Here is a 72,089-nt window from a genome sequence, read left to right as displayed (position 1 = left end):
GGCCTTTGCACAGTCACGGTACGTCTCACCAGGCGTGATGGGAACCCTCAGCCTTGATCCCAACTGAAAGCTTCCCCGCTACAGAGGCAGTGACCACAGAGAGCCATCCAAAGAGACCTGTCTGCGGGGTTTCGCGCTGCCCAAGCCCTGTCCCAGTTGCATGCGATGGTCATCCGGCTGACCACAGGTGCACGGCCCTGTCCTTGTGCTGAGGAGGGTGCAGCCTGGGGAGCTGCGAGAAAGCACCTCAACTGCAACGGAGCTTGGAAGGAGCCACCTCTGTCCTGCAGGCAAGGGCTAATGTCCAGAGAACATGAAGCACCAGGAATGTCAGGCTAGCTCAGAAGGAGAAGGGTGGAAGCACACTGGGGCATTTCTCCTTGGAGAAGGCCCTGCGTACAGCGATCCACGCCTCTGCGCACACAGCCAGCCAGCAGCGAGTCTGCACCTTCCCAGGGGACAGCTTAGAGGGAGAGGGTGTCACTCCGAAAGGCTGGATGTCCCCAGCTCGGAAGCTCGCCCACCACGCGAGCCAACTTCTCTTCAAACAACTCATGAGCAGAGCTTCTGGGTCACTGCAAAAGCCATGCCAGGTCAAGGGCCACTGACCCCCAGAAGCCCCAAGTTGGCTTCCCTCATGTCTTCATGGTTCCTCATGGCCACAAACAGGCTGCCAGGGACCAGCATTTTTATTACACGTAATGTTGCCCAGTCACCCATTGACATTCTACCTTTTTTGGGTTTCCAGGGAAACAGAGCTAGAAAGTTAGCCCAAGGTCTGATTCTCATGCATCAAGGGACAGGATTGCCAGTTATCTGCAGAAAGTAGCTGCTGTCACCAGACGGCTTTGTAGACAAGTAAATGCACGTGTTCTTCCCCTTTCCTATGATCGTTTTGTAGGGACAGCAGCATACTCTCTTGACTCTTTTTTTTTTTTTTTCATTTAAAATATATTGGATAGGGCTTCCCTGGTGACGCAGTGGTTGAGAGTCCGCCTGCCAATGCAGGGGACATGGGTTCATGCCCCGGCCCGGGAAGATCCCACGTGCTGCAGAGCGACTGGGCCCGTGAGCCATGGCCGCTGAGCCTGCGCCTCCGGAGCCTGTGCTCCGCAACGGGAGAGGCCACAACAGTGAGAGGCCCGCATACCGCAAAAAAAAAAAAAAAATAAAAAATGGTTAAGATGGGAAATTTTGTTATGTGTGTTTACCACAATCAAAAATTTTTTTAAATATGAATTGGAGATCATTTCATATCAATATTTTATCACTTAATTTTGCATTTTCCTTTATACTCCTGCCTTCTATATCGGGAATCAGGAATCTCTGGTCTGTTTGGCAAACTCTGCCTGTTTTTGGAAATCAAGTTTAATTGGAGGACAACAAGGGCCAGTCATCTGGGTTGTCCGTGGCCATTTCCATGCTATGACGGCAGAGAGAAGTAGTAGCGACAAGACCATCTGGGCAGAAAAGCCCAAAATATTTACCATCGGCTCTTGACAAACACATGTTCTACATTCTTTTTTATTTTGGCCGCGCCTTGAGGCTTGCAGGACCTTAGTTCCCCGACCAGGGATTGAACCCCGGCCCTGGCACTGAAAGTGTGGAGTCCAAACCACTGGACCACCAGGGAATTCCTCACATTCTTTTTTTTTTTTTAAGTCACATCAGGACTCAAACGCAAAGGCAGACACCCCAAACCAGCTGGTTTTCCAGCTCGTCAGGCTGGAGCAGAATTCCAACCAGGACGGAGCCACTCCAGCTCTGCCCACAGCCTACCTCCCACATTCTGCTCCCAGATACGCTATTTGCACATTGCCTCCGTTTCACCCAAGGGCCTATCTCAAGGGCGTTCACAGCTTCCTCCAGCTGAAACACGTTCCACTGGAGCGGAACACCCACTTTGTCCAGAGCTTGTGCAAGTGAGAGCCGTGAACCACGACCTTGGTGAGGCCCCAGAATTCCAGAACCTTCAGCGGAAACGTGGCTTTGCTTCCTTGCTCCATGTATGGGATTTAAGATCCATCTGGACCAAACATGGTTCCTGGCAGCCACTCCTGGATCTAGAACACCTCGGGAACTTTCACCTACAGGGAGATACGTTTCTGTTCTGACAGAGTGCCTCAAAGCCAATCACACTCTGACCTAAGCTAGAGCTAACAAAGGCCATGTTCTCCGTTCTAAAGACAGTGTTCAGCATTCGTAAAGCTTTTTGAGTAGGGAAGAACATTCATTCCTTGATGAGTTTTTAGTAGTTAAGATGTTATTGACAGCATCAGAGAGAATCCACGTTTCCCTTCTCGTTACAGACTTACTGTCTGACTTCCTGCATTCGTTCATTTTCTGCTGCCTGTGTTAATATCCACCTCTTTATCTCTTACAGGAAATACAAGGACAGAGAGGACATGTTACATCTGGAACACTCTTGGTAAAATAGGATGATGGGCACTCGTTCATCTTCTAGGTCTGCCTCTGTGTGACTTCATGTCGCTTTCTCAGAATGCATTGAGAGTAAACTGATCTTTCTAAATTAGTAATTGATCCCTCCCCTTCTGAGGATTCACGATTAATATACACGTTGCACGCACCCTTTCCTGGGAGGTGCTCCCCGGCAGCTACAGAAAGAATTCCACCTCACTCTTTCCGATGCAGCTGTGCGTCAAGTCTTGCCATGGGGCCGGTGTCTGGTTTTCCGGGAAGCCCACGACACAAATTCCATCAGATTCAGATTTCCATCTTTATTTCATGACGCTGCTGGGGATTGGAACACCCTTGTCCTGCTGTTTATTTGCGTGCCCAGGGTGGCATCCATGAAAGGATGAGTTGTTTTTAACTTAAAAAAAAAAAAAAGCAAGAAAGAGAGAGAAAAAATTCAAATGCCTAAGAGGTGTATTCAAACTCTTCTGAAATGGGATGATAATATCAAAGTCCCCTAAAAGAGGGAACCCAACTTCCCACTTACAGAAGTAGTGTCAATCAGGTGGAAAGCAGCATGAAGCCTTGTTGGGTAGCTTGTTTTTCAGGAGCTGGCTGGCTCTGACAGTCAGTGTGCTTCTGGATTTGAAGCCCTCAGCTTGCCGCAGTCTATCTGGTTCCCGTCCGAATATCCTTCTCCTGATGGCAGACGATCTCGGCATTGGAGATGTCGGCTGCTATGGCAACGACACCATAAGGCAAGGACCAGAGAATTGCTCATCTGACACCCTGGTGCAGAGGCCACTGATATCGCATCTGACCCTCGGTCTGTGCAATTCAAACTATAACAGAATTGCACACACATCATTTCTCTGAACGCCCTTAATCCCGCCTTCTTCCCACACCTGCATGAACGCCAGCTCACACGCATCCTGTGTGTGAATAATCGCTTCGCTGTTAAGTATGATCTCCATCAGCACAGTCTCTGGTAGCACAGGCACTACCCTGAAGCTGCATCTGAGTCCCACCCTCACGTCCCACCGACAGTGCGCTGGTAGCGTGGAGTCAAATCTTCCAGTTAGGATTAGCGTGCCCGCACAGCTGTGCTTAAAATGCGTAACCAGCAAGGACCTCTGTAGAGCACAGGGGGCTCTGCTCAATCCTCTGTAACGACCTAAATGGGAAAAGAATCTGAAACAGCATAGATACACGTCTGTGGATAGCTGAGTCACTGTGCCGCACCCCTGAAACTAATGCAACATGGCTCATCAACTCCACGCTAATATAAAATAAAAAGTAAAGAAAAAAAGAAGACTGTGTGTCCCAAGTGAGAAGTCACTCTGGACTCTCACTTCTGGATCTCTTATCGTATCTGCCTCGGCGCCAGTCGTATATTGTGGAAACTTGGTAAATAATAACGCAGTGGATACTTCTTTGACGTTTCAGAAGACGTGAAGTTTTTCCACTGCCTTTTTAAAAATTACTAATTGTTATTGGACTATAGTTGCTTCACAATGGTGTGTTAGTTTCTGCAGTATAACGAAGTGAATCAGTTAGACGTATACACACAGCCACTCTTTTTTAGATTCCCTTCCCATGTAGGTCACCGCAGAGCACTGAGTAGAGTTCCCTGTGCTATACAGTAGGTTCTCATTAGTTACCTATTTTATATATAGTAGTGTGTCTATGTCCATCCCATTCTCCTAATTCATCCCACCCGCCCCGTATCCATATGTTCGTTCTCAACGTCTGTGTCTCTATTCCTGCTTTGCAAAGAAGTTCATCTGTACCATTTTTCTAGACGCCACATGGAAAAGATATGATACGGTGTTCGTTTTTCTCGTCTGGCTTGCTTCACTCTGTATTACAGTCTCTAGGTCCATCCCCAGCTCTGCAAAGCCGTTGTCTTTTGTTCGTTCCTAAGAACGCATGCATGTGTTAATTGGCGACTGGAAAGTTTTCTATTAGGTAGGATGTCACTATGCTTACGGGAAAAGCCTCTGTGTTTGTGCGCTAAGGAGTAAAGCAGTTAACGTCTCCGTCTGTAGGACTCCGAACGTTGACCGCCTTGCCGCGGATGGCGTGATGCTCACCCAGCACATCGCCGCGGCTTCCGTGTGCACGCCAAGCAGAGCCGCTTTCCTAACAGGCAGATACCCTCTCCGATCAGGTTTGTCCTTCCTTCCGTCTAATCACGCAGTGGGCAGGAACATGCTCTTTTTGACTAATCGTGTGCGGATTCTCCAGTACAGGGGGAAGAGAACGCTCTAAGTCCCCCATCAGATTGGAGTCCGTAAGAGCTATAGATAATGAGGTGACACTGGTAGAACCCGGTGCATTTGTTGTCTCCTGTGATGTGGATAACCATATAAGGCAGGCGTTGGCAAACTCTTTCTCTAAAGGGCGAGATATTAAATACTTTCATCTTTGTGGGCCATGTAGCCTGTGATACAGCTACACAACTCTACTGTTGTAGCTTGAGAGCAGCTACCGACCTTACATACATAAATGAGCATGGCTGTGTTCTGATAAAACTTTATTTATGAACACTGAAATTTAAATCTCATATAGTTTCATATGTTATGAAACATACTACTTCTTATTTTTTCCCCAACCATTAAATAAAGCGTACAAAACCATTCTCCACCTGCAGGGGTTATGCAATCAGGTGGTAGGCAACATTTGCCCCAGGGGGCATAGCTTTTCAACCCTTAGTATAACATACATAATAATCTACCCCGAGGTATATTAAGGGACCTAACAGGCGTTATCATGACTCTGGTTGTGCAAAAGTTTAAGTAACCAAATATGTTTAATCTGAAGCAGAAGAGATAGGGGTCTCCGAAGATTGTTTTCAAATCTCTGCCCGCTGCGTGGAAAAGGAATTTCTTTTGCTCTCTGTGGCCCCAAGAAAAAGATCTGAGACCTCGGAATGATTTTAAAGAGGGAAATACGTCGACAAAATATTCCTCCCCTTCCACCTCAGGGGCTCCAAAATCAGCCTCTTTTGGATTAAAAGTCATGCAGATCTTTTGTTATAAAGGTCTGGGGTTTTTGTTTGGTTGGTTTTGGGTTTTGGTTTTAGTTTTGTTTTTTGAGAGGTTTTTGGTGTGTTTTCTTTTATTTCTTTGTTTTTTTGGCTTTTTTGTTTTCTTTTGTTGTTTGTTTTTGGGGGGTTTGGGGCTTTTTGGTTTGGGGGTTTTTTCTGTTTGTTTTTCAGAGGGGTTTGGAGGGTTTTTTTCTCCCAATCTTCTATCTCCCTGGGGATTTGGGTAGAACGTAGACTAAAAGTTTGAAAGTCTGTATAATGTCCTTCTGCCCTTTGACCCTGAAGCTGACTCCTGGGAGTAGGGACAGACTTCAGACCCTATATCAGCCGGAGTTCTCCAGAGAAATAGAACCAACAAGATCTATCTATCATCTATCTATCTGTCTATCTATCTATCTATCTGTCATCTATCTATCATCTATCTATCATGTATCTATCTATCTATCTTCTATCTATCATCTATCTATCCATCTATCTATCCATCTATCATCTATCTATTGTCTATCATTTATCTATCATCTATCTCTCATTTATCTATTCATCTATCATCTATCTATCCATCCATCTATCATCTATCTATCTATATATCCATCTATCATTTATCTATCATCTATCTATCTATCCATCTACCATCTATCAATCTATCAGCTATTTATTTAGGATCTACCATCTCTGTCTCCTACTCTGTAAAGAGATTTATTTTAAGGAACTGGCTAGTGTGACTGTGTGGTTGGCAAGTCCAGAATCCTCAGGGCAGGACAGCAGGCTGGAGACGCAGGTGGGATCTGGTGTTGCAGTCTTGAAGCAGAATCCCTTCTGTGTCTGGAAACCTCAGCTTTTGTGCTGGAGACCTCCAACGGACTGGATGAGGCCACCCACCTGCACGGGGGTCACCTCCTTTAGTTGAAGCCGATTGATTGCAGATGTTAACCCAATCTACACAAGACTTTCACAGCAACACCTAGACCCATGGACTAGTGTTTGCATGTCTGGGGACCGTAGCCTGGTCAAGTTGACCCATCAAAGTGACCCACAGAGACCCTCCTATATATAGTTCTCTCCAACCTGCTCAGGGAAGAATAAATCCTCGACAACATAAGCTGAAACACCCCAACTTTCTTTGTCCTGACCTAGAACTATTTGGTTTTCACTAGCCTTCATTGAACCAGACGCATTCTTGAGGTTTTGGAAAAATCTCAGAATTCTCCAATTTCCAAAGCATGATCACTGAGAACTTCATTTGCTCTTTGAACCAAGTGGATCCTCTCTGATCAGACTGAGCTGCAGTCATCAAAAAGGTCTAGGAGGCAAAGAGCATCTTCTAAATTGTTGGTTCTCAACTGCACACTGCAGAGCTTTATAAAAATATTGAACCTACATTTTTAAATGATTGGGTAGAGGTCCTGGATCTATCAGGGTCAGGATGAATTATGTCCGTGGTTCCCTACCTTTTCAGCACATGAGAGTCATTTGGGGGGACCTTTTAACCATTCCAAATTCCACCCCAGACCAACTAATATCACAGTCTCTGGGGTGATATGATAACCAGGTGTCAAGATATTCTGGAAACCCCTCCCATGATTCCAATGTGCAGACCAGTTTGAGAAGTACTGGATTCTATCAAGAGTTTGCTGAAATCATAAAATCATTTTTAATTCTGTTTTCCTTTTCATTTAATTCTCTTTTGGCTTACAACCTTGACATAGCATGACCGTAAGTCTTCTCGCTAACATTTTCGATTAATGAATCATTTACTTTGCTGACAAAAATAAAACCCATAAGGCCAACCCACGTTGGAAGTAAATTTTCAACTGAATTTTGAATAATGGAGATTTCCACCAAATGTTCTAAGTTAAAGTGATAATAATGATGATACAAATCGATGTCTGATTGTAACATTTCTTTGAAAACGATTGATCAAAGGTATGGTGTCCAGTAATGGTTACCGGGTTCTTCAGTGGACGGGCGTATCTGGAGGACTTCCACCAAATGAAACAACTTTTGCAAAAATATTGAAAGATAAAGGCTATGCCACTGGACTCATAGGTATGGACATTTTCTAAGTATAAAGCACATTACTTTTTTTTTCACATCTTTATTAGAGTATAATTGCCTTACAATGGTGTGTTAGTTTCTGCTCTATAACAAAGTGAATCAGCTATACATATATCCCCATATCTCCTCCCTCTTGGGTCTCCCTCCCACCCTCCCTATCCCACCCCTCTAGGTGATCACAAAGCACTGAGCTGATCTCCCCGGAGCACATTACTTTTATAGGGAAGTTATAGTCAAGTAAGAAGTTTGGAAATGAAATAGTTGGGACACAGTGGGATTTCTCATTTCTTTTCTAATTTTACCAAATTACCAAAAATTTTCATCATGCTGTTTTACCCCATTTCCTGTCTAGAAATGTGACCACACAGCTTAGAACCTTCCTGTCTGCTTCCATAAAGAGCAGGCTTATCTTTCTATACGTCAACAAACCGCTTACGTCATGTGTGGAATGAATGAAAATTAGGGACGGCAGTTTCTTGAAAGGGGCTCAAGGAGTCATGATCATTATCATGTTATAGTAATAAGTTTTGCTAACGTCTCCTTTGTTGATCAGAAGAGCAAAGCTAACTCTTTAGCTCTTTGAATATAGAATCCAATAGATTCGTGGATATATCGCTCGGGAAATCACATGAGGTTTTCTGGGTGACAGACACCATTGGGCTGCTGAGAAGGTACACAGAGCGTATCAACACTCCAGCAGTGACAGCAGGGGAGCTAATCACCTTCCACTGACTGAACACGACAGGTGGGGTCTGCAAAACCTGTCACCCACCACCACCCTGATTATAATGAATTAGCAAAAGGGACGGAGAATTCTAAGGTCAGGAAATCTTTTGCTCACGCTGGCCACATCAGATGGAGTTTTCTAGAGCCGTGTGACCACTGTGTACCTTGATTACTGCTCTCCTGTAGACCCTCGCAAAGTCAGGTGGAGTCGACTGAATAAGGGTCACCAAAGATAGCAGGTCCTAACTGCTGGAACCTGCAAATATAACCTTACCTAGGGAAAAAGGGTCTTTGCAGATGTGATTCAGTGAAGGATCTTGACATGAAGAGATGATCCTGGATGATCCAGGTTTCCTTATGTACAAGGACAAGGGTCCTTTCAAGAGGGAGACAGACACATATCTGACTACAAAGAGGAGATAGTGAGACCATTGAGGCAGAGATGGGAGGGATGCGGCCACGAGCCTGGGGACGCCTGGAGCCCCCAGAAGCTGGAAGAGGCGGAAAGGACCCTCTCCTGGAGCCTCTGGAGGGAGCACGGCCCTGCCCACTTGCCTTGATTTTGGACTTGCCCTCCAGAACTGTGAGAGCATAAATTCCTGTTGTTTCAGGCCACCAAGTTATGGGACTTTGTTCCAGCAGCACAGGAAATGCTGCTACACAGGTCCTCATTCCCTTGAAGTGACCTGGCCAGGCTGTGGTACAAACAACAGCAAACACTACCCCGCCTCCTCTACATCCCCACCTCATCCCACCACCCAGCAGAGAGCCTAGAACTTGGCAAGCACACCATACCCACGCCCCCAGGGATGGTCGGACCGTTGTCACGCGTGCGTACTTCTTGCTTTTCAGGAAAATGGCATCTGGGTCTCAACTGTGAATCCTCCGATGATTACTGCCACCACCCGCTCAGCCATGGCTTTGACCATTTCTACGGAATGCCGTTTTCCATGATGGGAGACTGTGAGCCCGGGGAAGTGTCTGAAAAGCGCGCAGGCTTGGAGCATAAACTCAACGTCTGCTCGCATGTCATGGCGTTGGCCGCCTTTACACTCACCGCTGGGAAACTCACTCGCCTGGTAGCGGGCTCCTGGACTCTGGTCATCTGCTCAGCCATTGTGGCCCTGCTGTGCCTCACGACCTCCTATTTCATGGGTGCCCTGATTGTTCACGCCGACTGCTTTCTGATGCGAAATCACGCCATCACCGAGCAGCCCATGTCCCTTCAAAGGACGACGGCTCTTATGCTCAAGGAGGTCTCATCCTTTGTCAAAAGGTGAGTATCAAAGGTGGCTTCAGGATGAAAATGAATTCGGAATCTGCTTCTTCTGGAATGGGTACTGGCGTGGTGAAACGGTCCCAGCTCAGAAAGACATTTTTTTGGTAAAATGGGGCATGAATGATGTTCCCTGGAACTCAACTGGGTCCGTTCAAACAACGGACCAGTCAGTTGAAATTTGCTGCTGTTCCTTCTTATTTTAGAGCCAGACCAGGGAATTCCCTGGGGGTCCAGTGGTTAGGACTCTGAGCTCGCGCTGCAGGGGGCACGGGTTCTATCCCTGGTCTGCAAGCCACGTGGCATGGCTAAAAAAAAAAAAAAGAGCCAGTTCAATTCTTTGAGCACCCCTGGTTACCACAGGGGTGGTATTTAATGAACATACGAAACTGAATCACCTGTAGGTTTTGCAATAAATGCTAAGTATTTTTAAAGCTCTACCATCAGGACCAAGCGGTCCTGTGGCTAACTTCAGCCTGGATGTAAATGTGAGTGACAGTGACAAAGAGACTTACCAGGCCAGACCAGGAGGGACACAATGAAAAGCTACACCAAATGGAGGCCACTTCGTGCTCCCCAAAGGGGTTCCAGTAAAGTGGGTGACTCCATGGAACCCCAACTTACCTGGGTGGTGATCATGTTCCGGAATATTCTTAGAGAGCTTTTGATGGAATTGCCAAATCTGGGTCAGGTGTGAAGCGAATACTTGGCTTTCAAATTAGAACAAACTAACCTGATGTGTCCTTATTAAGTCTAAGAGCTTCACCTTTGCTTCTGTCCTTTAAGGGTGTAGATTAGACCATAAAGATCAGGTGAAGACAGGGGAAGGTGAGGAATTGTCTAGATTGGGGAGAATCAACTTGAGGTTAATAACCCCATATACATCATTTTGAAAGTGGGTTTTTTCATGACTGTTCCACACCCTAAACTTCATTGCATAAGAGCAGTTGTAAAGAAAACTGAATGTGCAAATCACTTATTCTTTCAGCTAAGTTGGAAATCGAAAAATATACCGAAATAACAATAAAATAAAAGTCAGACCAGATGGCATCCTGGTACTCTATTTTACTTTCAGTCATCCGAAGTCCATAGGGTTAGAAAACGATAATCAGGAAGAAAAAGACGTATAAAATCGGTGTGGAGGGACTTCCCTGGCGGTCCAGTGGTTAGGACTCTGCGCTTCCACTGCAGGGGGCACGGGTTCGATACCTGGTCGGGAAGCTGAGATCCCACATGCCGTGGCACGGCCAAAAAATAAAAAAATTCGTGTGGACTTTTCAAAAGACTTTAGAAGGAAGAAAGTCATCACGCTGAAGATTCTCAGACACAGGAACGTCGCGCCGTGGAACAGATCTCCGCAGTTGCTGCTGGTGGGTACAGCAGCACAGTCGTGTATCTGAGTAAGGACGTGACAATGGAAATTTGTATTTAGCATCTGTGGGAGCTCAAGCTCAGGTTGACCAAAAAATAACTCCCATCACATCGTATCTACTTTCAGAAACAAGCAAGGACCTTTCCTCCTCTTCGTGTCCTTTCTACATGTCCACACCCCTCTCATCACTACCGAGAACTTCCGAGGGAGGAGTCCCCATGGGCTGTACGGGGACAACACAGAAGAGATGGATTGGATGGTGGGTAGGTACCTTTTCCAGATGAGAAAGTGATGGTTCCTCGTCCAGAAACTGCAGGAGGGAAGGATGTAAAGAATGAGAGGACCAGGGCTTCCCTGGTGGCGCAGTGGTTGAGAGTCCGCCTGCCGATGCAGGGGACACAGGTTCGTGCCCCGGTCCGGGAAGATCCCACATGCCGCGGAGCGGCTGGGCCCGTGAGCCATGGCCGCTGAGCCTGCGCGTCCGGAACCTGTGCTCCGCAACGGGAGGGACCGCAACAGTGAGGGGCCCGCGTACCTCAAAAAAAAAAAAATGCAGACCTGGTCAGACTGTATAAAAAAGCAACACCCAAACACCAAAGAAGTACACTCGTTTTTTTAAATCTGTAACTTTTCACCAACCACCTTCCCCCATTTTTCCCCACCCCTCACCCTCACCTGCAGTAGCCACCAATCTGTTTTCTCTTTCTGTAGGTGTGGCTTTTTGGATCCCACATATAAGTGAGATCACACGGTATTTGTCTTTCTCTGTCTGACATACTGCACCGAGCATAATGCCCTCAGGGTCCATGCATGTCGCCGCAAGTGGCAGGATTTCCTCCTTTCTCAAGGCTGGATAATAGTCCGTTGAACGTATACAACACATTTTCTTTATTCATTCATCCATCGATGGACACTCAGGTTGCTTCCATGTATTGGCTATCGTAAATACTGCTGCTATGAACATGGGGGTACAGATATTTTTTATGTGACTCTAAGAAACTTAGAACTGCCACTGAAAACTATTCTTCATCCATGTACAAATGCCTTTGTCACCGTCCTTCCTAGACCATCCTGTTCCCTATTTTTCTCTGTAATCTTCTTTTGCCTCATTTGTAAGGGTTCACGACGTTGTCCTATGCAGCAGGTACACTTGTAGCTTTCCTGAAACTTTTTGGAAACAGGATGGGGCACATACAAAGACATATGTCAATCTTAGATCAAAGATGCTTAGAATAGCACAATTATATTACTGCTGACTCCCATTATGCTTTAACGCTGAAGACTCATTTTAAGGAAGCGTTCCAAAAATCTGGTGTAAGAGTTTCTTCTATTTTGACTGGCACACACCCATCTATTCTTGCAGGGCAGATCCTTGATACCTTGGACACAGAAGGTTTGACCAATAGTACCCTCGTTTATTTTACGTCGGACCATGGGGGATCCTTAGAGGCTCAGTTTGGAAACCATCAATATGGTGGCTGGAATGGGATATATAAAGGTAAGGGTGAGACATTCCCAGATCCATGTGTACTGTCTTCATCTCTTCCCAATAATTCCCAACGCTTTCTCTGGAATGGGAGTTTACAAAGCAAAGTCACAAAAACCAAAGGAACCCAAATGATCGTTGTGGTCAACGGAATAATGTCCCCAAAGATATCCATGTCCTGACCCCCGTGTGGTGGAAAACCAACACCCAGAATAATAAATAAAACAAAATCTATGCTCTGCCAGGGAGGAACTAAATGTCATCATGTAATTAAAGAGGGAGGGAGAGAAAGAGAGATTTAAAACAGATGGAAAGGTTAAATCACCCAGGTAAGCAACCACTTTGGATTTTCAATCACATTCTTTCCTGTTCATGTTTAAACACAGGTGGCAAAGGCATGGGCGGCTGGGAAGGTGGGATCCGGGTCCCAGGGATACTCCGGTGGCCCGGGGTGCTGCCCGCTGGCCGCCTGATCCACGAGCCCACCAGCCTGATGGATGTCTTCCCCACCGTGGTCCAGCTGGGGGGTGGCCAGGTGCCCCATGACAGGTACAGAGCAGCCCAAAGAAGGTAGTTGCGTTTTGTGTAGAGCCAACATGTATGTCAAACATCACTGTCACTTTTGTTTGGCATAAAACATCCGTGAGATCAGTATCGGGAAAAACGCTCATCATTCTCTGCTGGGATCCAACGTCTGCTTCATTTTATGCACAAAATGTCCTTCTCTTCTCAGTCTTAAGTGGAGCCATTTGATTATAAGGACGATGGTCACTGAAACGCATCAATGAATTTACTAACGATTCATCACAAGAGATTCCTTTTGATGTAGTGTGGTAGGGACTTTTCATGATCCCAGTTTTTCTTATTTTATTTATTTATTTATTATTTTATTTATTTTTTTTTGGCTGTGTTGGGTCTTCGTTGCTGCGCGCAGGCTTTCTCTAGTTGTGGCCGGCGGGGGCTACTCTTCATTGCGGTGCGCGGGCTTCTCATTGCGGTGGCTTCTCTTGTCGCAGAGCACGGGCTCTAGGCACGTGGGCTCAGCAGTTGTGGCTCGCGGGCTCAGTAGTTGTGGCTCGTGGGCTTAGTTGCTCCACGGCACGTGGGATCTTCCTGGACCAGGGCTCGAACCCGTGGCTCCTGCACTGGCAGGCGGATTCTTAACCACTGCACCACCAGGGAAGCCCGATTCCAGTTTTTCTTCCTTTAAAAATTATAGAAAATTTGGGAGGAATAGAAAGAAAATAAAATTATTTCATAAACTTGACAAGGTAGAGATGAATACATAATTAAGTTATATGATACCTATGTACTATATATATTTATATATTATATATTTATATTTTATATATTTGTATAAAATATTCAGTATATATAGAGAGATATATATGTACATATCTATATATATTTAGACACTTTATGCACGGACAAAAATTTTAATGGCTTTACAGTATTCTTTCAACTAACCTCTTACAGGTGGACTTCAGCCGTGTTCATTTTGAAAAAAATCTGGCTTTGCCATTTTACTGCCTGTCATAATTACCTTCTTAGTAAAAATCCCTGGAAGTTGAATTCCTGGGTCAAAGTGTGTGGCCATTTACTAAATCTCTTGATACATTTTGTCAAATTGTTCCCTAGGAATTGCTACTGGCTGTATGTGAGAGCATCTGTTTTTAAAATAATAGAACTAAAATCAATTTAATTTATACATGTAATTTATTTATTATATAAACGACACATACAGTATGTGTGTATGCACATATACATATATGTGTGTTATCCTTTCCACTGCTTTATCAGCAGAGATGTTGAATATTACATTCTCCTCTTTTCTCTTCTCTTACATTGAATATCATGTCTCTGGTTGATTTTTTTTTCCTCCTAATTGGCTGCTAATTTTTAACATTAATTTATAATATCTCATTTGTTTTAAAAATAAAAATTTGTCCATCATGTATATCACAAATGTATTTTGCTAGAAGATAAAATCCAGCCATATATTGTTGCTTGGTTTTATTTATATATACATTTATATATATTTATACACACACATATGTAAACATATGTGTGTATGTGTATATGAATACACGTTTGGAAATGAAATGATATATATTGTGTATATTCATGGTGTATATATATATATGTGCTATATGTATGGTGTATGCATATATTTTATGTATATATGGTGGGTATATATATCACATATCTATGGTATATGTATGTGGTATGTGTATATGTATAGATATTGTATATACAGTATATATAATATATAGTGTATATATTGAATATATAATACATATATTGTGTATATATTATATATTGCATATATAGTGTATATATGTCTATTTGTATATAATGTATATATTTTTATATAATGATGTATATTGCATATATACACTACATATGCATATAGATTTCTTTTATTATATATATTTATGAAATGATTCCAGGTCTTGTTGAAGAATGCCGCATGTTCTATAACGACTTAAAGCTCAAATCCATATAGAACCAAGCAGGTGTTTCCATTTTGTTCAGCTCTTTGTGCTTCAGAATAAGGCTGGGGGGACCATTACTTCAGCCAAGCAAGCTGGACCCTCCAACATCTTTTAGCCGAAGGCGCTGTGTGCAGGCGGATGGGGTGCTGACTGCCCCGGGGCGGCCCTGGGCTTGTTAAGGCCACGCCCACCTTCCAGCAGCCCCGCCCTGAGTCCCTGTGCTCCTGCCTGTAGGGTGATTGACGGCCGGGACCTGCTGCCCTTGCTCCTGGGGACAGCCCAGCACTCGGAGCACGAGTTCCTGATGCATTACTGCGAGAGCTTCCTGCACGCAGCCCGGTGGCACCAACGGAACAGTGAGTAGCCTGCCTGAAGGAGTCATGTCTTGGCCTCCGTTCGCATTTTCTGCTTCTTTGTGGCTTTTGCATGTCCACGCGAGCTCCTTTATTTCCTTCTTGGCGGTATTTTTCTTCTGATGCCGGCAACATCCTTTCACTGTCGATCATCCCGTGGTGATCGGAAGGGAATTCTCTGGTCTATGGCTTTCCCGTCCCCCAGCCCCATGAGGTGAGGTGCAACTTTTATCATCACACACACACACACTTGTACACACACAGGTGTTCCAACCTGATTCTAACCTTTCCAGTCTGTCCTCTTAATCTATATTTGCTTTCCACGTGTCTTAACTTCATGACACCATCTCATACCTGTTAGATTAATGATAACTTTGTAAAACAAGCAGTAACATGTTTAGTGAATAATTTTTGCATCTCAAACTTTTCTGGGCTGTTGTGGCCCAACAGTCCTTTCAAAAGAATTGTAAAATCATTTGCAACTATTTTTTTTTAATCCCACAGGAATATCAATATCCATTGTCTTCAACGTATAAATGATTTTGGGGGGGAAGTGGTATCTTTACAATATCAAGTGTTCCCAAACTGAGGCATGTTATGTCTCCGCACTTCTTATTGAAAAGCTATTCGTTTTACCAAGCACTTTACTCCCTTACCAAGTCATTTCATTGTATTTTAATTGCTTCCGTATTTATAGCTGGATTCTCCATCATCGTCTGCCTGGAGTTGCTTGAGGTTTTCTGTTTCCATGAATCTTTTTAAATCCAGCTCTTGGATTTACTAAACAACTGTATTTTTAAGTTTTCTAACTGCTTGAGTTCTGCCTCTGCCTTGGTCTGTGGTAACAGACTTTCAGCTATTTGAGTTTCTTCTCTTTTCTTCATTTCTGTTTCCCTCTCTATTATTCTGCATTTTGCCCTGACATTTTCTCCCTTTTTTGTGGATTTGCCTTAAGGACTTGGTTTTCTTCCAGGGTTTGGGAAGGCCTATAGCCCTCTGGCAATTCAACTCACTCTTTTTTCTTTATGCCTCAAAACCATTCTCTGGACATGTCCAGTTGTCTGAAACAAGAATAAAAGAATACCTTTTGGAATCCCCCTTATTTGAGGAAGTTACCAATAGATTTTTAAAAAATCTCCCTCCTTTTCCTGTCCATCCTTTCCAGTAGTATCATCATCTGGGATGATTTTTATTGCTACATTTTTGGGTTTTTAAGAATTTCATAACATAGATTTCCTCTTTTAAGATTAAAAAAAAAAAAACTTTCATTCAGGGACTTCCCTGGAAGTCCAGTGGTTAAGACTCCGTGCTTCCACTGCAGAGGGGGACGGGTTCAATCCCTGGTTGGGGAACTCAGATCCTGCATACCATGGGACGTGGCAAAAAAAACCCAAAACCTTTCATTCAATTACCTAGCACAATCTACAACTATTTATGCTTACGGATAATTTTTATTGCTACATTTTTGCCTTTTTAAACTTACATACTATAGATTTCCCCTTTTACGATTTTTTAGAAAACTTTCATTCAATTGCACAGTTCAGTCTACCAGCATTTATGCTTAGGGATGATTTCTATTGCTACGCTTTTGATTTTTTAAAGTCACATATTATAGATTTCCCTTTTTAAGGGTTTTTTTAAACTTTCCTTCAGTTCCATAGCCCAACCTTCAAGCACTGCTGTGAGTGGCACCGATAGCTGGGATCAACGTTCATCCTCTTTTCCTTTACCCCGTGGCTGCCCCATTACCGAACCTCTCTTCTCTCAGTTATTGGGCAAATATCTCGATTTTTTTTTTTTTCAAGGTAGATAGGGAGTGTGTTCTTACTTTCTTTTTTTTTTTTTTTAACTTTTTGTTTTTCGGCCGTGCCATGCGCCATGTGGGATCTTAGTTCCCCAACCAGGGATCGAACCCACGCCCCCTGAATTGGGACCGTGGAGCCCTAACCACTGGACCGCCAGGGAAGTCCCCTGTTCCTACTTGCCATGTCTCTTCGACGGCCCCCTCACCGGCCTCCCCAGGTCCCCTCTTCATCCCACTCCCATTGTCCACTTAGCCCTCCATGAAAACCTTTCCAGGACCACCCACCATACCGATTCCTCCCTGTGACATGAGCCAGCCCCTCCCCTTCTCTGGGGCAAGAGCTCGGACCCTAGGAGCCCCCAGTCACCAAGCTGCAGCAGAACCATGCCCTGTGATTCTAGAACCTGCAGTTACTGCCTCAGGGCCTTTGCACCACCCGTCCCTGCCATGGAGAACATGCTCAGGAGGCGGACCATCCTCCGTTCCTGACCTTCACGTCCCGCATCCACTATGACCCCACCCCGCACCTTGCACACACACACACCTCCACGTCCGCCTTCCATCACCTGGACCGCTTGTATTTTCTTCCAGGCATCCGGCACTCTTGGCAATCTTCTCATTTCTGGTGTCTATTTACCGCTCTCTGGCCTGAGTCCCCTCCCTACGACTCTGTCTGTCTTCTCTCTGTACTCATCCTGAACGATGAAAACAATCACGGACATTGAACGAGTGTCCGTCCGATGCCGATGAACTCATTTTACTCTGAAAACCCCAGCAGATGACAATTCCTGTCCCCAGTTCACAGGTGAGAAAACTGACACTTGTTAAGACAACAGGTCGCAGGGCTTCCCTGGGCGTCCTTTGGTTAAAGCTCTGCGCTCCCAATGCAGGGGGCTCGGAGTTCCATCCCTGGTCAGGGAACTAGACCCCACGTGCCACAGCTAAGACCCAGCGCAGCCAAATAAGTAAATAAATATATAAAAAAAAAAACCCAAAAAAGACAGCAGGTCACCATAAATGCTTCGAAGGGAACAGAAGCCAATGTTCCCATAAAAATACCAAACCACAGCGGTGCTAGCCTGGGAACCAGGGCTCGCGCAGGGAAATCTGGTGGCTGTGGGGACGAAGGGAACGGGATGCCTGTCTGACCACAGGTCTTGGTTGCCCACACTTGCTGGCTGCATGGGAACCCCTGGCCTCATTCTCACTCTCCTGTCCAGGTCCCAGGAGCAGCCCCAGCCCTGCCCCGTCTCCCTCCCTGGTCCTCCTACACCAGGATCCAAGGGAGCCCTCCCGCCTGGTCCTGGAAGAGGCACGGCCACCAGAGTCCCGCTCACTGCCCTCTGGTTACACGTGTGGCTTCCCCAGACTTGCTGCCCTGCGAGGATGCGGGGGGATGCCAGAGGGAGAGTGGGGGCCTCCTTCCCCGCGCAGCAGGAAGCCGCAGGGCTCAGGCTGTGCAGTCCTGGGTCTGACCCACGGCGGGGGGCAGTGCTGGTGTGAGGACAGCCTCAGTCTCTCCTTCCGTTTGGTCAAAATCGCTTCCTGAGGCTGAGCTAGGTCTGGTGCCAGCTGACCTCTAGGTAGTAAGTCTTCTCAGACGCTGGAGGATGTCTCACAGGTGCACGCCACTCTCTCCCTCCCTTCTTTCCTTCCTCCTTCCTTCCTTCCCTCCTTCCCTCCTTCCTTCCTTCCCTCCTTCCTCCCCTCCTTCCCTCCTTCCTTCCTTCCCTCCTTCCTCCCCTCCTTCCTTCCTTCCCTCCTTCCTCCCCTCCTTCCTTCCTTCCCTCCTTCCTCCCCTCCTTCCTCCCCTCCTTCCCTCCTTCCTTCCTTCCCTCCTTCCTCCCCTCCTTCCTCCCCTCCTTCCCTCCTTCCTTCCTTCCCTCCTTTCCTCCTTCCTTCCCTCCTTCCCTCCTTCCCTCCTTCCTTCCTTCCTTCCTTCCCTCCTTTTCTTGGTGGAACCTTCACAGCTAGAGAGAAGCTCAGGAAAAACATCACTGAGAATTCACTTAGGAAACCACCGTCCAGACAAGTAATTCATTCCTTTTTGTAAACAGCTCTGTGGCGCTCTCCCTCACCATCTTAGCTCCGGCTGCCATAACAAAAGACCACAGAGCAGGGAGCTTAAAATAATGCACACTTATTTCTCACAGTTCTAGAGGCTGGAAGTATGAGATCAAGGTGCCAGCACGGTCTGGTTCTAGGGAGGACTCTCTTCTGGGTCAGATTCGGCCACCTTCTCCCTGTGTCCTCATGTTGGGGAGAGAGAGCTCTGGCCTCTTTCTCTTCTTATAAGGACACAAATCCCATCCCGGGGGCCCCACCTTCACAACATCGTCTAACCCTGATCACCTCCCAAGGCTCTATCTCTCAATCCCATCACGTTGGAGCTCAAGGCTTCCACAATGAATCTGGGGTTGAAGGGGTGGAGGACACACAAACATTCAGTCCATGATATTCACGTCACCATAAAATTCACCCTTTTCGACTGTAAAAATTGAGTGACATTTAGCACTTCACAGTGGGTGCAAACCTCACCGTCATCTAGCTCTGTAACATTTTCATCACCTCCACAGTGAAACTCCAAACCCATTAAATACTCACTCCCCAATCCCCCTCCCCCAGCCCCTGGTAACCATGAATCCACTTTCTATCTCTGTGGATTTGCCTGCTCTGGACGCTTCCTATAAACGGATCACACACTGTGTGTCCTTCTGTGTCTGGCTTCTTTCTCTGAGCAACGTGTGTTCAAGGTCCATCCACGTGGCAGCCTGTGTCAGAGCTTCACTCCTTTTCATGGCTGTGTGATATTCCACTGTGTGGATGGCCCCCATGCTGTGTATCCATCCATCACTTGATGGACACCTGGGCTGCTTCCAGCCCCTGGCACTTGTGAATCGCCCAGCTCTCCAGCAATGTGTCCTCTGTCTCCATGCCAACCCTCCCCAATTCTTGCCCTTCCTCCAGGAGGGGCAGTGTGGAAAGTCCACTACGTGACCCCAGTGTTCCACCCAGCCGGAGCCAGTGCCTGCTACGGGAGAGGGGTCTGCCCATGCTCTGGGGACAAAGTAGCCCATCATGACCCACCGTTGCTGTTTGACCTCTCGAGAGACCCTTCCGAGGCCCACGCCCTCACGCCAGACACGGAGTCCTCATTCCATCAGGTGATGGAGAGAATCACAAAGGCCGTGGAGGACCATCGCCGGACGCTCAGCCCGGTTCCACTGCAGCTGGACATGCCGGACAACCTCTGGAAGCCGTGGCTCCAGCCCTGCTGTGGTCGGTTCCCCCTCTGCTGGTGCGATCGGGAAGCTGACCCACAAGAGCCGACCGCCCAGGAAAACTAGGTCCCCGCTCCCTAGAGATCTCCTTTGGGGTCAAAATAAAATGGCCTGAAGACAAGCTGTCTGCTTGTGTGGGGCTGAATCCTTTCACCAACTCTAAAGACAAAGTGTTACCGAATTCAGGTTCAGCTTCTCACCGCTCAGGAACACAATACTAAATTGGTACAAACGAACTTATGTACAAAACAGAAAGAGAGTCACAGACATAGAAAACAATCATATTGTTACGAGCGGGCAAAGGGGGTGGAGGGATAAATGGGGAGATTGGGATCAACATATACACATGACTATATATAAAATAGAAAACTAATAAAGATCTGCTGTACAGCACAGGGAACTCTACTCAATACACTGTAATAACCTATATGGGAAAAGAATCTGAAAAAGGGTGGATATATGTATATGTATAACTGACTCACTTTGCTGTACACCTGAAACTAACACATTGTAAATTAACTATACTCCAATTTAAAAAATAAAGTTATTTAAAACAAAGAATCAGGGCTTCCCTGGTGGCGCAGTGGTTGAGATTCCGCCCGCCAATACGGGGGACACGGTGCGCCCCGGTCCGGGAAGATCCCACATGCCACTTAATAGGAGCTGTGCTCTTTCACCTCCCTCCCAGACCCACCCACACCCTTGTCCCTGATACTTTGAAGCCACTAGAGTCTTTGCATTCCTTAAAGTGAATTCAGACCCGTAAGATCAAGGCCAGACCCCAGGACCGTTACCCGAAAACTGGGGTCGCCTCTTGGTGGGTGTGCAGCCAAAGACAACCAAGCCAAAATCAGGAGAAGGAAGGGTTTATTATTTGCGGCAAGTAGGGAGAACACAGGGGCCCTTTCCCAAAGCAGTGTTTCCCGAACAGCAAAACTGGGGAAGCTTTAATCTCAGGGTACATGCATATTCGTGGAGGGGGCGGGGAAAATGCTTGGGTGGCACATGCATATTCATGAAGGGGCTGGAGCAGGGGAGAATTGAGCATTGCACTGGGGCCGAGGTCCACAGAGTCTAAGCTTTGGTTGACTGAAGTCACAGGGTCAGAAAAGGTCAGTATCATCCTCCTCCTGTAGGTCCCAGTGGATCTGGTGGTTGAGGCTTCAGACTAATCCCCACTGAAGCAGAACTGGGAGGCGTCACCACTGGTTTGTTACCTTTGCTACTGTTCCTTCTCTTGCCTGAGAACAGCTGGCTCTTTGGTTCCCTTAAGATCATTAACGATCATTAGAGAAGTGCAAATCAAAACTACAATGAGGTTATAACCTCACGGTCAGAATGGGCATCATCAAAAAATCTACAAACAATAAATGCTGGAGAGGGTGTGGAGAAAAGGGAACCCTCCTGCACTGTTGGTGGGAATGTAAATTAATACAGCCACTATGGAGAACAGTGTGGAGGGTCCTCGAGAAACTAAAAATAGAGCTACCATATGATCCAGCAATCCCACTCCTGGGCATATAGCCAGAGAAAACCATAATTCAAAAGAGACACGTACCCGCCCCCCACAATGTTCATAGCAGCACCATTTACAATAGCCAAGACATGGAAGCAACCTAAATGTCTATCAACAGAAGAATGGATAAAGAAGATGTGGTTCATATATGCAATGTAATATTACTCAGCCATAAAAAAAGAATGAAATTGTGCTATTTGCAGAGACATGGATGGACCTAGAGACTGTAATACAAAGTGAAGTAAGTCCCAAAGAGAAAAACAAACGTGGAATCTAGAAAAAAGATACAGATTAACTTATTTACAAAGCAGAAATAGAGACACAGACATAGAGAACAAACGTATGGATACCAAGGGGGAAAGGGGGGTGTGGGATGAATTGGGAGATTGGGATGGACATATATACACTATTGATACTATGTATAAAACAGATAACTAATGAGAACCTGTTGTATATCACAGGGAACTCCACTCAGTGCTCTCTGGTGACCTAAATGGGAAGGAAATCCAAAAAAGAGTGGATATATGTACACGTATAACTGATTCACTTTGCTGTACAGCAGAAACTAACACAACACTGTAAAGCAGCTATACTCCAATAAAAATTAATTTTTTAAAAAAATCATTCATTACTAAGACCTGTTCAAGGGCAAGCATAGTGGCCAGGCTTAGATCCCAAAATGGCTCAGGCCAAAAATGGCTTCTCTTATGTCAACAAAGCCATGCCTGGTTCCTTCTTACCTGCTTATGCAACCTCCCCCAAATAGTACTTCTCGGGGCAGCAGCTCCCTGGCCCCCATCCCTCTTTGCCATTCCAAAACCCTCAGGACAGCCTGTATTTTGTTTGGGTACTTGGCCCAAGTGTCCCCAGGGCTCCTGTTCTGCACAGTTTTGGGGAATCTTGACTGCCTCCAATGCAGAATTTCTTCAACGGATCAAATCTGGTCTCCACCCTTGCCAAATTCTATGCAAAGCTATTCCTGGGCTCCTGGCTTCCTGCCCCTCCCTCCAGGCCTCAATCTGTGTGGTATTTCCCCAGAAGTCCTCCACCGATAAAAGCGCCTGCAATAAACAACGGCCAAGAATGAATCCAGCTAAAGCCATCACCCCGTCAAAAACAAGCCAACTAAATCTACCCATGAAAAGGCAAAGGTCTCTGCTCCAAACAGAATCTCCAGCCCCATTTCTGTAAATTCCAACACCCCGTTACGCCCCAGGCTTTTGGTTAACACGGATTTCCAATGCCCATCTGGTAAACACTGACCACCAGGCAAACTCCCACGGGCCCGCAGACGCACACACAGAAAGTCGGCTGAGGGGCCAACGAGGCTACCACATTTAAACGCCTCTCCCCTTGGCCATAGAGTAGAAGTCTGGCATCCTGGACCCTCGTGAGTCTGGATTCACATCCTGGTGGCCAGCCTGCAGGAGGAAGACCGGGGGGGGTGGGGTGTGCTCACCGTGCCCAGCCCCGGCCAGGATTAATCAGCTCCTTCCTGGCCCCAGTCTCCTGCGAGTGCCCGCCCCGAGAAAGCCACCCAGGAAAACCTGTTTACCAGAGCAATTCCCCGGAGGCCCCAGGACTTTAAGCGGATTAGGGAGGGAGAGGACGCCACACCCCGGATCTCGTGGGCGGGCCCGGGACACTGAGCGCTCGCGGCCAAGTCCTGCGCTCCAGGCAGCGCTCGGCCAGGGGACCCACGGCGCACACGGGACGCGCCGCGCCCACCGCCAGGTGCGCGGGACCCTGCGCCCGGTGCCTACTGGATCCTGGGGCTGGGGGCACGGGAGTCATCAAAGGCAGCTGGAGGCCGGCTCTCTGGCCTGTACACCCGCGGGACGAAAGCGCTTGGGGACAGGCGGGCAGTGCTCGCCCCACGAAACGGGGGGCTGGGGGTGGCGAGGAGACCGGAAGGGAAAGGAACAAAAGAGGGCGGGCCGCGAAGAGGAAGGGGACCTGGCGAGCCACGCCCCGGCAGAGAGCGGCCCAGCCCCTCCCCCGCCCCTCCCCCCTCCCCCCGCTCTCCATACACTTCCGGTCCAACCCCCAGGTCCCCGCTTCGCCCCTCCCCCGCTCTCCATACACTTCCGGTCCAAACCCAGGTCCCCGCCCCTCCCCTCCCCTGCTCTCCATACACTTCCGGTCCAACCCCCAGGTCCTCTCCCCTCCCCTGACCCCTCCCCCCGCTCTCCATACACTTCCGGTCCAACCCCCAGGTCCCCGCCCCGCCCCTCCCCCGCTCTCCATACACTTCCGGTCCAAACCCAGGTCCCCGCCCCTCCCCTCCCCTGCTCTCCATACACTTCCGGTCCAACCCCCAGGTCCTCTCCCCTCCCGTTCCCCTCCCCCCGCTCTCCATACACTTCCGGTCCAATCCCCAGGTCCCCGCCCCCCCGGCGCGGCCTTGTCCCCTCCCACACTCACTAGGGCGCCACCCACTAGGCTCCCTCCTCCAGGCGGCCCCCCAGCGCGACCACATCCTCCTTCCTATATTCTCTTGCCACGCCCCCCCACATCCATCCCGAGCGCCGGCGTGTCCCCTCCACCCCAAAACGAAGATGCACCCCCTCCTGCACTGGGACAGCCCCCCCCGCCTCCCCCGGAAGGGTGGCGGTGTTCCCCAAACCCTCCAGGATACGCGCCGTCCGCCCCTGGGCGCCCCCTCCCCTCTCCAGCTGTCCGGCCGCGACCCGTTCCCGGAGCGCAGCGGAGACGCGGGAAAGGCGCGCCCGTCCTGCAGTGAGAATTTACTTACCCAGCGATGGGAAGGTGGAGGCCTGCATGCATTCAGTGAAATAAACCGAATCTGGGCCGACCAGGGCCTTCAAAACCAAAAGCTAGCGCGTTCAACCTTCCTGCGGCGCGTGGGATTAGGCAGTCTTTGGGACCAAAGAATTCGAAAGCTGGAGGCCGTCCTTTGTTAAATCCTAATATAGTGGAAAAATACACACACCTTCCCAGCAACCTGGTTTGAAAGGCCGACTTTTTATTCCAAGGGAGAGACGTTTATTTCTGCGTTTTTTGTTTTTTCTTTTCTGTCCAGGGATTCTTTGGCGGTTCTACTCACTGTGTGTTTGCTTCTGAGGACTTGAGAATTCAAAGCAGCGAATGCGTTTAAACCGAATATTCTACTGACAATGGCAGATAACCTTGGCATTGGGGATCTTGGTTGCTATGGGAACGACACACTGAGGAATCTATTCCTGCGCTGATGGATCATTTGGGTTCTTTCCACTTTTTCACTCTGAGCAATAATGCTGCTACGAACCTTCCTGTACAAATCTTTGTGTGGACACAGCTTGTTTCATGTCTCTTGGGTAGAAACCAGGAGTACAATGGCTGGTCCTAGGGTCCCAATATCTTGTTTTACGTAAAGGAAACCCTTCCGTTGGAACATCATCTCCTAGCTTTTGACCAAAGCAAGCAACAATTTAGATCCAAGTCGACCCCTCTGTGGCCAGTGGGTTTGGATTGACCTTGAAAACCGCCAAGATGTTGGGTCTGACTGCCCAGCACCACCTGTAGAAACAGCCTCTGTGATTTTATGTCTGTAGTTTGTCTCTTTCTACCCCAAATGCAGGCACATTGGGAGCAGGGTCCGGGGGCCGCCCTATAGCCAGCAAGGAGGTTCTCTTAATTTGTTTTGGTATTTTTTTGGCCGCACAGTGCAGCTTGTGGGGTCTTAGTTCCCCGACCAGGGATCGAACCTGTGTCCCCTGCAGTGAAAGCGCAGAGTCCTAGCCACTGGACCGCCAGGGAAGTCCTGGGATTGTCTTCATTTAAGTCATCGATTCGTTGAGGAAAACACTGAGGCCACTGGCCACGGGCGTTGCTGCATGCCTCGTCCAGCTGTGGGGCTAGACCCCAAGAGCATTGTCCACTAGGCGTGTTGGCATTCTTCCACAACCTACTGACTCGCTTGGTCCTCCATCCACCACCAGCCCCACCAGCCCGTCTGCAAGCAGGGCACACCCTGTCTAGGCATTCTGCCAACACAAGCTCATAAGGTGACAGGTGTACAACTCACCTGGTTTAGAGAAACTACCTTTGGTTTCAAGGCAGGAGGACGCCACGCCCAGTACACCATCCTTAACTTCACCTCTCAGTGATTTGCTACGAAATCCTTCACCCTTCCGGCGTAAGCCATTCTCCTCTTGTAAGTCAGTCCCATCTAATTCTTTCTGGCAACCAGGTATGTGTCAGAAATACATACCAAACACGCTGGAAGACTTTTTTGTTCCAAATCCAGGGGTCGAGATCAGCAGTGCTTTTCCGTGAGGGGCCACACGGGACTCTGGTAGGCTGCGTGGACCACATAAGGTCCGCCTTACATATCCTTCTTTTTGTTCTGTTTATCTTGTCCAACTCTTGAAAAAAACGTGAAAACCATTCTTCGCTCCAGAGGGACTTACAAAAATAGACCCAGGGTCAGATTTGTCCATCAATTGCTGACCTTTCTCCTAAATCATCAGACAGTGAGGCACCCCTCACGGAGGGAGCACAGCTGGAGGATTCCGTGGCGACGTGGGTCCACAGGTATCCTCTTTGGCTGTGGTTTAAACACTTCGCGCTTTCGTCTGCAGGCGAGGGTAGGGTTTGAGAGCCTGGTGACTCAATTTGGGTTTGTGATAGCGACACAGGCTCTCCCTCCTTGCCTAGAAGTGAGGTGATGCTGGACGTGACCCTATAGCCCGCAAATGGTCAGGGGGACAGGGGTCCGGACAGGAGACGGAGCCCCGAGACCCCCAGCTCTCTGGCCACCCCCGCCATGCTTCGGGGTAGCTGTGTGATCACTCATGCAGCCCGCCCGTCTCTGGGCCTTACCTTTTTTTTTTTTTTTTGCAGTACGCGGGCCTTTCACTGCTGTGGCCTCTCCCGTTGCGGAGCACAGGCTCCGGACGCACAGGCTCAGCGGCCATGGCTCACGGGCCCAGCCGCTCCGCGGCATGTGGGATCTTCGCGGACCGGGGCACGAACCCGCGTCCCCTGCATCGGCAGGCGGACTCTCAACCACTGCGCCACCAGGGAAGCCCGAGCAAGGGTCTGCCTGAGCCCCTTGGAAAGCTCACTCGCTCTCAGAGCCCTGTCCACGGGCAGGGCAGTGGGGCGCTTGTGCACGGGCTGTTTCTGACCCCCCGTTACTGGCCGGCTTGCACGTTTGTCTTCCTGCCCCGTCTCCTCCGCCTCTGGGGGCAAAGAATGTCACCTGCCTTCTCAGGAAACAAAGGATGTTGCAGCCCTCAGCCTCTGTAGCGCCCCCGACGGTGGGGATTCAGGGTGGAGAACAACAGGACCCTGGCCTTAGAGACTTAAGGTGCACATCCGAAGGATGGTTTCCGTGAGCCCAGACTCTTGCATCTCCCCACACACAGAAAAGCACTACATTCACGCACTTGAGATGTCTGTTTTTCTTTAATTAGCAGTCATCTTTTCATGTTCAGCTATCTGGGATTATTATTATTTTTTTTAATCTCCTATCTATCCAGGCTCCTCCCGGACCTCTTGGGAACAGTCCCTCAGAGCGATCTGAGAACCTGTGTCCAGGGCTTCCGTCCTCACAAAGTCCACTGAATAAAGCATAATTCTCACCTTTTAGGTTGTGCTTTTTTTTCCCCATCAATACCTCTAAAGGAAAGCTTTGCAGGAGTGTGAGTATGCTCTGCAGGGTCTGGGGAACCCACTCAAATGTCCAAACTAGGGAAATTTCACAGAGCTTTGGCAGCCTGTTAAAACACGCAGTGGAGGATTCAGCAGACGGTGTTGACATAATTGGATTTTCAAAATACGCGAAAGGACAAATTTAGCTCCTTATCACACCGTGCACAGAAATGAGCTCAAAATGCACCAGAGACCCACACAGAAGAGACAAATCGACAAAACTTGCCAAAGAAAACTTAGGAGAGAATCTTTGTCCTCTTAGGTTAGGAATTTTCTAGATAAGGTAGCAAAAGCCTGATCTGTCGGGGTGGATTAGAGTTTATCAAATTTCAAAGCACTCATTAAGAAAATGAAAAGATATACTGCAGACTGGGAGAAAATATTCGCAAACGAATGCAACTCAATAATAAGACAAATGAAAAAAAAGAAAAAAAGAGTGGATATATGTATATGTACAACTGATTCACTTTGCTGTACACCTGAAACTAACACAACATTGTAAATCAACTCTAGTGCAATAAAATTTTTTTAAAAATAAGACAAATGATCTAATAAATGGGCAAAAGATGTCAACAGATATTTTACTAAAGATGACAGGAATGGCCAATACGCACATGAAAAGATGCTCAACATCGTTCCTTATTAGAGAACTACAAATCAGAACCAGAGATACCACTTCATGCCCATTTGGATGGTTAGAATAAAAAAAAAAAAATGACAAGTGTTGGTGAGAATATGGAGAAATCAGAACCCTCATCCACTGGGTTTTTTTTTTTTTTTTTCCAGGGTGGTTAAAAATATGACTTTGGAAGCAAGCAGTCTTCGGTGCAAATTTCTTGTTCTGTTTCTTCATCATGATGTCTTTGGGTTCATCCCTGAAACTCAAGTTCAGTTGATGCCACTATAGCATGAGATGTACACAGCTGTCTATTTTCTTTTTATAAACTTTCTTACATTGAGATAATTATAGATTCACGTGCAGTTGCAGGAAATAAAAATAACACCAGAGCTTCTATGTGCCCTTTACCTATTTCCCCTCAACCATACAGCTCTAGTAATAGAGTAACCATGGTAACCAGAATACGGGCATGGATGCCATCCATCCGTCTTGCTCAGATTTCCTCAATTTTGCTTGTGAGAACACAGGGAGAAGATGGCCATCTACACGCCCAACAGAGACACCTCAGGAGGAACCAACCCTACCCACGCCTGGATCTCGGACTTCCAGCCTCCAGGACAGGGGGAAATAAATGTCTATTGTTCGAGGGACCCGGTCTGGGGTGCTTTGTTATGGCAGCTCAAGAAGACCCACCCAAGCGTTCTAAGAGTCCTCTATCAAGCTGTATCATTGTGCCTATTATGTCCAGTGGTCTCAGCATCATTTGTTGAAAAGACCATCCTTTGTCTAAGGCATTGCCTTTGCACTTGGTCAAACCCTTACGGGAAATAGTAGGTGCCCATGCCCAGGGTATTGGATGATGAAATAATCAGGGACATCAAATGCTTGGTACACATCTGGTCCCCAATACTGGGCGCTTTCTATACTGGTCTTGGCCCACTACTGAAACCTGGAAGGTCTATAAAAGCTTTTCTGGAGGAGGACACAGTCTTGATGAAGAGCTGAGATCTAGACAGGCTGACAGAGTGTGTGTGTATTAGTTTCCTGGGGTGGTTGTAATAAATGACCACAAACCAGAGGCTTTAAACACTATAAGTCCATCCTCCCCCATCCTGGAGGCCAGACTCTGAGGTCAGGGTGTCCCAGGGCCGCGCTCCCTCCAGAGGCTCCAGGGGAGGGTCCTTCCTGCCTCTTCCAGCTTCTGGGGGCTCCAGGCGTCCCTGGGCTTGTGGCTGCATCCCTCCCGTCTCTGCCTCTGTCTTCCTGGGGCTTCTCCTCTGTGTCTGTGTCTCTCCTCTTCTGTCTCTTAGAAGGACACCTACCAGAGCAGATTGCTTTGAAAAGGAAGCAGTATAAGGGTTTCTTCCCAACTTGTTTTCCTACTGTCTTTTCCCAAACTGCCAAGGTTATATTTTTACAAATCTCTTGTAGAGGTTCCTGGTTCCTTGAACAGTAAATAATCGAAAAATAGTTCTTGGATGACTTAGTGAAGGACTCATTCCAAGAACTTACAGGAAAAGGCAGGGGGTAAAAAAAAGTCCTTGAGAAACTGCTCTAAAAGGGCATGTTTTTCAACATTTCCTACAAAGCACTTGGCCAGAGAAATATTTTTGTGCGTTTTGTTGATACCAAGGAGTGGCCTTCTAGAAAAGTTATTTCGCATAACAAGCAGCAACAAGCCGGCAGAGTTAACTAACCCCACCAGGAAATCCCTGCATGTATCACGCAGACTGGGGGTGTCAAGCCCAAACATGGTGGGGGACCCACCAGAGACCAATGCCTGTGATTTGTTTTTTCTTTCTTCCCCAGCTCTATTATCATTGACGTGCAAACATGGTGTAAGTTCAAGGTTGCAACATAACGATTTCATATATTTATTTACTTTGGAAATTCTGTGACCATTTATTTATTTTTAGGCCACACTGCATGGCATGTGCGACCCTAGTTCCCTGACCAGGGATCCAACCTGCGCCCCCTGCATTGGAAGCTCGGGGTCTTCACCACTGGACCAGCAGGGAAGTCCTGATTTCATGGGGTTTTTTTTTTGCGGTACGCGGGCCTCTCACTGTTGTGGCCTCTCCCGTTGCGGAGCACAGGCTCCGGACGCACAGGCTCAGCGGCCATGGCTCACGGGCCCAGCCGCTCCGCAACACGTGGGATCTTCCCGGACCGGGGCACGAACCCGCGTCCCCTGCATCGGCAGGCGGACTCTCAACCGCTGCGCCACCAGAGAAGCCCTGATTTCATGTTTATAAATCTTGCCAAACGGTCACCACCAAGCATGAGCTCACACCTCCACCAGGTCCCATAGTTGCCCTTTCTTTTTGGTGATGAGAACTTTTAAGATCTACTCTCCTAGCGACTTCCGAGCTCCTAATACAGTATCGTCAGCTTTCATCACCGTGCTGTGCACTAGCCCATCCTGTTCCGTGTTCTGAATGTCTGTCCCCATCCCCAAGCTGTGTGAGTGTCTACGTGACATCAAGTCCCATCTTTCTCTCCCCCATTAGCGGTTTGTTCTGGCGACAGTCCAGTGCTAGGTTTTTTTTTTTTAACTTTAAAAAAAATTTAATTGGCATATAGTTGCTTTACAATGTTGTGTCAGTTTCTGCTGTAAAACAAAGTGAAGCAGTTATATGTATACATATGCCGCCTCTTTCTGCGATTTCCTTCCCATTTTTTCCCCCTTTTTTAAATCATACAATCTGATTATTATAGTAAACTTGCTGATTCTCTCTGCTCATTACCTTGGTTAACAATCGGTGTTGTCTACAGACTCATACAGAGTGAAGTAAGTCAGAGAAAAACAAATATCGTATGCTCACACATATATGTGGAACCTAGAAAAATGGTACAGATGAACCGGTTCGCAGGGCAGAAAGAGAGACACAGAGGTAGAGAACAAACGTACGGACACCAAGGGGGGAAAGCGGGGGGTGGGTGGTGGTGGTGGGATGAACTGGGCGATTGGGATTGACATGTACACACTAATATGTATAAAACAGATAACGAATAAGAACCTGCTGTATAAAATAAATAAATTTCAAAAAAAAAAAAAACCCGAACAACCAAAAATACTAAGACAGTAGTGGTATATAAGACATTACCTTAAGGCACTAGGGTAAAAATGGCATGGTACTCTGAAGGGCAGAGAGCTATGAAATCGGGAAGGAGAATTGGTCTACTTTTCCTAATTCAGGTGTGGTGGCTAAAAGAAACCCTATTTTACTTCAAGTTGTTTGCATTTCCACACCGAAACTCAGTAACATTAGGATAACTCCTGTGCATTCAGCGCCAGGATTTGACCAAGTGACCTTGAATAACAAAAATACTTGCTGTGTTCCTGTAAATCTACACACCTTAATCCAGCTGGCCAGGTCAATACATCTGGAAATGCTTTTTCTTCACCTGCCATTTCATCCTGCCCCCAAATAACTGGATAATATTTCTAGAACAATTAAATGTGTTTTTTTTTAAAAAAAAAAACTCCTATGTACCAAAATATTAGTGATAGTATAGGTCAAATCACATCTCTCAAAGATTCAACTTACGTTCACTCTGCAGTCCTGACATTACACAGCCCGAATCCTGGCACTGGCATTCTTCAGGAAATAACCTCGTAGTACACCTCTTGGGTGGATATCACTTAGACGTCGTTAAAATGTTCTTACAGGTTCTTGTACATTCTCATGTATTGATTGAGCACGTGTCAGAGTGCCTGCCATTTGGAGAGAACTCAAAAAACCATGTGATGGGTGGAGAGATGGATGATGGATGGATGGATGGATGAAAGGATGGATAGAGGGATGACGGATAGGTGAATGGATGGATGGATGGGTGAAATGGACGAGTCAATGCTTGGAGAGTAGGCAGCATGCCTGGAGAGAACTTATGAGATTTCCAAAGGTAAGAAGTAAACAGTTCTACTCATTTTACTGCTACCATCCATTCTGAAAAAACCCATTTGGTTATTTAAGTTTATGGCAGGACAAAGGTGTCCCATTCCTGTGTTATCCCGATGGCTCAGAACACACCCCAACACACATCCGAAGGAGACCCCACTGCTGTCTTAAAGTTTTAATTGCAGTGTGCTAGCCTTTGTCCAAACGTGAGGACTGACCCTAGGATGCGCAGCAGAAGTCCATTTTAAGCGTACACTTTAAGCCAATGTGCAATCGACCATAGGCACTGGAGAATCCTCTTCTCCAGAGAAGCTGGACCGGACTCAGATGTTCATCTCCTGGAACCCTCCTCTCACGGATGCCAGACTCAGGCTCCCGTTTCTTCTAGTCCAACACTATGGCTCAGAGCACAGACGTTCCTTCCCCAACACAAAGTTATGGGATAACTCTAATGGTTGGTGATCACCCCATGCAACCCACCCAAGGACTATGTCCCTAGGGCTATTTCCAAGTAGCCCCTGAAGCATCATCTGTGTGAAACCAACCAAGACGACCAATCATTCACCCATAGATAAAAAGAAACAACCCCTCCATAGCTCACACCTCACACACGTGAATACCGCAACGAACCCCAGAAGTCCACCCAGATCTCAGATGGATTTGAACACAGCCCTCTCAGGCTTCTTCCACACCTGTGTCTAATGAACTCATGATTTTCGATTGCACATGTGTGATAAACCATTCCAACATTTAAAAACTACATTTCCTTCTCTTCAGTACAGCGACTGACATCCGGCTTTAATTATCCTACGGTGGCAACCAACAACGACCCTGGGAGGAGCTCCAACGTACCGCACTCATTTCCGGATGCTTCTGGAGGTGAGGCTTTCTCATGGGATAAAGGGTCTAGTGTCATCAAACGGAGAACTGTCCCGGAAGAACCGAGTTGGCACGGCTTGGAGAGCACAGTGACTCCATACTGTGAAGTGAGGTAGTGTGACCCAGCACAGGGCAGCCTGGTGTCCGGGGCCGCATACAGGTTTGCCTCGAAACAGCCTCGACCAAATCCGGCTACCGTGAGCGCACGGCCACCAGACACCCCTCCGCGTAAACCCTGGGTTCTCCTACACCAGTAGGTCAACCAGTTTGGAAGTGGTCACCTCTCCCAAGCCAGCTGGAAGCTTCCTTCCAGATATCTCTGACACACCTCCATGGGGCATCTGTCAATGCACTTGCAAGTCCTCTTGGGTATTTTTGCCGAAGAGGAACCACAGCTGGTGTTTCTCAGACATGCTTGGGAAAGTCCACACTGGAGTCACACTCAAGGCATCCGAACGTTTGCTGTGTCTTCACAGGAAGGACTTTTCATTCTGCAAAGTCCCAAGGCACTGAATAAAGGTTCCCAGGGCACTCAATACCTCTCCTCGTGTTACGGGCACTGGGACAGAAACTCTGCAGTGACATCTAACCCTACGTAGGACGGACACGGCAGGACCTGCCCAGGACAGAATCCTGAGCTCCTTCAAGCAAGACCAGAGACCCAGGGTTGACCAGAAGGTTATTCCTGTTCCCTTTTGCCGACAAGGTATAAGGAGATGCAACGTCCTGGGGAACCCCCAGGAGGCATGGGTAGCTGGGGTCACACAGGCCTTTGAGCTGGGTTTTGGATGGACCATGTGACTGACATGAGGCACTCAAGCTGGTCAACCATAAAGAGAGGCACATCGTGGAAGAGTCTTTCCCTCGGAAAGGACTCGAGATGTTCATGGAACAGGACCACCCAACGCCATGGCGCCATCACTGCAGGAAGCGGTCCAGCTTCTCCTGAATCCGGACAAACGCATCCTTCCCCAGGTAATCGATGCGTCCCTCCTCCCACTTCCTCCGCTCCTCATCGGGACTCAGTGCCTTTTCTTCGATGGAAATCTCGGAGACGGAGATGGCCAGGTCCACCTAGGGAAGACAAGCCCACAGGAGACGGTGTTAGAAAAACCGTCGTCAGCGAGTGAAAGCTGGCCCGGGCATCCACCTGGCTGAGCAATCGGTTCCACGGACAAACCTCACCACGTCTCAGGGAGACGGTGCTGACACTTTGCTTCTGAACAAACCACACGCTGAATTTAATACAACCTTCTCACAAGAAGATGCTTTGTTGGTCTGACTCTTTTGAAATTTTATACTTTATCATTGTACTTGTGTCCACTTGTTCCTAAGACTTGTTTTAATGTCTAGCCACTAAACCCTTTCGCACACGCTTCTATGATCATCTTAATCTTTCCACCCACCAAAAAAAGGTTCTGTATCTGCTATAATTAAAATGGATAACCAACAAGGACCTCCTGTAGAGCACAGGGAACTCTGCTCAATATTATATCACAACCTAAATGGGAAAAGAATTTGAAAAAAGAATAGATACCGATCTATGTATAATGGAATCAGTGTGCTGTATACCTGAAACTATCACAACATCGTTAATCAACTATACTCCAAAATAAAATTAAAAGTTAAAAAAAAACACAACATGTTCTGTATCCCTGTGTGTAACCAAACTACGTGAAATGAAGAAAAGGTTCATATTGTGTAAATACAGCGTATGACATTTTGGACAGCCTGGCAAGACCATTTCAATACTAATTTAAATCTTTTTTTTTCTTGCCATGGCAGGGTTTCCATCTTCTTAAAGGATACGTATGAGGAAAATTATAAATACGCAAATGTGTACACATACACACACACACACACACACACACACACACACACACACACACACCCCTGACTTTTGGTTGGCACGCAAATAGATCAGCAAAAGGGGGGGTGGGGGGTGGACAGTACTGGACACCAGACAGTTATGCTACTGTTTCTATCCACTAGGCAGGCAACACTTTCTCCACTGTTTATCTGCCACGATGCTTTCAAAGAGTTTTTACATATAAGGTTCTGCTTTCTACACTCATCCCCGCACAGTTTATTGAAACATTGCCAACGTGTTGCTCAAAGAAACTGCAAGAGTGAAAACAAGATCTTTTCCAGGATAACTCAGCACGTTTCCCCGCTAAGAGCGCTTGGACTGGGGCTCCGTGAGTTCCCGGGAATGAAAACTTTCTGGAAAGAATGGGACACATTCAACTATATCTCAATTAAAAAATAAATTCAAAAGAAGAGAGACCCCAGAGAGCTCCCTCACCCCTTCCTCCATGTGAGGAACCAGCAACAAGACACCCTCTGTGAGCCAGGAAGTGGGCTCTCACCAGACACCAAGAAATCCATTTCTTACTGTTCATAAGCCACCAGACTATGGTGTTTTTGTTACCGCAGCCTCAGCAGACAAAAACACAATCCAAAAACTCAATACGAATTTTCATCCTACACCCAACACTCAGCTCTAGAGCTGTATTTGCTCTAAAAGACCAAAAGGTATTACTAGGTCATGGTTAGAGAGAAATGAAAGCATTTCATCATCATTAAAAGCATCATCGCACAGCCTGAAGTTTAAGACCAGAGCATCTGTAAGACGGAGAGTCACGAAGAAAGCATCTTTCACTTCCTTCTTCAAGAAGAAATCAACGCATGCTCGATTTGGACTGAAAGGTCCCCCCCCCCCACACCGCCAAATTTCCCAGCTTTTACGCTCGTCTTTTTAGACAGTGTGCATGAACTTCCAAGCTCACTTTGCGGGAAAACACAGCACAGCCCCATAACTTCAATTAACTTTTGCAGAACAGCTTTTGAAGAGAGAACGGGCGTGATTATCAGAGCAGGGGACAGGAAAGAGGGTGGACCGACCACCGCGGGCAAACGCAAGACAAACGGGTCTCAGGCAGCGGGAGAAGCAGGCGGACTCTTCTCTCCACAAGCGAGGCTCGAAATGGGGGTAACGCCAGTGCGTGTACGCAGCCGGCCCCTGAGTTAGCGCACAGTGTCCATCAGGAGAGCTGGACAAGGCAGACAATGAGGACACCACCTCCAAAGCATCCTGGAGACTGGGGTCCCTGGTGACATTCACAGGGGGCTCCCGGCGTGGCTCCAAGGCTTCCTCAGGTGGGCCACCTTCCGCGCTCTCCACGGGCTGCTAGAAACATAACCGTTCCATCGTTAGTCTGCAGGGGGCTTCACAGGACCGCAGTCTTAACCAAAATGACAGAGAACTCTTTTTCCTGGGAAAATAAGACCAAACGAATGGGTTGTGCTAAATAAATAAGTCATTGGGTGTGCTCTGCCACTCTAAACTTCTCCCCAGCTTTCTCTTGCACAAGATGAGATGCTGACATTTGTCATGCGATGTAAAGGTTAACGTTTCAAACCAGGAGACTGGGATTGACACACACACACTGCTATATATAAACTAGATCACTAATAAGGACCTACCGTATAGCACAGGGAACTCTACTCAATACTCTGTAATGACCTATATGGGAAAAGAATCTAAAAAAGAGTGGATCTATGTGTATGTATAACAGATTTGCTTTGCTGTACAGCTGAAACGAACACAACATTGTAAATCAACTCTAGTAAAAATTTTAAAACAGCAACAAAAATACTTTTCAGAGAGGGGCAATTAGTTTAGACCAAATGTCTACGGAAGCACTTGACTAAGATGGTCTGTCAGCGAGATTAAGAGTCTGTCTGGATTTAATCTTCTGAGGATGCCTGGGGACAAAAGCCCAGATTCATGCGGGTAAATTCAGCGGGGGAAAAAAAAGGGAAAGCCATAATCCTTGAATAGTGACGTGAAACACGGGTGCAAAGTTGTCCCGAAAACTTAACAGAAATTAAGGAAGACATATAGGCCATTTTGATGTTGTATCTTTTTCTTTTCTGAGTCTTCCTAAAGCAAGATATAAGAGAACGACCAAAGGACCAACACAAAACTCAGTGATGGAGGAGGGAAACAAAATCTGAATAGACAACCAGGTCTCCTATCCACCTCGAAAATAAAGAGACTCATCACAACACAATGGAAAAACCATTTAGAAAGGTCACGGGATGGTGAAGAAGCCCATGGGGCATCTCCTCTGGTGGTCGATGGACGGGCATGCAGAGACACGGCCATGCTTAAGAAGTAGAAGCAGGGAATTCCCAGGAGGTCCAGTGGTTAAGACCCTGAACTTCCAAGGCAGGGGACGCAGATTCGATCCCTAGTCAGGGAACTGGGATCCCGTATGCTGTGCGGTACAGAAAAAAAAAAAAAAAAAAGAATTAGAAAGAAACAGAAGTGAGTTATACCGAACTGGTTTGGGTCCCTGTGAAGTCTGCGAATTGGGTGGAGGGTGGTGACAACGGGTCACACATCACTCCAGCGGAAGTCTCCATTTCCGGCCAACCTATCATCTAAAAAAAAAGAGAAGAATAAACGCCAAGTTAGGACAACCCTTCGTGCAAATACAAACACCCAACTGATGCTTTTCTGCCTCCAAATACGGCAAATATGGCTCAGAGGAGCTCGCCAACGCCTGTGTCTGCTGCTTCGTCTTGGGCTCCTTGCATCTAAGCAGGACCACGTGATGAATTCTCACCACGGCCTTGAGGAGATGTGACCTGAGTCCGCCCCAGACTGGGTGCTGAGGTGGGGGACACGTTTCCTACCCTCTGTCCCCACAGGTCAGGTGAAGAGCAATGTCCCTTGGCAGACAACCTCTTCCAATTTCAGCCGGGATTCCACAGGAAAACGAAACCCTACGGAAAACCATTTGAGCGACTAGTTTCTCGGCTCTCCCAAGGGTGGTACGTAGCAAAGATCATCCCAGATGCACAGGACACGACTTAATGCATTACAGGCGGTGGGTGGCTTCTTCATGGGAGCCTAACCCTTTCTTAAGGAGCCGCCGTGGACAAGGGCTTCCTTGGATGGTGATGGAGCGGAGGCCAAGGGGAGGAATCCTGGATCCCCGCAAGACCGCATGGACCACAGCACAGCTTCACCGCCTCCGCTGAGTGTGACACGCACCAGAAATACACTTGTATGTATTTGGGGGGCTATTTCTTACAGTAGCTAGCCCACCCCGATGAATTCAGGGTTGGGGGCCGAGGCCGTGCCCCAGGCTGGAGCCCATTCAAGTCCAAAGGCTCCAGCAATGTAACTACAGAGAAGAGAACGTGGACACAGCTGCCCATCCTCATGGCAAACACACGGCAGGAATCGTGTCGTGGGCTGGGCTGACCCCGACTGTGGCGGTCAGACAGAGCTAAACCAGTCTCCATGCTGGGAAGGCAGATTCCCCAGCCACTGCCCCAGAGATTCTGAGTGAGCTGACCTGACGCGGAGGCTGGCAACTCGTACTCCCAGCTCCCAAATCTCTGGGTTTCGGAGAAAGGGCAGGTCATCCCTGTATTAATGGAGGCACCTATGTACACGTCCAAAGGCTATTCACAGAGAGTGACGTAAGAAGACCAAAGAGTGGGCCACCCTCATGCAGCTTACTGTCTAAGGAGAGAGATGAATGTCCCACCAATAACAACTATAAGATGACAATCCTGTAAAGTTCTGCAAAGGAAAATGACAGAGAACCAAGGGCAGGTTTATCAAGGTCAGATCGACCTCGTCAGGAGGGGTAAGGAATCTTGAAGCAGTAACATCTGGAACAAAGTTTGAAAGATGAGCAGGAGACGTGGTGAGTAAGAGACAATGGTGAGAAAAGCAGGACAGCACGCACGTGCAAATGTCCTGAGGCAGAGGTAAAGGAGGCCATCAGGAAACTGAAGTAAGTTGGCAGTAAAAAGTGCACAAAAGTACATTTTTGGTGAAATTCAGTAAAAAAATTTTTTAATGTAGGAGAGAACACTGTGTTCATAAAGTTGCTCTTTTTAAATTTTGCTTTTTCTATCTTGTCAACTTGAAAGTGCTAATTAAAATACGGGCTCATAAAAAAGAACAAGATCATGCCATTTGCAGCAACATGGATGGACCTAGAGATGATCACGCTCAGTGAAGTAAGTCAGACAGAGAAAGACAAATATCGCATGATATCACTTATATGTGGAATCTACAATATGACACTTATCTATAAAACAGAAACAGGCTCACAGATACAGAGAACAGACCGGTGGTTGCCAAGGTTGCGGGGGAGGGACTGATCAGGAGTTTGGGATTAGCAGATGCAAACTAGTATATATAGGATGGATAAATGACAAGGTCCTACTGTAGAGCACAGGGAACTATATTCAATATCTTGTGATAAACCATAATGGAAAAGAATATGAAAAAGAATAGATACATGTATAACAACCACTTCGCCGTACAGCAGAAATTAACACAACACTGGAAGTCAACTATAATTCAATAAAATATTTAAAAAATAAATAAAAACAAAACATATGGGCTCATTCTTCCTGATCTTGATTATGTACGTGAAAGCCAAAAATAAAATTAAGTTCTAATAATTACAGTAGAAAATAAAATGATAACTTTATCCAAAACATGAAAGGCCAGGATAATAACAGCTCCTTTTTATTAGATGTTCAACACTGGTTCCTAAATTAAACTCATAAACTTGTTACACATTATTCCTTTTAATCTCACAACGACCCCATGACGTAGAGAGTCTGATCCCTTCTCTTACTGAGGAAAAGTTGAACTTTCAGACAGAGATACTTGTTAAACATGCCAGACGTAGCAAGTGAGAGAGGGGGGATTTGAATTCACACCTCTCTGACCACCAAGCCCTCTACGAGCCCTATTCAATCCACATCATTAATGCATCCTAAGTCTCCCTGGTGTACAAAACACCAAAACAACCTTTAGGGAAAAAAAAATGACGAATGAGATAACTGCACTATCTACAAATAATAAATACCATAAAAATAAATAATTTCCTCATCCAATCAGGGTTGGGTAGTGGAATTTTCTAGTTTGAATCCTAACACCCATTGAAAAAAAGAAACTGGATAAACTACTTACTGTCTCTGAAACTCAAGTTCTTTAATCACACACAGCACGGACACTGGATGTAACGGACAAACGAAGCAGCTGGCCTGGCAAACGGTTAATTGCCAACAGATGTGAGTAATCTCAGAAAGATTAGTTGAACCGGATTAGGGAAAATGTCAATTTTGTCATCTTAATTTCTCTCAAGAAAGAACACATAAATAAATTCCACGTGGGCCATCGTGAAACTTTATCCTTCCTTGGAAGAGATTTAACTCAGGGTCATTTACTTGATAAGAAAGGATGAACTAATGATACAACTTTTCCACTTGTCTTCTGCAGATGTGCTGGACCCTTACAAATTTAAACAGGAAAAGAAGTTATGTCAACTCACGCTAACATTTCTGAACAAGACCCCTAGACGTAGATACAAACTTCTGAACGAGACCCCTAGACACAGATGCAAACTGCTATATATAAAATAGGTGAACAACAAGAGTTTACTGTATAGCACAGGGAACTATATTCAATATCTTGTAATAAGCTATAATGGAAAAGAATATGAAAAAAATATATGTACATATATATGTTTAATTGCTGTACACTTGAAACTAACACAACATTGTAAATCAACTATACTTCAATAAAAGAAAGAGGAAAAAAAAACAATGAACGTTAACAACTAAAATATAAACTGAAACAGTAATAGTAAATATTCCCCTTACTCTTCCTAGCCACAAACAGGGACGTCTTTCTTCACATGTGCAGAAAGCCAGGAGAGAATTCAAAGACAAGGATTTGATAATATGATGGTGCAATGCCAGCCTTTCAGCCAATGGTTGGCAGGCTTACGAACACACCTACGTAAAATGTGACTTCTGCATTTATTTTTCTCCTGAGATGATCACTATTTCACTGATCCACACCCCTAACTAGCTGCTGCAAGCTTGGGTCACCTTGAAAAGAGAGACTCTCAGATTGGAAACAATTCAGAGGATTCTCAGGTCAAAGAAGACAGAGCAGCTGAAGGATGGAAAGTAACTTGAGAAGCCAATGACTCTAAGCCCAGAAAGATGAAAGCAGAAAGAGAGTATCGTAAAGCCAGACTGTGTAGGGAATGGACTGCCAACAGACAGACACAGAATGCTCACAGACGCAGCCCGAGCAGATAAGTTTAGGACACATGATGAAGACACACTCCTTCGCATCATGGGCTATCATCTTGTGAACGTTATGACTGCAAGAGGTGGTGAAAACTAAAACATGTAAATATACAAATCTAGTCAAGAACCGAAGAGGGATTTTTCCACTTTCATCAATGGGTGAAGCTACTTGTTTCCCAGTAAACCTCCTGCCAAAAGCAACTTAAAATTCTAGACCAAAAAAAAAAAAAAATATATATATATATACATACACACACACACACACACACACACACATATTTCTTTTATTTCCCCTCGAGGCAACTGAAAGGCTATAGCCCTGAGGGGCCCATAAATAATGAGGTATCCAAGAGGGACACTCTAAACACAAGCTTTCATTTAGGACGCCACTGAAAAGAGAACCAGCAAAAGACCAACCTTCACAAACACCAAAACCCAACTTCACGCCAACTCAACCTCTAATAGCATGTGGGCAAACCATCTCTATGAAAACTTCCTGCTGAAAAAAGAAAAACAACACATAAGAAATGCTCTCTGAGTCTGCCTGCCGATGCAGGGGACACGGGTTCGTGCCCCGGTCCGGGAAGATCCCCCATGCCGCGGAGTGGCTGGGCCCGTGAGCCATGGCCGCTGAGCCTGCGCGTCCACAGCCTGTGCTCCGCAACGGGAGAGGCCACAACAGTGAGAGGCCCATGTACTGCAAAAAAAAAAAAAAAGAAAAGAAATGCTCTCTGGGTGATCCTGTGATTCAGAGCCTCAGAGGATCCCTGCCATTTTTCCATACACAACGTCTTGCAGTCAATCAGAAATTAACCAGCACGCAGCGAGACAAGACCAAAGGCGTGAAAATCAAGAGAAAACGAAATCAAAGCACAAAACCAGATCCACGTGAGACGCAGATGTATGGTGGATGGCACACAGACTGTAACTGAACATGGAAAATACTTTAAATGATGGGACAAGTTGGAGAGTTTCAAGGGAGTACTGAAAACCCCCTCGTAAACATTTGGTGTTTATGTGGACTAAAAACACGATAGTTGAAATAAAGTGTGCAGGATGTGGGTTTAACAGCTGATTAGACACAGCCAAAGAGAAGACTGGTTAACTGGAAAACAGGCCAGTAGACGGAAGCATGGGAAGACAGATGGGAGAAGTGTGTCACAGACACATGGGACGCGATGAAATTCCTACTGTAGATGTCACTGGAATCACAGAAGGATAGGGAAGTGGGAAGAGGAGAGAGACACAGACAGAGAAAGAATGACCAGAAGGAATACAGTTTCAATAAGTGCTGCAAACCCAAATAGGGTAAATTCAAATGATAATAAATAAGTCATTATGATAAAAACCAGAGCCTAAGAGAAAGATGTTAAAAGCAGACCAAAAAGACATATGACCTTCAAATGTATAAACATAAGACTGGGAGATGAATTCTTGGAGAAATAATGGAAGTCAGATGATTTTGAAACGTCTTCCGAGGGTCACTGTAAGGTAATTGCCAAGTAAGAATTCCATCCCCTCGGTGGGAATATAAATTGGTGCAGCCACTACGGAGAAGAGGATGGGGATTCCTTAAGAAACTAAAAACAGAGTTACCATATGATCCAGCAATTCCGCTCCTGGGCATGTATCCAGAAAAAATGAAAACTCTAATTTGAAAAGACACATGCACCCCCATGTTCACAGCAGCACTATTCACAGGACGTGGAAGCAGCCTAACTGTCCACCGACAGAAGAATGGATAAAGAAGATGTGTACATATATGAGACGTGGTCCATATATACAGTGGAATATTACTCAGCCATAAAAAAGAATGAAACAACGCCATTGGCAGCAACATGGATGCAAGTAGAGATTGTCATACTGAGTGAAGTAAGTCAGACAGAGAAAGACAAATACCATATGATATCACTTATATGCAGAATCTAAAAAAACGGTACAAATGAACCTATTTACAAAACAGAAACAGACTCACAGACATAGAAAACAAACATACAGTTACCAGAGGGGAAGGGGGGGGATAAATTAAGAGTTTGGGATTAGCAGACACACATTACTATATATAAAATAGATAAACAAGGACCTACTGTTTAGCACAGGAAACTATATTCATTATCTTATAATAACCTATAATGGAAATGAATGTGAAAAAGTGTATATATATATATACATATATATATATATATATATATATATATATATGACTGAATCATTTTGTTGTACACCTGAAACCAACACAACACTGTAAATCAACTATACTTCAATTTTAAAAACATACATATATACCATTTCCCAAGGAGAGGGGGGAAACCCATAGGATTAGCGACTCCAAAAACAGAGCCACCTAGTAACGTGTGAGTACCTGACTGATGGCCAAGGAGACATGACAAAGCAGTGGAGATGTAACAGTTTTGACTGCAAACCATGCTGAGTTCATTACAGATCCACACGTAACAGTGATGTATGTGGACCCCAAACTCATTCATCACGTAACATCAATTCCAGATCAATTATATACTTGAATGTAAAAAGAATAAAAAATCCGTAAGACATCAGAGGTGATGAGCTTTATGACCCTGATTTAGAGACAGATTTCCTAAAAGGTAAACAAAACCCACTCCTCATATAGGAAACATTAACAAATTGGTCTAAACTAGGTACTTCTTCTCATCCAAGGATACCATTTAGAAATTAACCACAGCAAAAACAGCCAACAACTTCAAAAAAACAAGGAAAGGCATCCCTAATCTTTCCACTAACTGCATTTCCCAACCCAAGAGGCTATAGGACAGGACACTTGGCTGAAAAGATAACAAACTGCAAAAATATTTATCTAACACATGCCTTTATATGGGAAATAAATGAGATATTCAACTTTTTTTTTTTTGCGGTACGCGGGCCTCTCACTGCTGCGGCCTCTCCCGTTGCGGAGCACAGGCTCCGGACGCGCAGGTTCAGCGGCCATGGCTCACGGGCCCAGCCGCTCCGCGGCATGTGGGATCTTCCCGGACCGGGGCACGAACCCGTGTCCTCTGCATCGGCAGGCGGACTCTCAACCACTGCGCCACCAGGGAAGCCCGAGATATTCAACTTTTGAAAACGGAGACCTACTCCTCGACACTGCCATGGCTATACATACAAAGGCTGCTATTTGGAATAAGGATCCCAGATCCAGACACCCAGCTCTTCCGCAGTTACAGGAATTTATGAAAATAATCGTTTTTTGGTTTTTTGGACTGGTTCCAAATCCCCAAAATAAAGAACCCAGAGTGAATCATTCAATGGATGGCCGGTAGGTGGCAGCAATGCTGCATAATTAATTGCAAAGATGGCCTGGGAGTGCAAAATAATGAAATAAACACACACACCTCGCAAAAAAGCACCCCTTCCTTCTAGAAGGGCAATGACCTTCTCATTTTTAGAGACACAAACTAGGTGGCTGAAAACAATGCCATCATCAAAACATGTACAAACAATAAATACTGGCGAGCATGCGGAGAAAAGGGAACCCTCCTGCACTGTGGGTAGGAATGTCAACTGGTGCAGCCAGTGTGGAGAACAGGATGGACGTTCCTCAAAATACTAACAGTATTTACCCATATGACCCAGCAAGCCCACTCCTGGGCATAAACCCAGAGCAAACCATAATTAGAAAAGACACATGCACCCCTATGTTCACTGCAGCACTGTTTACAGTAGCCAGGACATGGAAGCAACCTAAATGTCCATCAACAGAGGACTGGGTAAAGAAGATGTGGCACATATATACAATGGAATATTACTCAGGCGTAAAAAAGAATGAAATAGTGCCATTTGCAGAGACATGGATGGACCTAGAGACTGTCATACAGAGTGAAGTCAGTCAGAAAAAGAGAATCAAATATCGTGTAATATCGCTTCTATGTGGAATCTAGAAAAATGATACAGATGAACTTATCTGCAAAGCAGAAACAGAGACACAGATGTAGAGAACAAACTTATGGTTACCGGGGGGGAGGGAAGGCGGGGTGGGATGAATTGGGAGATTGGAATGGACATACATATACTACTATATATAAAATAGATAACTAATGAGAACCTACTGTAGAGCACAGGGAACTCTACTCAAGGCTCTGTGGTGACCTAAATGGGAAGGGAGTCCAAAAAAGAGGGGATATATGGATACATAGAGTTGATTCACTTAGCTGTACAGCAGAAACTCACGCAACATTGTAAAGCAACGACACACTAAAAGAAATTAGTTTTAAAAAATGGACACAAGAATTGTGCTCTGGTGCCGTTGAACAGGAACAGCATACCCTACAGTGCTTAGGGCTGCACCTGGCAAAGAATCAACCTTCAAGAAGTGTGAAAAGCAAAACAAAAAAAACCAATGCAGACTGATGACGTTAGCAGTTCTGGAGGTCAGAAGTCCGCGCTGGGTCTCACTGGGCAGGTGTCCTTGGCAAGGCTGAGTTCCTTCTGGAGGTTCTAGCCAATGGCCCATTTCTTCGCCTCTTCCAGCTCATAGAGGCACCTGTGGCTCCCGTACACCTTCAAAGCCAGAAGCTCACATCTTCCCATCGCTCCCCGTCTCACTCCTGCTTCTCTCCCATCTCATCAAGCTTCCTTTCACCTCCCTCTTAGGAGAACCCTTCTGACGACACTGTGTCCTCCCCGGATAATCCAGGACCACGTCCCCACGTCAAGGTCCTGAACTCAATCCCGCCTGCAAAGACCCCGTTTCCATATAAGGCAGCATTTCCAGCTTCCAGGGATTAGATGTAGCTGTCATTGGCTTTACTGTGACGTGCAATTCTGCCATTTTCTCTAAAGAAACTCAGGAGGCCCTAATACCACAGAGCAAACTGAAGACAGGTTCCTCCCGTCCCCCCAGCCCCTCCCCGGGACCCCAGGGAGCATCCTCTCTGCTTTATCTCGCGGGGGAACCAGCGTCTGTGTCCCCATCGCACCGGTGCGAAGAGCACATACTTACATCTTCCACAGGGCATGCGTCAGGCGAAGCGGGGGTCTCCTCCACCACCACCATGGTGCTCTCAGGCCAAGGCTGGCGGGGCCCCTCCGCCCAATTGGTACAGGGCTCCCCGGAGCGGGGCACAGCATTTGCACACAACCCCTCAGCAGTGGGCGCTGAACTTGAACAAGGCACCCCAGCGCCCCCGAGGTGAGCCTGCAAGAAAAGGTATCCACATTTAGCAAGGTCCTCCTGACATCTTTGCCAATCTCCCGCTGCCCATCCCCTCCCCTGTATGGCCAGTGGTCCCCAGTGCCGACATCCGCGTTCACATTACTGCTCCAGGTGAGAAGGACCCCCAGGCACAGGGTCTCCACGTTTTACTCTTAGAACCACCTGACTTGGTCTTATTTTCCTTCCTAGCCAACCCAGTACCTCGCATACTGCTTTGCAGAAAAGAACAGCAACTTCCTATCAAGAATCTGAATAAACTCCTACTCACTCGTGTCGCATGGTCAGAGAAAGCTTTAGTTCTCTTGAAAAGCAGCACCCAGGTGCACCAAACAGAAACCATAGTAAAAACGCTAAAATGTGAACTCGTTTCAAGATCCCAACGCAAGCATCTGCGGACACTGCACTCCGTTGTACCGATACATGCACTAGTCAAAAACTGACCAGGAAATAAAATTTCCTGGGACCTTATTTTAAAAGGTCTTTGGGGCTTCCCTGGTGGCGCAGTGGTTGAGAGTCCGCCTGCCGATGCAGGGGACACGGGTTCGAGCCCTGGTCTGGGAAGATCCCACATGCCATGGAGCAACTAAGCCCGTGTGCCACAAGTACTGAGCCTGCGCTCTACAGCCCGCGAGCCACAACTACTGAAGCCCGCGTGCCTAGAGCCCGTGCTCTGCAGCCAGAGAAGCCCCCGCAATGAGAAACCCGCGCTCCGCAACGAAGAGTAGCCCCTGCTCGCCACCACTAGAGAAAGCTTGCACACAGCAATGAAGACCCAACACAGCCAAAAATAAAATAAATTAAAAAAAAAAAAGAAACCACCTCCGAATGCTACTTCAATCGAGGAGGGAAAGTGGAAAATGCCCCCTCCAATGACATTTGTAATCAATCATCTTTAGCCACGTAATCTGTGAGTGGCTCTTTCTCTGATGAGGGCGGCTAATTTAAATAATTATTTTTATGCACCAGCCCTGTTAAATCACAGCAGCAATTCTGCTCATGAAACATTTACGGTTTTACACCAAAAAATAAAAAAAAAAAATGTTGCCTGCCTCTTTCAGCATCCTCCTGCATTAAATATAGGATGTAGATGCAGAAGGAAAACTAGCACAAGACCTAAAGTTGGGCTGGCCATTAACTTCCAACTATGGTCTTTCTTTCTTGCGACGAAATGACGTATCTTTCCTTGCCTGAGCCCTTCCTGGGGTGTATCAACATTATTTACTATCTTCTAATTCCGTCCTTTTTTAATGAACATGTCTATAAACGCTGAACTTTTTAAAAACCTTATTTCTTTCATTAATGTAGGCCTTGACAGATTTTTTTAAAATATGTAACTTGGTGAGGAATTCCCTGGCGGTCCAGCGGTTAGGACTCTGCACTTTCACTGCTGAGGGGGTGGGTTCAATCCCTGGTCAGGGAACTAAGATCCTGTAGGCCAAAAAAAAAGAATTTGGAATAAAAAGTGACATTTTAAAAATAAATAAATAAAAATATAACTTGATAATTGCTTAAGATATCCTAAATCTGTCTTTCCTAAAACATAAAAAATGAGAAGAGGGACTTCCCTGCGGGCACAGAGGTTAAGAATCCACCTGCTAACGCAGGGGACACGGGTTCGACCCCTGGTCCGGGAAGAGCCCACATGCCACGGAGCAACTAAGCCCGTGCGTCACAACTACTGAGCCTGTGCTCTAGAGCCCACGAGCCACAACTGCTTAACCCGCACACCTAGAGCCCGTGCACCGCAACAAGAGAAGCCACCGCAATGAGAAGCTCGTGCACCACAGTGAAGAGTAGCCCCCACTCGCCGCAACTCGAGAAAGCCCGCATGTAGCAACGAAGACCCAACGCAGCCAAAAATAAATAACTTAATTAATTTTTAAAAAAGAATAAAACCACTTATAAAAAAAAATGAGAAGAGACTCCAAAAAAAGAGGGAGGAACGTGTATTTGAAGAAAACCCACAGGTGTGGATCACGGAGAGTTTATCCCCGGTCTGAACTCTTGGATGTCAAGGGTATTGTGTGCTTACTGTGTGTCCTGGAGATGTCTGTTCGTCCTCGTGCAGGATATTTTCATAAAGAGGCAGAATGCTGCGGTGGTAAATCCCCCACCAGAGGTTAAGGAAGGACGTCTGATGCTGGCTGACAGACCCAGAGTCCTCCTCCAAGACGGAGCCCGTCTGGGGATTGTACTTGTAGTTCCAAGGCTTCGTGGACCCCAAAAAGTGGACCACCTTCGCGCTCGAGCCGAATCTGAGGAGGAAACACAAAGCATCCGGCCTTCCTCTTGGAAGTGATCACACACAGAGAGCCTGTGACAACCACAGGACTCATCACAGACAGCGGGACGTAAAGACGCATCTCAACGACTTATGGACGATCCTGTCATTAACGACCGCCTGGACTTGCAGTAAAAATAACTGCTTCATCAATCCACGTTTGCAGCCTTTCATTTTCCACAGACCAAGAAACATAATCATAACTCACTTGGGATGTTCCCCAAAACGGGAAGAAGAAATCAGGAGTCTTTTAGAAAGATGGGCAGTACCGTAGCCCAAATCATCTTATCCTGAAAACGATAAAAACTTTAAAAAGTTGATTTTATAGTAGATAACGCGAGCTGCAGACCAGGAAACTGGCTTCTTGTACAAGATGGTGAAGTTTACCCTCTCGACCTTTTTTTTTTCATTATCACCACTCTCACCAACCTCGAAACTTTTTAAACAATTTTTTCTTAATTGCTTTCCTACGAAATTTTAATATCATATTTGCCTTGTATATCTACATTCTGTAGGTACAGCCGTGCTTTTTACATTAAAAAGGATATGATGGCTTTATACCCCACAAACCAGTGTCTGCCTCCTTGGGGGCAGTGCAGCCCCTATTAAAAAAGCACGCTCAAAATCTTCTCAGATTTTCCATTTTCACTTATAACAATGTCCCCAGAGCAGTGGATCTCACACATTTGGTTCTAGGACCTCTTGACGTTCTTACAAATCACAGAGGAACAAAAAATGTTTGTTCACGTGGATTCCATCTGTCCATATTCACCGCAACAGAAGTTAAAACTGAGAAATTAGAAAACCCATGTACCAACTCATTAAAAAACCGTGGGCCCATTATATGTTAACGTAACTTTTATATTTTTTCATAAAGTGTAACTATAACTATATATTACTATATATCTTTTAAATGTGTAAAAAGTGACATCTTTCGTCTCTTCATAAACTATATATATATTTTTTTAAATGCGTAAAATGCCACATCTTTCGTATCTTTTCATAAAATATAACTCTCTATATAACTATATTTTTAAAAATTTGTAAAACGAGTGACACTGCCTATTTTACGAGACGGTTGGTTTCTCATATCTGCACCTGCATTCAGTACAATGCTTTTTTATCACATCATGTCATGGCATTTCTGTAAAATCCCACTGTCCAATTATGAGAAAACAAGAGTGAAAAGATGAAAATGACATGTTAAAATTAAGTTTTTAAAAGTCGCTTTGACTTCAAAGACCCTTGAGAGAGGGGTGGGGAACCCCTGGGGGTTCCCTGGGCAACACTTTGGGAACCACTCTCCTTAAGCCTAGCTGCCTTGATTATCTATCATGTAAAGCAATAAATAAGCGAGCAGAAGGATGATCTGGTTTTTTTTTTTTTCCTTCAAAATGCCAAAAGGTGATATTAGATTCTGAGAGAGGATGGTTGACCAGGTATAGAAGAGTTGGGCTTGGCATGAAACTCACTGTTTGAAAGCAGGGCTGTAGGTGTAGGCCGTGTTGCTACTCAAGTTATAAATGAATGGCAAGTGTTTCTGGATGTCTGCTGTGGACCAGTTACTGAAGAAACTGTTCAACAAGCCTTGGTCTGCCCCTAGAGAGTTAACAAACAGACAAAGAAGTTAATAAAGAATGGTACAGTGCACCAAGAGAATGCAAGACATGTTTGAAGACATCATGGAAAGACACGGGTATCCCAGCGCACAAATTACATTTCCTCTCTCAACCCACTAAAACATGGTCGTTGTCTCAAAAGTGACGGCTAACCCACACCATTCATTTAAAAAGTGCATAGTCTCGGGACTTCCTGGGTGGTCCAGCGGTAAAGAATCTGCCTTCCAATGCAGGGGATGCAGGTATGATCCCTGTCCGGGAACCAAGATCCCACATGCCATGGGGCAACTAAACCCACGCGCTACAACTACTGAGCTCGCACACCTCAACGAGAGAGCCCATGGGCTGCAAACTACAGAGCTCATGTGCTCTGGACCCCGCACACCACAATTAGAGACAGGAAAAAAAAAAAACACAAACGCCACAACTAGAGAGAAGCCCGCATGCCACAAAGAAGAGCCCACAGCTCAACCAAAGACGCCACAACTAAGACCCAAAGCAGCCAAACAAAGAAAATAAAATGAAATAAAAATAAAAAGTGCATAGTCTCTCCAGAATTCTCCACCGATGGTGCAAACAATTAATAATAAAATCGCACACGGTCTCCAAAATTCTCCACTCCTCCCCAGGGAATTCTATCTGGTCTTGACAATCGCTGGTCCCATCGATTTTCCCAACTTTGTTACCTCGTCCTTACCTAGAAGGAATTTTTCTTTCCTTTTTTCTATCAATGTTTATTATTATGTCTTTATTGAGGTATAGCTGCTGTACAATAGTATGTAAGTTATAGGTGTATAATACAGTGATTCACAATCTTTTAGACATTATACTCCACTTATAGTCATTATAAACTCTTGGCTCTGTTCCCAGTGTTGTACAATATGTCCCTGTAGCTTATTTTATACCTAATAGTTTGTACCTCTTAATCCCCTATCCCTGTTCTGCCCCCCATCACCACTGATAAACACTCATTTGTTCTCTGTATTTATGAGTCTGCTTCTTTTCTGTTATATTCACTAGTTTGTTGTATTTTTTAGATCCACATATAAGTGATACCATACAGCATACAGCATTTGTCTTTCTCTGTCTGACTTGTTTCATTTAGCATCATGCCCTAAAAGTCCATCCATGTTTCTGCAAATGGCAATATTTCGTTCTTTTTCGTGGCTGAGTAATATTCCATTGTGTAGATGCCACATCTCTTTTATCTACTCATCTGTGGACACTGATGTTGCTTCAATAGCTTGACTACTGTAAATAGTGTTGCTATGAACACTGGGGTGCACGTGTCTTTACAAATTAGCGTTTCTGGGTTTTCTTTGGATATATGCCCAGAAGTGGAATTGCTAGATCATACGGCAGTTCTCGTTTTAGTTTTTTGAGGCACCTCCGTCCTGTTTTCCACAGTGGCTGCACCAATCTACATTCCAATTTTTCAATAGTCTACCATTTTCTTTCCCATTACAAAAATTCTAGTATTTTTCCCATGGACTAACGCCTGTTCAGGCAAGTGTCTGGTTTCAGTTCATTCTCCCCTTTATTCTATATCGGGGTTGGCCAACGAAGGCTTGCACCCATTTTTGTAAATAAAGTTTTACTGGAACACATCCACGCTCATTTAAGTCCTGTCAATGGCTGATTTCACCCTACAACGACAGGGATGAATATCTGTCACAGAGATGAGACGCCCCACGATGCTGAAAACATTAATCACCTGGTCCTTTTTTATTTTATTTTGGCTGCGCCGCGAGGTTTGCGGGATCGTAGTTCCCTAACCAGGGATGGAACCCGTGCCCCTGAAGTGGAAGTGCGGAGTCCTCACCACTGGACCGCCAGGGAAGTCGCCCATCGGGCCCTTTAAAGAAAGGTTGTCCACACACCCTAGGTGATCAGGACTGAGGAGTTCTCCCTTCTACCCATCGAAGATATTGTCAACGGTCCTCCCTACTGTGTACTTACTTAATTATATTTTCATCTCTTCCTGCACTTGTTCTTCAATCCCCAACTTTAACTTGCCACTCACAGATACGGGGTGGTGGGGACTATAGCTGTCAGTGGGGCAGAGGGATGTGTTCAGGCCCCATTCTCTCCCACAAATGTCCAGCTGCCCTTCACCTACCGTCAAAGCTGCCGTGGTCCGTGGCATGCCGCAGCAAGAGGCCATGCGTCTCCAGGGAAGGTTGGAAGACAAACACCCCGCTATTGAAGCAATCCGGCCATCCGGGATCCGGGGCCGCAGAAAGCTCTCTCCTACTGAACAGCTCATCGATATTGGACAGCACCTGGAGCAACAGAGCGTGGGGGACCCGTACGATCTCACAGGGAAGAACCAATCTGACTCCATATTACACCTGTTTCTCTTAGTTTAACCTTTGTATTCTACCGCTTTTGCTGCAAGTTAATCACCAAAGGGATGTTGCCCATAAGCTTAAACAATACATAATGGCCCAGCTCTGGGAACCCTGCCTCTGGTGCAATGAGTGTTAAGCTAAAATACCTCTGTTGCGCTCACAGGAAAACCTCATCAGGCCCACCTGTGAATGGCTGCAAGAAGGAAGAAATTCTGACCAGTAGCAGGACTTCAGCCCCTCCCCTTTTAGTATAAAAGCAGCTTGAATTCTAACTCAGGGCAGATGGGTCTTTGGGACACGAGTCCACCATCTTCCCGGTCTGCCGGCTTTCCGAATAAAGTCATTATTCCTTGCTCCAACACCTCGTCTCTCAATTTACTGGCCTGTCTCGTGTGGTGAGCAGTACAAGCTTAGACTCAGGAACAGCGACGCTTCTCTTAACCTCGGGGGCACAAGTGAGAAATGCAACAGGAACTTCACAATGGGCCAGACAACGTTCAGTGATGGGAAACTTATACCCAATTTTTTGACTGACTCTCTTATTTTTTTTTATTTTTTTGCAGTACGCGGGCCTCTCACTGTTGCTGCCTCTCCCATTGTGGAGCACAGGCTCCGTACACACAGGCTCAGTGGCCATGGCTCACGGGCCCAGCCGCTCCGCGGCACGTGGGATCTTCCCGGACCAGGGCACGAAGCCGCGTCCCCTGCATCGGCAGGCGGACTCTCATCCACTGAGCCACCAGGGAAGCCCCTGACTCTCTTCTTTTAGACTTATATTCAAAAGAGAAGAGTGTGAGTGTAAGATTTCAAGGGTTTGAAGTAACACCGTCACTGAAATGCAATTATCACCTCAAGGTTCTTAAGATCCTCCATGGAATGCTCTTAATTGTATATATTCTCTTTCCTCTAGCAAATGTGACCTACAAGACCGGAAATCCATAAACAGAGAGGTCTGCAAGTCAGTATCATATAATCCACTGTCTTCGAGAGCTTGACCACCAACAGCAGTTCTCTCCAACACCTACCGGCTTTCTGAACTGTGCTGTTTGGGAAAGAAATTACTCTGATTACGCACTTATTATTTTCCTCTCCACCCCCGTTTTCCTACAGAGCTGCTTTTGCACAACCAAGACAAGCTCGCATGTATCTCTGACACTCCAACCTCATTTTACATTCCAAGTTTCCAATGGCTTTTTACGAACGTGCCCATCCTGGGCTCCTACACCAAAGGCAACTACCCCAAATGACAATGGGAGATGCCATAGCTTCAGAAGCCAGGTGTACCAGTCCCTTCAGGACTCTCTAATTTACAATCAAGAAAGAATATTTCTCTAATATTTTACCCTGTGTAGATAAAATAATGTGATTACAAGCCCCTCCTCGGGAAGGAACATGCCTTCAAGCATCCCAGTGTACGCAGCAGGGCCCACTGCAGTAGGTGTGTTCTATCTGATGTTGATCGACTAAACGATGTTGGTGATAGTGATGGACGTTACCTGGTGGGGATCCACCGGCACGAGCTAGCAGCTTGCTTAAGGAGGGAGCAGCATGGTCTTTGTCGGGGGTTCCTCAACAGGTGGAGGGTCTGGTCCTTGCCCTCCCTTGTACTCACCAGGGTATCTGCATCCAGGAAGACGCACTTGCTATAATGGGTGAGTGTCCAACAGTGAAGCTTGGTGAGGGTGACTCCGAGCTCAGGTCTCTTCAGAAAGGCCAGGTGGATGTAGTCTACACTGTCTATCAGGTTCACCTCGATGACCTCATCAAACACCCTCGAGAGGATCACCCTGGAAAAGACATGCCAAATCCCAGGAGAACAGCCCACCATCTAACATGAGACATGCTGTCCCCTGCTGCTGCAGTCTTCATACCAGGCTTTATTTTCCCCATGTGGGTCTCGTGGCTTTGCCCACGTTCCATTCATGCTTAAAACTTAGGCAAACGTGAAAAGCAAGACACATTAAACTGTCTTAACACAGACTGATTCGGGTCATCTCTTAGGAAGGCACTTTCTCTTTCCAAAGTGCACGGGCAGTGAGAAGGGAAGGCTGAGTAGGTAGAAACCAACAGAAGCTCTCCATCAGTTTTTACTTTACATATTCAAAACCTACATCGCTCGTTGCATACAAGTTTGAGACTCAAATTTTGAAAGAATGTACATTTCATCAAAATGAAATGTGCCTCTGTTGCATTAAAAATTGTTTTTGCTTAAATTCTACTTCATCATTGCCTGGAATATCTTTGCGATGACAGAAAATTAAGAAGGTGCTAGAAAAAGGATAGGGGCATGTCAAAAGGATACAGTAAGTCAGTCAGGAGGAGGTCCCAGGAGCCAAAGCTGACGCAATTTGGGCAAGAAAACAAAAACAAAAGCAGGGCTTCCCTGGTGGCGCAGTGGTTGAGAGTCCGCCTGCCGATGCAGGGGACGCGGGTTCGTGCCCCCGTCTGGGAAGATCCCACGTGCCGCGGAGCGGCTGGGCCCGTGAGCCCTGGCCGCTGAGCCTGCGCGTCCGGAGCCTGTGCTCCGCAATGGGAGAGGCTGCGACAGTGACAGGCCCCCGTACCGCAAAAACAACAACAACAAAACCTAAAGTATAAAATGAATATTCACGGATTCATTCTGATATCACAAGTGAATACATAAGTAAATGGGGTAAAAGGGGTAGCTCTTCCTCCCAGAAGAATTCCAAGTAATAAATGTAGAAGGAATGATGGAAAGAGAAAAGTCACCATTAGATGAACATCACAGTGGTAAGTGTTGCAGACAAAATTCACTGATGAACCCTAAAAGCCATGAGTAAAGGTTTTGAGGAGAAACAGCATGTTTTCATAGTCTAAAAGTACCTCTCCCAAGATATTTATCAATTACAAAGATAAAAATAATGATTTGACAGTAGAGATACCCCAAAGGAGACCGAGGTTAATGTCACCAGTACCAAGACATCACACACTCCACAATATCACACACTGAAAAAGGTACTTTCTTCTTTGTAATTCTTTCCTACTTTTCATTGCTTGGTTTCAATTTTTTTCTCTCCCTTGTGTTTTTTGTTTATACCCTTTCTAGTCCTCTGGTGGTTGCCACCCTTAAATCCTCAACGCATCTGTTTAACCTTACTATTTCCTATCAAATGTAACAATAGTTATCATCTATAACTTCGCCCCAGACAAGACAGGGATATTAGCGTATGTTCACCTGTCTCCCTCCTCTTTTATCCCCCAACCACCTCCCATGGGGACTGTTAATTCCAGGTTTTCGTAATTATTCACCAATACATTCCCAATTAACTCTCAATATTACTCATTTATTTGTTTTGCACTGCTTCTTACATTCTATTTCTTCTTTCTTGGATTCACATTTCATCGTGCTTGAGTATATCCTCAAGTAATTTTTTCTCAAAGGTCGTTGAGTGGTAAAACGGCTGAGCTTCTGCATATTTGAAACATCTTGATTTTGCTTTCAAATTGCATTTAGCTGAATACAGACATTTCATTTCAAAATTAGGTAGTCTAAGAGCTCTGAGGCATCAGCTGTCTCAACCAGGCTGAGACCTGAAATGCCTTTAGTACTTTTTCTTCTTTCTTCGTGCTCTGAAATGGTACCTTCTGTATCATCAACACTTGGGTTTCCTTCATTCATTCTGCTCAATGCTCAGGGAACACCCACAATCTAAAATCCTTCCTCAGAGCTGAAATATTTCCTTGAATCCCTTCTCTCCACTCCTGTCCTTTCTGAAACTCCCAGTCTTAGACAGATGCTGCAGCTTCTGAGTCTATCTTTTCTATTTTTTAGTAGCTTTTCCACTTCTACTCTACATTTGTGCTTTCACGTTGCACAGTATTCAAAGTGACTCTCTAAGAAAATACCACGCCATCACCAATTTCCTCCTGCTTTTTACCCAGTTATTTATGGAATTTATGGCATCCTCAAGATTGTATAAAGAGGGAGGTAGAGGGCCAAGAAATGTCATTCTACGTTACTACAAGTAGCACCTATGTCCTTACAGGCTTTTGTTCAGCTCTCCTTGCCTCCTTAACTTAAATTCCTGGAGGGAGAATTAAGTTTCAAGAATGCAATTTGTGTGAACCTACAAGCACATGCTACTGGGTCCCCTTCCCTGCAGAAAGACTCCCCCAACCATGGATGTACCACACAGCCTGGAGGAATGGCAGTCTCTTGAACACCGCCCCCTGGTCATTTGGAGTCACAGGTCACTGTTTATGTCCTACTGCCCTGACTGCATCACAGAGCACCGCTCCTCAACCCTACCAACGACCGCAAAATACATAACTGGTTCTACAACAGTGCAACTAGGTCTGCCTCAGTGAGCCTTTCCCAGTCTTTCTGTGACACTGTCCCTGAATATTTTACAGTTCATCATGAGTAGACTGAAAGACTGAAAAAACGTGCTGACAGCTTTGGACAGCTGAGGAGATAGGAATCTAGCAGAGAACAGACATGTCTGGGTTTTTTTGGCTTTATCAGTTCTATGTAACTGTTCCACGCACACCATGACTCAGGAGATGATGATGGGACCACAAAGAGGTCCCCCCAAGGATGCGTGGCTACCCCCAGGGTCACCGTTCCCAACGCTGGGTCCACTGCAGCCCTTGGTCTGACTCTGAAGACCCAGCGGCCCGGGCACAGGGAAATGTCCGCTGCACACAAATGTATTTTCTTCTCTTTTCTTTCTCTTTGGGGCCTGCAGGAATCATCTTAGACAAGAAGAAATACACCTTGAGCATCCACTCATTTGAAACACTATTGGGAGAATGGGTGACGGCCAATTTGGCTAAAGATTAATGACATCACTTCATGTCAATGACTAAGGTCTGTGCACGCCCCCCCTCCCAAAACACCGACGTTTAAAAACACATTTGCCAGCCTGACGCGTCATACGTATCACTGGGCTGTTTGATGTGACAGGACTTCAATGTCTGTGAAGACAAGAGTACGTATCCCTTGGTCATGCCGTCTACCCTGGTTGCATCCATCCATCCATCTCTGCTTATCATTTGGAAGAGTTCTTTCATTATTCTATGGACAACACCCTCTCCTCGTTATAAATTTTATAAATGGGCTCCCTAATTGGCTTGTTCTACCTTTTACGTTTACACAAATACATCTGACATACAGCAGTTCTGGTACCCTTTGTTTTGTGTAATTAAAAATGGCAGACACGTGAAGCAATCGTCTATGTCGGTATCTGGAGACGTTTCTCGTTATCACAAAGGCAAGGAGGGTTGGCGCGGGGGGAGGGGGGGTGCTCCTGGCACCTGGTGGGTGGAGGCCAGGGATGCTGCTACACACCCCACAGGGCACAGGATGCCCCTCATCTGAGGGTCATCCAGCCCCAAATGTCAGTCATGCCAAGATCTCGACTTCTAAGATTTTCCTACACTTTAAATTTTACCTTTATCTTCAAAATCTACCTGGAAATCATGTGGGTATGTGTTCAACTTTTATATAAAAGGATCACATCATTGCCTTTCTCTGATACAGTGATGCGATGAATTGCAATGATAGATTTTTATACAATGAACTATCCTTGCTTTCTTACAGCAAGCATCATTTCTTTCTTTTTTTGTCTTCTTTATTTTATCGAAGTACAGTTGATTTACAATGTGGTGTTAGTTTCTGCTGTATAGCAGTGACACAGTTATACATACGTATACATTCTTTTTCATATTCTTTTCCATGATGGTTCATCACAGGATACTGAATATAGTTCCCTGTTCTATACAGTAGGACCCTGTTGTTTATCCAGCATCATTTATTTCTTTATTCCAGCTAGAGTTGCCTTGTTGATAATCTGTACTGGGGGGCTTTTCTCATCTATATGGAAACACAATCAAATCTGTAAATCAAGTTTCCGTATCAAGGTTAGCACAGTGTCTTAAAATAAAGGAACACATTGATTTTTTCCCCCCTGGGCTCTCAGATAGTTCTTTTTGCATGGACATTAATTTACTGTGCCCAGTTTTACAGAACATCCCTTACAATTGCCCGGGCCCAGGCCCTTCCCCCAGATAAGCCTTTGATAACGTTCTCCACTTCTCCCACTGTTACTGGTCCACAGAAGGGCTTCAGTTCTTCTGGTGTCATGTGGGTCATCTGAATTTCCCTACAAGGATCAAGTATTTCCTACTTTCAATTTTATCAGCAAAGTGTTCTACGTAGTATTTAAGTTTAAAATTTAAGTCGCATCCAGCCACTGTGGAAACCAGTGTGGAGGTTCCTTACAAAACTAAAAACAGAGCTACCTTATGATCCAGCAATCCCACTCCTGGGCATATATCCGGAAAAAACTCTAATTCAAAAAGAAACATGCACCCCCCCCAATGTTCACAGCAGCACTGCTCACAGCAGTCAAGACATGGAAGTTACCTAAATGTCCGTCGACAGATGAATGGATAAAGAAGATGTGGTACATGTATACAATGGAATATTACTCAGCCGTAACAATGGATGAAAGGATGCCGTTTGCAGCAACATGGATGGACCTAGAGATGGTCACACTAAGTGAAGTACGTCAGAGAAAGACATATAACATACGAGAGCACTTACACGTGGAATCTAAAACATGATACAAATGAACTTATTTACAAAACAGAAACAGACTCACGGACATGGAAAACAAACTTATGGTTACCAAAGAAGAAAGGGGGGAGGGATAAATTGGGAATTGGGGATTAAGAGATACACACTACTATATATAAAATAGATAACCAACAAGGACCTACTGTAGAGCACAGGGAACTCTACTCAATATCCTGTAATAACCTATAAGGGAAAAGAATCTGAAAAAGAATATATACGTATGTACATATAACTGAATCACCTTCCTGCACACCTGAAAATAATACAACATTGTAATTCAACTATATTTCAATAAAAACGTAAAAAAAAAATCTTTAACTTAGGACAGTTGCTTCTCAAAGTTGCCCTCTCCCCCCCAAAATAACTGGCATCTGAATTTCCGTAGTTGAGACAAGACACGGTACCCACACAGCGTGTTGTCTACAAGGATTCTGAAGTTGGCCACACCCCTGGCAGAGCCTCCTCCTTTAATAACGACCGGAGGGCAATGTGCAAGTGTCTGAGGTCCCCCCGGACAGCCGGTGGTCCGGGCCCACGAACCATGGCTGGGACCTGCGTCTTCAGGAGGAAGGACCAGGTGTGTGTCTGAGTCTTACCTGAGCAGGTTGGACACCTGAGGGGTGACCAGCACCACCAGCCTCCTGGTGGCCCTGTGGTCCCGCAATGATTGCCCCAGCACCAGGGCCCCCTGGCAGTAGACGTCATTGGTAGCCAGCGTGACGAACGCTTGGTCAGACACTGTGGACGCAGACAAAAACAACAGGGTTATGTTTTCGACGGGTCTCATGGGACGGCGGGCTGAGGGTCACCTCCAATCCTCTCAAGCTTCACAACTCTAACTCAATAACTGTTCGCTGTTCTAAGATACGCATCGAGGACATTTCACATGCATCCTTTTGTTTCAAAATAAAGCAAAAAAATTCTTCAAAACAAGAAAAAGAAACACACACACAGGAAAAGAGGAAACCCTAAACACGAGTGAGACAAAGCTAAGAGGAGCAGCACTAGAATTCCCTGGTTCAGATTAACAGATACAAACCACTGTATATAAAATAAACACGAGGCCCTACTTGTATTGCACAGGGAACCATGTTCATTATCTTGTAATAACCTATCAGGGAAACGAGTCGGAATAATATAGATATATACGTATAACTGAATCACTCTGCTGTACACCTGAAATCAACACAACGTTGTAAATCGTCCAGGCTTCAATTTAAAAAAGCCTTCCTGGTGCTGCCACACGGCAAATGGGCACAGCTCAGACCCCTTATGTGACTCTGCATTCAAGTCTCAAAAACTCACCCAAAACAGGTGGGTCTTGGGCGAACACAAAGCAACAGGTGGAAACAGAGCTTTGGATTTTCTGAGTCACCGTGAGGACTCCCACCCAGCTCAAAAGAACTGGGCTCTCAGAAGGAATGGCCAGAGCCATTAATTAAATTCCACACAACCCACTTGTTGGAAAGACTTCAACTCAAGGATATATGAGGCCGAGGAGATGGGAGAAGGGAAGATATATTGTCTCATTAACCAAAAGGCTCTCAGTTTCCTAATGTCTCCACAGCAGAGGAAGAAACTCGGATGGCCAATCCGATTTATGGCAGTTTTGAATCTCAGTGGGAACTCGTGACATTGACTTTAACGGGGACTTTGAAGCAGTGCGAGTCTGGGACCCCCAGGAGCTGGTTGCCAGGATAAAAACAAAGGGATCCAGAAATCCAGGCCTTGGCTCCCCTGCTGTGGACAGAAATTAAAATTCACAGCCCACGGCTGGAACACACAGAGCTCAGTTCTCAAAGACCAGACGGTCTTCCCCTCCAGCCACCGTGCCCTGCCCAGAGCACGGCCCAAAGACACCGTCACGCCAAACAGAACACCAGGACCCAAGCTTCTGGAGCCGGTTTTCCTGCAGCTGGCATCGTACCCTTGACATTCCACTGGGGTAAACGCCCAAGTGTGCCTGTTCCAACAGCTCCTGTCTACACATTATCCTGTATTAAGAGGGAATGAGAATTCCTGGCATTTCCACTGTGGGCTGAGTATTAAGGACAGCAGACCTCAGAACTCAAGTCTGCAGCCCAAAAGATATCTGTCTAGCTATCCACCCATCCAGCCATTTTTCTACCCATCTATCATTATCTAACGTCTGTCTATCCAGCTGTTTATCATTCACCTATTACCTATCTATTTCTCTATATCTATCACCTATCTCTACCTATAAACAGAGCCACATCATCTGGGAGGTCTCTGGGGTGGCTGAGGCATGGGGCAGGTGGGCTACAGTGGGACCAGGCAGCAGCGACGGGCAACTGTCCAGAGCTTCCGATTCTCGGGGAGAGACAGACAGGGCTGGGTCTGCAGAGTAGGTTTTACGGAACTACTGGACTCTCCCTTTGCTAGGGGGAGGGATTATGGCTTCTGCTAACAGGATGACAAGACAGCCCCAGTGGAGAGAAGACCCCCTTTCTCCAGCGACCCCAAGACTCAACGGCACGTTCTAGGTCAAAGACACATGACTCCAAAGGCCAGCCCCCAGGGGCCGGGGCATGATGGTGCAAAATCATGGCTGGATAAAATCTCCATCTCAAGTGCAAAGGCAGACCAGTGGATGTTAATGTCACAAAGGCTGAAAACTTCATGGACAAGTCTGCAGATTCCAACACCACCTTACCTCTAAGAAACTCCCATCTGTCAGGTTTGGGCGTGGCATCAAAAAAACAGCCACAATTATCCAAGCCTCCTGCATTGAAAGGCTTTGTTTCCACCAGGCAGGGCGCTGGGGAGGGGACTTTTGGCATGCGTGCAGGGTGGGAAAACAGAAATAGAACGGGTGGCTGTCCTCCAGCCCCAGGTTGGGGGGAAAAAAATGCCGCAAAACCGAGTTCATCCTGAAGACGGCGGTGGCTGACAGTTTTATAACAGGTCTGGAGAAATGTTTACTTCTCTTCCTCGCCTTCCTCTACCCCACCCCTCTTACAACCCACCCCCGGACCCTCCCCCGAAATAACATCCCGACTTCCTCCTCTGCCCCTCCTCTTATACTCAATGGTGTTTTTTGTTCCCTGCAAAGTGCTGAACACCCAGATGGGCTCTTTCTAGCACATTCCGTGGCCGATATGTCCGAACGACCCTCCTGAATGCTACCATTATATTGACCCCAGCGGGTTGGCAGAAAATGTGTTTTTCACTCTGCAGAGCTCCAAACCGCCGCCTGGAACACACAGACTTTTCTGCTTCTCTGCGAAGAATCTGACAGCACACCGCAGCACACGGCAGGATATCTGCCTTTTCTGCCCCAACAATTCTCCTCTCTAAGGCACAGAGGAGGTACAGAAGCATGGAAACCGCTCCCTGAATTACCAAATCGCTCCTCTGAATAAAAAGTAACCAGATTTTTTTTTTTTCCTGAAAAATGCACTCATGCATGTTCAGGCCCGGACTGGTGCAGGCACGGGATGTCTTCATGATAAAAACGGGACGGGCATCTTTCCCATGGGTGGAGGTTGTGTTTCATCACCACATTTCTTGGGAGCTTTTTTTGTTTTTTTGGCCATGTCGCAGCATGTGGGATCTTAGTTCTCCCACCAGGTGTGGAACCCGTGACCCCTGCATTGGAAGCACGGAGTCCCAACCACTGGATCCCCAGGGAACTTCTCCATCCTCACGTTTCTACGCTTTGGAAGTCTACTGTCCAAATCGGATGTCCACTCCAGACCCAAGAGAAGGCAGACAGGACCGAATTGCAGCCCTGGGGGGGCCAGGCTCGCCGAAGTCCCAGCATCTGGCTACGGTCGGCCTGCTGCCCCGCTGCAGGATTAACCCTGGATCTTTACCGGAATAACCAGTTCTGCCTCCAGTCTGACCTCGAGGGGCAAGGCTGGGGGAGGGGAACCACAGGCTCTGTCTTCCCAGAGCCATAGGGGCACGAACTCCCACGGGTCTCCGCGTCCGTGAGACGCCCACGCGTTTCCACGCTGGCCAACAAACCAGCCCATTTAATCTCCAAGGGCTACTTTTATACAGAAGGAAAATTACCAAATCTCAGCGCCCCCTGACCATACTAAACCTCGCCCGCCTCCCAGCTGCTGAGACCCCCATCTCCACTTGCCCCAGGGACACCAAGCTCTCCAGCCCCGGGGGACACTGGGAAGGCGCACCGTGGGAGCTGAGGGGTTGGGGGCGACCTTGCGCGCGCAGAGCGGGGGCTGCCCCCAGCGCGGGCCAATCTGAGCCGCGCCAGGAGAGCAGGGAGGCTGAGCACGAGGGGTCTTCCCGACTCACCCGGCATGGTCTGAGGCCCAGCGCGCCGTGGGCACCGGGCGGCCAAGTGCGCCTGGGCGCGGGGCCGGCCTCGAGCCGGGCCTGGCGGAGGCGTCGTCTCCAGGCGACCCGCGCGGAGCTCCGGGCCTGCGGAGACAGCTCGGCATTCCAGACAGACCCCCGGGGCTGCAGCACCGCCCTACAGCCCCTCCCCCGGGTCAGCCCCTCCCCACCCCGGTCTCCCCATATTCCCTCTGCGCTCCGGGGCTGCCTCTGCCCACACCACCGTCGTCCCCGGCCCCTGCCCGCCCGGGTGTCCCCAGCGACCTCGCCGCGCCCCGGGCAGCCTGTGTCCCAGGCTGGCCCGGCGCCCCTCGCCCCGCAGAATACTCTTCGCCCCGCGACCACCACTGCGCCGCCCACCCGCGCCCTTCCTCAGCGCTCAGGCAGCTCGCGCGCCCCCAGGCCCCCCGAGCGCCCAGGCCGCCTCCGCGCCCCCCTCCCCAGGCCCAGCACCTCCACTGCGCCCCCGAAGCTTCCGCCTGGCGCCGGCGCCTCCCCCGCCCCCCGGCCTTCCGCACCCCTGCGCCCCGCCCCGCTCCTCCCCCGCGCTCGGGCAGCTGCAGCGCCAAGTCCCCGCCGCGCCCAGGCCGCCTCCGCGCCGCCCGGCCCCTGCGCCCCGGCACCTGCGGCGCTCCGGCAGCCTCTGCCCGGGCCGGCGCCCCTGCCCTGCGCCCACCACGCGTCCCCGGCGCCCCAGCGCCTCGGCCCGGCCTGCTGGGCTGCGCTCCGGAAGCCCGCCCCCGCCCCCGCTCTGCCGCCCCGGGCGCTGGTCCACGCGACCGCCGCAGCCCCGCGCCAGGCCGGCGCCGCCTCGTGCCCGGCCCCTGGCGCCCCGGAAGGAGAGCCGGGAGGGGGCAGCGGCCGCCGGGCATCCTCGCCCCGCCCCGGCCCCCCGACCCCTCCCCGCCCAATCCAGGAGTCTGAGGCGTCTGCGCTCGGACATCTCACCTTTAACCGGCCAGCCCCAAAGTAAACGTTTGCAGTGGCCTCCCGGGCCCAAGGCCGGCGCGCTGCCCGGGCAGAGGCCACGCTGGAAACGTGATCTTACTGAACGAACGCTCAGTGAGCGAAGGAAAGGGGCATGCAAGCGTGCACGGTGCGTGTACGCAGGAGAGAGTTACTGAAAATCAATGAGTGAGTGATGGAGTGATGGGCACCTCGGCTGCTGAATACGTGCGTCAGGGAGGGAGAGAATTATGAGTGAATGAATGGAGTAGATAAACGAGGGAATACATTTATGAATGAATGCATGCATGAGCGAGTGAATTAATGAATGTGTGAATGCAGGAGTGGACGAATGGAATGAATGAATGCACGTGTGAGTGCATGCCCGCATGAGTGGATGAGTCGCCATCTGAACCCTGTGAGCCACGGCGGGTTGTAGAGAAGGAGAGAGGAGTGGGCCAGATGCTGTCCTCAGGGAGGGTGCAGCCACTGGCTGGGGCCATAGGAGCGCGTAAGAACCAGGGGCCCGAGAAACCAGGCGGTATCTCAGGAATTCTCCCACCTGCTGGACCTTGCCCATCCAGCACGTTGTCATGTCCTGCGGGATCAAGGGTCCAGGGAACACGGATCGACAGAAGGAATGGACATTCCTGAGTAACGGGGCTTCCTGCTCTGAAAATGTCACCTGGGGGGGGGTGGAAGGCGTCGCGGGGGGGGGGTCATCTCTCCACTACAACAACTATAGCCCCAGCAGGCCTCACCCCCCGGCCCCCCCCCCCCCCCGCCCCGTGTTGCTTCTCCACCATCTGTGCAAACATAGTTTTAACAAAGGCAAAGGAGTTCTTCCCACGCGGATGTCCTGATCTCGAGGAACCCGCCCCCTCAGGGTTCCACACTTCACACTTTGGGAACCGGTACAATTTCAGCTCAAGAAGCGACAGAAAAAATCTTAAGAGAGGACATAGCCGATGCTAAACCTCGTCAGCGATCGACGCAGTAAGGCGTGGATGTCACCCATCGCCCAGCAGACTGGGATCTCTGTCTGAGCTTTTTGCTGGAGTTCATGCCCCATGGGGAACAGGGGGCTTGGCAGGCTTAAAACCATCGGGGTTCACTTGCCTTGGAATAAGAAGGGGATTCCCCGTGCCATGTGGGGAGACAGATGAGGCAAGAGCCCAGAGCCTCAGGGCATCTGTCCACAGACACAGCACCGTGGATGGATAGCCATCGGCCTCGAGGGACAGATGCCGCAGGTGTTTTCAGCATCCCGTCACAGATGGGCTCAGAGCTATCTCAGAAATCGCGTCCAGGTGACAGAGCTGGGCCAGGCCGGCTGGAAAACGCTAGGGCAGGACCCCACCTCATCACGCTGTCTGCAGAATGCAGATCTCGTATGCGATGAAAGTGTGGCTGATGTCGCTAAGCAGGAAAAGGGCACGGACCCCTCTGCCCGCCCCCTGGGCACTATGTGCACGTACTTATTATCGGGGTGCTGCAAGATGTCTGCGGGACTTACTGAACCTCTAGAAGCCTCCCTGAAATCCCTGCAGCTTCTGAACCATTGGAAGCATCAGGATATGAGTAACAACCAGGGGAAGACTCTTCCTGCAGTCAGTGCTGGTTTGGGTTTGGTTTTGGTTTTTTCCTTAACCATTTTTTAAAATTGAAGTATAGTTAATTTACAATGTTGTGTTACTTTCTAGTATACAGCAAAGTGATTCAGTTACATGTATATTCTTTTCAAAATTCTTTTCCATTATAGAAAAGAATCTATTGCTTTTTAATAAAAGATTAATACAAAGAATCTACTTCCATTTATTTTCCATCTTGTTATAACAAGATACTGAATATAGTTCCTTGTGCTCTACAGTAGGTCCTTGTTTATCTGTTCTGTGTACAGTAGTTTGTACCTGTTACTCCCGTACTCCTAATTTATCCCTCCCCCATCCCTTTCCCCTTTGGTAACCCTAAGTCTGTTTTCTACATCTGTGACTGTTTCTGTCTTGTACACGAGTTCATCTGTATCATTTTTGTAGATTCCACATGTAAGTGACATCAAATGATATTTGTCTTTCTCTGACTTACTTAATATGACAGTGCTGGGTTTCTGTCCCCTGCCAGCCAACCTGAAAGAGGCTCAGGTGCTTCTGACACAGCCAGACAGTCTCAGGAAGGGTCCGTTCTGAGCCCCGAGGTCTCCTCAGCCCCCAGCGGCCCCCTGGCTTCCAGAGGAAGGGGACGGTTTCCCAGCCTCTGTGCTTGTCTGACTGTTGTCTCCAGTGTTTGCCAAGTGTCCCCACTCACCCGTGCCACAGGGTCATTCCGTTTGGTCCCATTCTGGCCTCTTTCTGCCCCAGGGCTGCAGTGCTCCTGTGTGACACTGGGGATATGGGGAAAAGGACCCGCCAGAGCGTTCCGACAACAAGAGGTCCCCTTTGAAACGTCCCAGACAGCGTCTGCGTCCTTCAGTCCACATCGCGGGGTGGTGAGATTCTAAAATTTTCCCTTTGCCCTGGGTTAGAAGTTACCTGCCAGCAGGATTTCCACCTCAGGACCAGGGACGTTCGGAAGTGGGTGACTCTCGGATGTGGGGTGTCCTGTGCACTGGGGTTGTGGAGAAGCATCCCTGGTACCCACACCCCACAAAGCGACTCCACACATCACCAACTGTGCCCCTGGGGAGAGAGCCATGCAGGGTTTCAAACTACAATCGCAGATAGATCATGATAGACAGACAGACAGATAAATCATAGACAGATAGAGATACATAGATGACAGATCTAGCAGGTAAACGATAATAGAATTATAATAGATAATAGATAGGTAGATGATAGCTCCAAAGATAGAAAGCTAGATAGATAGATAGCAAAGACCAGTCTTTGCTGTCATGGGCGCGTCCTGTGCCCTGTGGGGGGCGGAGCAGCCTCCCTGCTCTCCACACATCAGATACCAGTAGCTCTTCCCAGCTGTGACAGTAAAAGCGTCCCTAGGCATCGCCAAGTGTCTCTGGGGGAGTACAATTGTCTCTGGTTGCGAACTACAGCCAGAGAGAGAGGGAGAAAGAGAGATGATGGAAGATGATAGATGATTGACATGTGGATAGATTGACAGGATAGATACACAGATAGATGATAGATGATAGATAGGTTAATTACAATTATAATATATAGATGAGAGAGAGAGAGAGAGAGAGAGAGAGAGAGAGAGGTTGATTGATAAATAGAAGATAGAATCTCTGATGCTAAGTCAGGGTTTCTCAACCTCAGCACTACTGACATTTGGGGCTGGGTGGCTCTGATGTGAGGCGTCCTGTGCCCTGTGGGGTGTGAAGCAGCTTCCCAGGTCTCCACCCGCCAGGTGCCAGGAGCACCCCCTCCCCACTTGTGACAGCTTGACAATTGTGTCTCTGTTCTGACGCCCTCTGAGAGAAGGAGGGGATTTCTTTGGCCCAGAGGGGAAGAGAGGGTTAACAAGCTACAGTCCAGGTTGGCGGAGGGGGCGTGGATCACGGCACGTCCTTGCCGGGTTGGGGAGAAAATGAGCACCTTCAAGGCCAAGTTGAAACCCAGACACTGCGCAGGCGGATTCCTTCAACCCCATCCCTGAACGCACCATTTCATGATGCTTTCCCGCTGGTAAAGAATCCTAGGAATTCCGAATTCTACCCAAGCCCCAGGAGGACGCGAAATAACGCCAGGCGGTTGGTACACTTGGGAGAAGTAAGCAACGCCTCCCACCCACCCAAGCTGGTCCCCCCCAGGCTGTGTTTCACTCCGAGCTCTCCCCCCCCACCCATCTTTTGCTTCCCCGGGTCAGCCCTGGACCGGCAGCGGTATCAGCATCCCCTGAGAAATTCTGAGAAATGCGCGTTCTCAGGTCTCCCGAACATCAGGAAACTGAGTCTCTCATACGTACCGTGTTAACAAGCCCCCCCTTCCCCGCCCCATCCACCCTCAAGGTTGACAACCGTGGTTCTGATTGCCGACATTTGGGCTTTGTGGGGAGGGACCGGTGGCAGTCTGAGGGGCTAGAGAGGGTGGGAAGGAAGTTGCACCCGGACAGGAGCTGGGGGGAACCGCAGAGATGTTTAAAGAGAAGGCTCAGGACGCCCGAGCAGGTTGCCTCGCCTCCCAGCACCCAGTTCCGTAGACGCGCCCCCAGCCCCTGCCCCCACACTCGCCCACCCGGTCCTTCCAGCTCTGCCTTGGAGGCCGGAAAGCAGGGCAGAGGGCCGTCAGCCACAGGCAGTCCTCCCAGATCCCTGGGCAAAGGTTAGGTCCGTTTTGAAACCCAGAGCAGGCATCCTGCCGTGGGCGCTGCCGGTGCCTCTGGGGGAGGGGGAGGGTCTCCAGGAAGCCAGGAGGATGGGCACCTGGTGAGCCGTGGGCGCTGTCAGCGGAAGGCGGTCTCTTCTCGGGGTGCCGCACGAAGGAGGTTTGCCCGCGGCGAAGGTGACCCTGCCTTCTCCCCAGGAGCCATTCAGAAAAATTGAGTCTTTCGTTGGTACGTCGGTTGCAACATTGTTGGAAAGTTACAGGGCGCTGTGGCGGACATAGTTCAAGCCCAGGAGCCAGAATAAGATGCCAGCCAACTGCGTCACTTGCCACGTTTTTGTGACAAAGATCCTGTGAATTACCTTGAAAGATAAGTGAGAGAAGGAGAGAAAAGATGTCTGCAGTATGTATACGTCCATGTATGCGTGCGTCCCAGCCGCAATGATAGATCCGTTTGTGTTTCTTTTTTAATGTTTTGGCCACGCGGCATGTGGGATCTTAGTTCCCGAGCCAGGGATGGAACCCACGCCCCCTGGATTGGAAGGGCGCAGTCTTAACCACTGGACTGCCAAGGAAGTCCTTATATATCTGTATTTTATCTGTACACATGAACCTAGCAAGATATAAAAGACCACAACTGCAAGAAAACAGGAAACAAAGCATTTACGTCACGTGCTACTGGTAACCACTCAACCGCCATTCATTTTTCTGTTACTTGTTTTTAACAGAACTGGATTGGGACGCATAAATCCAGGATATATGCGTCCCAATTTCAGCGAGGGGCTGTGCGGCCCATTGTGTGTGAGTGAGGAAGGAGGCGGGGTTAGCGGCTGGCTTCTGGAAAGAGGTCTTCACTCTCAAAAGAGGAAATGGCCTTAATTGGGCCTGCAGATATTAGTGGGTGGGGCTGTGATGGCCGGAGCTACAGAGCCATTTTCTGCCAGGATCGAAACTGGTTAATACCTGGTGAACCATGAGAGAACACCATTAAATCCTCAAATTATCCCCAATCCAGACGCCCTAAACCTCAGTAAGTCCCCTTACAAGATACTGTCTTTATAGTGTTAGCTATTTTGAGATGGACTTTCTGCTACTTCAGCATAAAAGCATCCTAATTTATACCACATGGCAGAAATCCTCAAGCAGTTTGGTCACTGGATTCCCGACACTCTGAAAGACTAGTGAGAAACCCAAAGAACTTTTGCTTATGTAGGTTTTAAAGAAACATATTTTCTGTATTAGAAATTAAAACTGAAAATGTTAGATATTTATCTATAAATATCTATGTTTTTTATATTCAAATTTAAAACTGAAATTTTTACATATTTATTTATAAGTATCCATATTTTCTGTATTAGAAATTAAAACTGAAATTTTTTTTTGCGGTACGTGGGCCTCTCACTGCTGTGGCCTCTCCCATTGCAGAGCACAGGCTCCAGACGCACAGGCCCAGCGGCCATGGCTCACGGGCCCAGCCGCTCTGCGGCATGTGGGATCTTCCTGGACCGGGGCACGAACCCGTGTCCCCTGCATCGGCAGGCGGATTCTCAACCACTGTGCCACCAGGGAAGCCCCTAAAACTGAAAAATTTTGATATTTATTCATTTAATAAGTTTAAAGATAACAATAATAAACCCATTCCATTTTGTATAAATAACATATTTTTACAGAAAAATAAATTTATTTTCCCAAACAAAAACTGGGGGAGAGGGAAAGAGTAGCATTAATTTACACATTTGTACATCTCCTTCATATCTCGCTTAATAGAAGATGACTGATTTCTCATATTTACTTCTACATTTGTTCTGTTGCAATAATAGTTTAGGTTGAAATGGGTAAGAAAATCTGGCCTCCCCCAGATGGGTAGTTAGAAAAGAGGGGAATATTTTAATAGCGTTTTCACACAATTGACATTCTTCTTTGATGCCACACCAAAACTTGATAATTGGTAGTTTCTTTAAGGTTCCATGATTTCAGCATGGAATCTGGATACCAATCAATGAATTCTGTACTCTATAAAGTTAGAATCCACAGCTTTATCTTGAACTTCAGACAGATCCTTTATCCACTTAGGATCTTGCAACATCATGCATGGGTCATCTGGAGGTGTTCCAAATGTTGGCACATTTTATTTCATAATATATATTTTAAAACCTCACATTTGTTCATATCTCTATTAATCTCATCACATAAAGGTCTTTAGCTAAAATAACAAGAGGAAACACCTCCTCTGTAATGTGAAGTTTGTGGCCTAAATAAGAAATTCTGGACTTCACTGGTGGCGCAGTGGTTGAGAATCCGCCTGCCAATGCAGGGGACACGGGTTCGAGCCCTGGCCCGGGAAGATCCCCCATGCCACGGAGCAACTAAGCCCGTGCGTCACAACTACTGAGCCTGTGCTCTAGAGCCTGCGAGCCACAACCACTGAGTCTGCGTGCTGCAACTACTGAAGCCCACGAGCCTAGAGCCCCGGCTCTGCAACAAGAGAAGCCACTGCAGTGAGAAGCCCGCGCACCTCAACGAAGAGCAGCCCTCGCTCGCCGCAACCAGAGAAAGCCCGCATACCGCAATGAAGACCCAATGCAGCCAAAAATAAAATAAATAATTTTGTTTTAAAAAAAGAAATTCTGCTATGGACTGAATGTGTGTGTCCCCCAAAATCTACATGTTGAAGCTCTGACCCCCAATGGGATGTGTTAGGAGATGGGCCCCTGGGCAGTTTTGAATGAAGTCATGGGGGTGGGGCCCCCATGATGGCATTAGCGTCCTTAGAAGAAGAAAAAGAGGCACCAGAGCTCTCTCTCCACCATGTGAGGACACAGTAAGAAGGCAGCCGTCTATAAATGTGGAAGAGAGCCTCTCCGGGAACTAATCTGCCCACCCGGTGATCTCAGACTCCCAGCCTCCAGAACCGTGAAAAACAAACGTCTGTTGTTGAATCCCAGCAGTCTGTGGTGTTCTATTATGGAAGCCTGAACTGAGACAGATTCATTCATTCTTCCAAGTGTTGATTGAATAAATAGTTATTGAGCACCTACTGCATGCCAGTCACCGCTCTAGTAGTTATGGACACACCCATGCTTTTATAGATGTACCTTCTGGGGGCAGGGGGGAGGGGAAAAACCGGGCAATAAACAATAAAAAGTTATAGTGCATAAGATGTGGGCAGTGGATACAAGATTAGAGAACAAAAGTTTGGGCAGAGGAGGTGGGTGAGGGAATGCGCAGGGTCGGGGAAAGGGCTGGGACTGCAATGGTCCCATCTCGCTAACTAACTCCCCTTTGGTCTACGGCCGAAGGTGAGTGTCTCAGCTTTTGCCCCCAGCCCTCCACCCCAGGGGCAAAATGTTCCATGTCTGTCAGGTCCAAGTGCTGTTTTTATTTTCAGTTGAGGGGAGTTTGGAACGTCGTCTGTGCTTCCACAGACCATTTATCCATCCCCAGCTATTCATAGAGGAGCAGTTATGTTGGAC

The 72,089-nt window shown here is 47.2% G+C and overlaps 2 protein-coding genes across 4 annotated transcripts; one reads left to right on the top strand and one right to left on the bottom strand.

Moving 5' to 3' along the window:
* Positions 1 to 2,405: 2,405 nt before the first annotated feature.
* Positions 2,406 to 20,378, top strand: LOC309978874 (arylsulfatase L-like; the record flags this gene model as incomplete). Its single annotated transcript, XM_082865525.1, has 10 exons — positions 2,406 to 2,428; positions 3,012 to 3,173; positions 4,464 to 4,585; positions 7,388 to 7,510; positions 9,098 to 9,521; positions 11,020 to 11,156; positions 12,257 to 12,391; positions 12,766 to 12,928; positions 15,109 to 15,230; positions 19,999 to 20,378. 10 exons carry the CDS (start codon positions 2,406 to 2,408, stop codon positions 20,376 to 20,378), a joined length of 1,791 nt encoding a protein of 596 aa, XP_082721651.1.
* An 11,207-nt stretch (positions 20,379 to 31,585) lies between these two features.
* LOC309978907 (glycogenin-2-like) lies at positions 31,586 to 63,446 on the bottom strand. 3 transcript variants are annotated; one of them, XM_082865576.1, is made up of 10 exons: positions 63,356 to 63,446; positions 59,668 to 59,809; positions 54,083 to 54,257; positions 52,239 to 52,401; positions 49,973 to 50,099; positions 48,252 to 48,474; positions 46,007 to 46,201; positions 37,231 to 37,335; positions 35,969 to 36,076; positions 31,586 to 33,960 (listed from the first exon to the last, which is right to left on the bottom strand). In XM_082865576.1, exons 1-10 carry the CDS (start codon positions 63,360 to 63,362, stop codon positions 33,805 to 33,807), a joined length of 1,401 nt encoding a protein of 466 aa, XP_082721702.1. In that variant the 5' UTR covers positions 63,363 to 63,446; the 3' UTR covers positions 31,586 to 33,804. The 3 variants fall into 3 exon arrangements, with proteins under 3 accessions (XP_082721702.1, XP_082721700.1, XP_082721701.1); XM_082865574.1 differs by lacking the exon at positions 63,356 to 63,446 and having other exon boundaries at positions 59,668 to 60,246; XM_082865575.1 differs by lacking the exon at positions 63,356 to 63,446 and having other exon boundaries at positions 35,969 to 36,073; positions 59,668 to 60,246.
* Positions 63,447 to 72,089: the final 8,643 nt, after the last annotated feature.

The sequence above is a fragment of the Leucopleurus acutus genome (assembly GCF_964270905.1).
Source record: "Leucopleurus acutus genome assembly, chromosome: Y".
Lineage (NCBI taxonomy): Eukaryota > Metazoa > Chordata > Mammalia > Artiodactyla > Delphinidae > Leucopleurus > Leucopleurus acutus.
The sequence above is the reverse complement of the archived record's forward strand: the minus strand, read 5'-3'. Positions and strand labels throughout refer to the sequence as shown.

Bases quoted from the DNA above. Each gene is read 5' to 3' on its own strand.
- LOC309978907 (XM_082865574.1), bottom strand. From the start codon at position 59,858: ATGAGACCCGTCGAAAACATAACCCTGTTGTTTTTGTCTGCGTCCACA. The intron at 54,258-59,667 runs GTAAGACTCAGA...TGTCTTTTCCAG, and splicing joins CAGGTGTCCAACCTGCTCAG to GGTGATCCTCTCGAGGGTGT. The intron at 52,402-54,082 runs GTGAGTACAAGG...CTGTTGCTCCAG, and splicing joins TCCTGGATGCAGATACCCTG to GTGCTGTCCAATATCGATGA.